At 55.5% G+C, this 71,692-nt stretch overlaps 5 protein-coding genes and 1 long non-coding RNA gene across 9 annotated transcripts in view; 2 read left to right on the top strand and 4 right to left on the bottom strand.

Moving 5' to 3' along the window:
- Positions 1–6,894: 6,894 nt before the first annotated feature.
- RAB39B (RAB39B, member RAS oncogene family) lies at positions 6,895–28,809 on the top strand. Of its 2 annotated transcripts, XM_078623518.1 has the most exons (6): positions 6,895–7,021; positions 7,964–8,106; positions 12,582–12,959; positions 16,845–16,981; positions 19,102–19,246; positions 24,007–28,809. In XM_078623518.1, the coding sequence occupies exons 3-6, from the start codon at positions 12,882–12,884 to the stop codon at positions 24,286–24,288; spliced, it is 642 nt and encodes a 213-aa protein (XP_078479644.1). In that variant the 5' UTR covers positions 6,895–7,021; positions 7,964–8,106; positions 12,582–12,881; the 3' UTR covers positions 24,289–28,809. The 2 variants fall into 2 exon arrangements, with proteins under 2 accessions (XP_078479644.1, XP_078479645.1); XM_078623519.1 differs by lacking the exons at positions 6,895–7,021; positions 7,964–8,106 and having other exon boundaries at positions 11,406–12,959.
- Positions 12,455–14,998, bottom strand: LOC144740776 (uncharacterized). Its single transcript, XR_013589768.1, has 2 exons — positions 12,903–14,998; positions 12,455–12,627 (listed from the first exon to the last, which is right to left on the bottom strand). It is a non-coding gene; the product is annotated as an uncharacterized LOC144740776 (long non-coding RNA).
- Positions 28,810–31,439: 2,630 nt separating the features above from the next.
- On the bottom strand, positions 31,440–44,540 carry VBP1 (VHL binding protein 1). Of its 2 annotated transcripts, XM_078623511.1 has the most exons (6): positions 44,413–44,540; positions 43,203–43,330; positions 41,661–41,727; positions 39,961–40,059; positions 36,396–36,534; positions 31,440–32,369 (listed from the first exon to the last, which is right to left on the bottom strand). In XM_078623511.1, the coding sequence occupies exons 1-6, from the start codon at positions 44,461–44,463 to the stop codon at positions 32,293–32,295; spliced, it is 561 nt and encodes a 186-aa protein (XP_078479637.1). In that variant the 5' UTR covers positions 44,464–44,540; the 3' UTR covers positions 31,440–32,292. The 2 variants fall into 2 exon arrangements, with proteins under 2 accessions (XP_078479637.1, XP_078479639.1); XM_078623513.1 differs by lacking the exons at positions 31,440–32,369; positions 36,396–36,534 and adding an exon at positions 36,550–37,483.
- Positions 38,620–39,898, bottom strand: LOC144740772 (uncharacterized; the record flags this gene model as incomplete). The annotated part of the gene is made up of 1 exon (XM_078623514.1): positions 38,620–39,898. A coding segment is annotated over one exon (1,152 nt), but the record flags the coding sequence as incomplete, so codon positions are not given.
- Positions 44,541–48,558: 4,018 nt separating the features above from the next.
- Positions 48,559–58,142, bottom strand: NUS1 (NUS1 dehydrodolichyl diphosphate synthase subunit). Of its 2 annotated transcripts, XM_078623516.1 has the most exons (5): positions 57,491–58,064; positions 53,919–54,059; positions 52,500–52,643; positions 51,969–52,068; positions 48,559–51,360 (listed from the first exon to the last, which is right to left on the bottom strand). In XM_078623516.1, exons 1-5 carry the CDS (start codon positions 57,888–57,890, stop codon positions 51,270–51,272), a joined length of 876 nt encoding a protein of 291 aa, XP_078479642.1. In that variant the 5' UTR covers positions 57,891–58,064; the 3' UTR covers positions 48,559–51,269. The 2 variants fall into 2 exon arrangements, with proteins under 2 accessions (XP_078479642.1, XP_078479643.1); XM_078623517.1 differs by lacking the exons at positions 48,559–51,360; positions 51,969–52,068; positions 52,500–52,643 and adding an exon at positions 53,275–53,641 and having other exon boundaries at positions 57,491–58,142.
- Positions 58,143–63,822: 5,680 nt separating this feature from the next.
- LOC144740773 (lanC-like protein 3) overlaps positions 63,823–71,692 on the top strand; it is a 14,564-nt gene continuing 6,694 nt past the window's right edge. The window contains 4 exon segments of the mRNA XM_078623515.1: positions 63,823–64,193; positions 66,340–66,440; positions 68,185–68,292; positions 70,748–70,871. Of these exon segments, the coding sequence (XP_078479641.1) occupies positions 63,827–64,193; positions 66,340–66,440; positions 68,185–68,292; positions 70,748–70,871 (700 nt within the window). The 5' untranslated portion in view covers positions 63,823–63,826.

Genomic DNA, 71,692 nt, shown 5'->3' with positions numbered 1-71,692 from the left:
TTCGTTTGTCTGCGTTGAGGGCGAGTGCCGTGAACCCCGCGAGAGGGGGGGGGGGGCAGGGGGGGGGGGCGCCGCCTCGAGGCTTCTAAACCCCGGCCGGGGGTTCTAGGCAAGGTCGGAGGCTTCACTTCGCGGCTACTAGGCCGCAACGCGGAACTCAAAACCACTAAAACCACCACCACCAACCACAACCACCAATACAACCACCACCAATACCACCACCACCACCCACGACCACCACCAAAACCACCACCAACCACCACCACAAATACCACCACCACGACGACCACTACCACGATCACCACCACCCACTCTTCGCATTTCTGGTTTGAGGGGAAAATAATCGCACAATGCACCGAGACTCACTCTCACTCACTCATACACTCTCTCAATCACACACACACTCTCTCACAGTCTCTCACACTCACACCCTCTCACACACTCTCTCACATTCTCTCAGTCTCTCTCACACCCTCTCACACACTCTCTCACAGTCTCTCACACTCACACCCTCTCACACACTCTCTCACAGTCTCTCTCACTCACTCACACACTCACAGTCTCTCACACTCACTGTCTCTCAAACACACACTCACAGTCTCTCACACACACACTCTCACACTCTCTCACACTCACTCACAGTCTCTCAAACACACACACACACTCTCACAGTCTCTCACACTCACTCACAGTCTCTCAAACACACACACACAGTCTCAGTCTCTCACACTCAGTCTCTCACACTCACTCACACTCTCTCAAACACACACACACTCACACTCTCTCACGCTTACCTCTCTCGGGAGCGGTGAGAGGAGAGCGTTGGGTGCGATAGATGAGAGAGACGAGGTGAGAGCTGAGGAGAAATAGACGTGGTGAGAGAGGCGTGGTGAGAGAGATGAGGTGAGAGAGATGAGGCGAGAGACTAGGGGTGAGAGAGATGAGGTGAGAGATGAGGTGAGAGAGAAACGAGGGGTGAGAGAGATGAGGTGAGGGAGAGAGACGTGGTGAGAGAGACGTGGTGAGAGAGACGTGGTGAGAGAGACGAGGCGAGAGAGATGAGAGCTACGAGGGGTGAGAGAGACGTGGTGAGGGAGACGTGGCGAGAGAGATCGACGAGGAGTGAGGGAGAGACGAGAGAGATACGAGGGGTGAGAAAGATGAGCTGAGAGAGACGTGGTGAGAGAGAGATGAGGTGAGAGAGAGAGAAACGAGAGAGATGAGAGAGGGGTGAGCGAGATGGCGCCAGTCGGAGTCGCCACGAGTCTCGCCTCCCACCTCGCCACGCACAGACCAAGGCGGTGGTCTACCTCTGCCGGAAGACCTCTACCGCTGCCGGAAGAACTCTCCCTCTACCGGAAGACATCTACCGCCACCGGTAGCCGAACACTACACATCTACCTCTGCCGGAAGAACTCTACCTCTACCGGAAGAACTCTACCTCTACCGGAAGAGATCTACCGCTGCCGGAAGACCTCTACCGCTGCCGGAAGACGTCTACCGCTACCGGTAGCTGACCACTACGCGTCTACCACTGCCCGAAGACCTCTACCGCTGCCGGAAGACGTCTACCTCTACCGGAAGACGTCTACCTCTGCCGGAAGACGTCTACCGCTACCGGTAGCTGACCACTACGCGTCTACCGCTGCCGGAAGACATCTACCTCTGCCGGAAGACCTCTACCTCTGCGGAAGATGTCTACCGCCACCGGTTGCCGAACACTACACATCTACCGTTTGCGGAAGACGTCTACCGCTACCGGAAGACATCTTCCGATACCGGTAGCCGAACAAGACACCATCTACCGCTACCAGAAGATGTCTACCGCTACCGGAAGATGTATAACCGCTACGGTAGCTAACCACTACACGTCTACCGTTTTCGGAAGACGTCTACCGATACCGGAAGACGTCTACCGCCACTGGTAGCCGAACAAGACACATCTACCGTTTTCGGAAGACGTCTACCTCTACCGGAAGATGTCACCTCTACGGGAAGATGTCTAAAACGGCCAGTAGATTTTCTCGGTCTTTCGGTGAAGTGACGTAGCTAGAGTGATGACTGTTTGTGATTGTATTTATAATTTAATTCTTTTTATTTCGTATTTTCTATCGACGTCACTTTACCGAAAGACCCAAAGAATATGTTGGTGCAACGTCATCAACCCCGTGCGAATGGTAATGACGTCACGCCGCGTTGATGAGCGTCGTTATGACGTCACCCTGCGTTGTTATGACGTCACGCCCGCGTGTTGTGCGCGCGTGTCGTTATGACGTCACGCCCAAAAACCGTTTAAAGTTTCAAAGTTTCATCTTCTTGGTTCATTCGGTAAAGTCGTCTCGTAGAATGGAAATAATAAAATAATGAAAATAAAACATTATACAATAAAAAATATTATTTTATTCTAGATTTGTAGCTTTCGTGACTGCAAGGAATTATATTCTTAGGTTTTTTCGGTAAAGTCACCGTGTAGGTAAAAACATCAAAATTAATGAAAATGAAGTAAAATAAAACAAAAATCACGACGTTTCGGAGGCAACACAAGTCTCCGTCATCAGGTGGGACCGTACACAAGTCTCCGTCATCAGGTGGGACCGTCACAGCCGAATTAGCTGCATCAACCTTAATTCGGCTGTGACGGTCCCACCTGATGACGGAGACTTGTGTTGCCTCCGAAACGTCGTGATTTTTGTTTCATTTTATTTTATTTTCATTAATTTTGATGTTTTACCTACGTGACTTTACCGAAAAAACCTCAGAATATTATTTTATTACTTCCCTTCTACGTGACTTTACCGAAAGAATCAAGAAGATGAATCCCTGCAGTCACGAAAGCTTTACATCGAAAATTTATTATTTTTGTTTTAATTACTTTATAATGTTTTATTTTTATTATTTTATTATGTTTTATTATTTAATGTTCAGAAATGTTTCATTATTTATTATTATATTTTGTTTTATTTTTATTATTTTATTACTTCCCTTCTACGTGACTTTACCGAAAGAACCAAGGAGATGAATCCCTGCTGCAGTCACGAAAGAAGCTTTACATCGAAATGTATTCTCTGTATCGTTCCAATGTTAGTACCTGGACTGCCGGAGCAAGTGCCTGCCCCTCTCCACAAGGTGGGGCCCTTCAGTGACGCAATGGAGCCTCAAATGTAACCATCTGCTGCTACTGCTGGTGGTCGTGGCCTTGCGTGGGTAACCGTGGGTGGGTAACCGTGGGTAACCGTGGGTGGGTAACCGTGGGTGGGTAGCCGTGGGTAACCGTGGGTGGGTAACCGTGGGTAACCGTGGGTGGGTAGCCGTGGGTGGGTAACCGTGGGTGGGTAGTTGTGGGTAACCGTGGGTGGGTAACCGTGGGTGGGTAGTCGTGGGTAACCGTGGGTGGGTAACCGTGGGTGGGTAGCCGTGGGTAACCGTGGGTGGGTAACCGTGGGTAACCGTGGGTAACCGTGGGTGGGTAACCGTGGGTGGGTAGTTGTGGGTAACCGTGGGTCGGTAACCGTGGGTGGGTAGCCGTGGGTAACCGTGGGTGGGTAACCGTGGGTGGGTAGTTGTGGGTAACCGTGGGTCGGTAACCGTGGGTAACCGTGGGTGGGTAGCCGTAGGTAACAGTGGGTGGGTAACCGTGGGTCGGTAACCGTGGGTAACCGTGGGTGGGTAACCGTGGGTGGGTAACCGTGGGGAGCAGGTTACATTGCCCCAAAGGTCCATGAGTTCTGTACGCAATTAATTAATTAATGCCCCCTACAACAGCACCGCCAGCAGCACCACAACCAACACCACCAGTACCATTAACACTACCAACAACAACAATCGTGCCAGGCCAAGTGCACCTTGAGGCCACGTGAAGTGTCGAACGCCCGCTGGCAGGAGGTCACGGGGCAGACCCAGTAGGTGCCACGGGTCGACTGACCGAGATGACCGAGATGACTGGCTGATGCACCACCTGTGCCCCCTACTGTGCCAACTTGCTGTGCTTTATCCACCCGGCGCTCCGCTCGTTGTTGTGAGCGTCGCTCCTCCGCCCTCCGTTGTTGTTGGAGGGCGACTGCCTCCAACTGCCCAGTAGCGTCCTTCACGAGCCTCTTCCACAGAGGCCGATCTTGACACCGCTGGTACCAGTCATCGGCAAGTCCACTCAGCTCCACGTCCTCCTGTACCACATCACTCCATCTCTTCTCTAGCCCGTGCCGCGCCCGTTTAGCCCTCTCGATCCTGCCTAACAAAAGCTGTTTAGGCATGTGGTGGCTGGGCATGCGGGCTACATGACCCAGCCAACGCAGCCTTGCCTGCCGGAGGAGCTCACCGATGGGACTTTGCCCAGATCTTTCAAGGATTTGTGAGCTCCTCACACAATCCAGCCTGGTTAAACCCAGGATGGATCGTCGGCAGGCCAGCCTAAATGTTTCTAACCGGCAAAGATGTTCCATTAGGGGGGTCCACATTTCGCAAGCGTAGAGAAGGGAGGGAATGACCATGGCCGAGAAGACCTGAAGCTTCGTGCGGAGCGACAGACCAGGTAGCTTCCACACAGCGTTACGCAACCGATGAAAAGATATTGCCGCTCGACTGATTCGGAGTGAGACCTCTGCTGTTAAACCAGAGCCGGTCAAGAGCACACTGCCCAGGTATGGGAAACTCTCCACTCTCTCCACAACTGCCCCATCACCGATTGGGAGTTGTGGGGGTGGAGTGCCCGATGGTACAAAATACCCAGGCAGGTGCTTAGTTTTGGTGGGGCTGATGGTAAGGCCCCACCTCTTAGTGGCACGCTCCAGTCTCAGCAGCAGCGTCTCCAACTCCTCTTCTGAATGAGCAGCTATTACCAAATCATCGGCATACATAACGTGTTTGGCCAATAGGGAGCCATCCCTTGACCGCACCCGGGCATCGATCAGCCTCCCATTATATCTGTACCAAATGAAAATTCCCCCGGTACAACTATTGAAGGCTTCACGAACTACGTGGTCAAAATAGATGTTAAATAATGTGGGAGCCAGAGGACATCCCTGTCGCACCCCAAGGTGTACAGGGAATGGCTCTGACTCCCAGCCACGTACTGTAGTTTTACCCGGGCCCGCTCACCATCATGAAGGTCCTTAATGATCGTGAGCAGAGGGTCAGGGATTCTGAAAGCACGAAGAACAACCCAGAGCCCAGGCCTACTGATGGTATCATAGGCCTTGACCAGGTCAATAAAGCCGAGATGTTGGTCTTGTTGGAATTCCCTACACCTCTGCTGTAGCAGACGGACAGAAAATATGGCATCTGTGCAGGACCGCCCTTTCCTGAAACCGCATTGGGGCTCTCCAAGCCTCTCCTCAGCGTGCCTAGCAAGGCGATGTAGAATAATCCTTGCCAGGACCTTTACCGGCACACTGAGGAGTGAGATGCCCCTGTAGTTGTTACAGTCTGTGCGGTCCCCCTTCTTAAACAGGGGGACCACCAGGGCATCCTTCCAATCCTGCGGAACCCGTTCAGTGGTCCAGACTGTTGTTATGATGTCATATAGGGCAGTCTGTGCACAAACGCCACCCTCCCTCAGCATTTCGCTTGGGAGATCATCTCTGCCCGGTAACTTTCCTGGTCTCAGACTCCGGATCGCCTTCAGTACTTCCTCAACAGATGGCACCTCAGCCAGCCACTCACAGGGGGTGACTTCTTCCAATATTTGAGGCACCGCAGCCTCAGCAGGGTTATCCCCACTTTGTGCCATGATGTTTTCCTGGCTGAGGGATTTCCCCTCCCGCAGGACCTCACAGAAATGCTCAGCAAATCTGCAAACCTGTTCCTGTTTTTTCCTCTAATAACACACAGACACACAGACACACACAGACACGCAGATACACACACAGACACACACATAGACAGACACACACACACAGACACAGACAGACACACACACAGACACACACACAGATACACACACAGATACAGACAGAGATACAGACAGACACACAGACACACAGACACACACAGACACACACAGACACAGACAAACACACAGACACACAGACACACACACACAGACAAACACACAGACACACACACAGATACAGACACACACACACACCCACAGACACACACACAGACACACACAGACACAGACAAACACACAGACACACACACACAGACAAACACACAGACACACACACAGATACAGACACACACACACACACAGACACACACACAGACACACAGACAAACACACAGACACACAGACACACACACAGACAAACACACAGACACACACACAGATACAGACACACACACAAACACAGACACACACACAGACACACACAGACACAGACAAACACACAGACACGCAGACACACACACACAGACAAACACACAGACACACACAGACACACACACACACAGACACACACACAGACACACACACACAGACACACACAGACACACACACACAGATACACACACAGACACACACAGACACACACACAGACACACACACAGACACACACAGACACACACACACACACAGACACACACACACACAGACACACACACAGACACACACACAGACACACACACACACACAGACACACACACAGACACACACACAGACACACACACACAGATACACACACAGACACACACAGACACACACAGGCACACACACAGACACACACACAGACACACACAGACACACACACACACACAGACACACACACACACAGACACACACACAGACACACACACAGACACACACACACACAGACACACACACAGACACACACACAGACACACACACACGGAGCGAGGGAGAATCGGCGCCCCCCCTCCCCCGCCCCTCCCCCTCCGCCTCGTCACAGGCGACGCAGCGCCCGAGCGGCACCCAGCAGACGCCTCTCCAGCTTGTGGTGGTGGTTGTGGTGGTTGTGGTTGTGGTGGTTGGTTTTGGTGGTGGTGGTGGTGGTGGTGGTTGTTGTTGTTGGTGGTGGTGGTGGGGTACGCGATGTGGTGGGGATTGTGAGCTGCGCATTTCGCGGTGAGTCCCTTCTCTTCACGCCCTTCACACACAGACACTCACACACACACAGACACACACACAGACACTCACACACACACAGACACACAGACACACACAGACACACACACACACACAGACACACACAGACACACACACACACAGACACACACACAGACACACACACACAGACACACACAGACACACAGACACACAGACACACACACACACACAGACACACACACACAGACACACACACACAGACACACACACACAGACACACACACACAGACACACTCTCACACACACAGACACACACTCACACACAGAGACACACACACACAGAAACACACAGACACACACACACACACAGACACACACACACACAGACACACACACACAGACACACACAGACACACACACAGACACACACACAGACACACACAGACACACACAGACACACACTCACAGACACACACTCACACACACACACAGACACACACTCACACACACAGACACACACACAGACACACACTCACACACACAGAGACACACACACACAGACACACACACACACAGACACACACACTCTCACACACACTCACACACACAGAGACACACACACACACAGACACACACACACACAGACACACACACTCACACACAGACACACACTCACACTCACACACACTCACACAGACACACACAGACACACAGACACACACACAGACACAGACACACACACAGACACACACACAGACACACACACACAGACACACACACAGACACACAGACACACACACACAGACACAGCCCTGCCAGCTGATGCTGGTTTGTGGTGGTGGTGATGGGGGAGCGGTGGCGCAGCGGTTAGCGCGCTCCGCTGCGCTCACAAACACCGGGGGAGGTGCTCGGGTCGCGACCATCGTCACTGAACGTGCTGCTGGACGCGTCCTCCCCTAGGTAGACTCGGCCTCAAATGCGGTGTCGTTGAACATCGCCACTGGGGGAGACAAAGGCGGTCGGGCGTGGTGGCTGCTGCTGCTGCTGGTCACCCAGTAACATAGGCGCTGTCACTCGCTAAGGGCACTTGCCCCTACAGTCTGGTAAGGCTATACAGTACGAGGGATCTTTGTCTTTGAGTGGTGGTGGTGGTGATGATGATGATGGTGGTGTTATTGGTGATGATGGTGATGTTGGTGGTATTGGTGATGGTGGTGGTGATGTTGATGATGTTGATGGTGGTGATGATGGTAATGATGGTGGTGATGATGGTGGTGGTAATGATGGTGGTGGTGATGTTGATGGTGGTGATGATGGTAATGGTGGTGTTTGTTGTTGTGATGGTGGTGGTGTTATTGGTGATGATGGTGATGTTGGTGGTATTGGTGATGGTGATGTTGATGATGTTGATGGTGGTGATGATGGTAATGGTGGTGTTTGTTGTTGTGATGGTGGTGGTGTTATTGGTGATGATGGTGATGTTGGTGGTATTGGTGATGGTGGTGGTGATGTTGATGATGTTGATGGTGGTGATGATGGTAATGATGGTGGTGATGATGGTGGTGGTAATGATGGTGGTGGTGATGTTGATGGTGGTGATGATGGTAATGTTGGTGTTTGTTGTTGTGATGGTGGTGTTATTGGTGATGATTGTGATGTTGGTGGTATTGGTGATGGTGGTGGTGATGTTGATGGTGGTGATGATGGTAATGATGGTGGTGATGATGGTGACGGTGGTGATAATGGTGGTGATGATGATCGTGATGATGATGGCAGCAGTGATGACGATGTTGCTGCTGATGATGACGGATGGGGGGGTGGTGATGATGATGATGGTGGTAGTGATGGTGGCAACTGTGTTAGTGATGATGATGATGGTGGTAGTGATGGTGGCAACTGTGTTAGTGATGATGATGACAGTGGGAGTGATGGTGATTCTGGTGGTGATGGTGGTGATGGTGATGATGGTGGTAACTGTGTTAGTGATGATGATGACAGTGGGAGTGATGGTGATTCTGGTGGTGATGGTGGTGATGGTGATGATGGTGGTAACTGTGTTAGTGATGATGATGACAGTGGGAGTGATAGTAATGATGGTGATGATGGTAGTGATGGTAGTGATGGTGATAGTTGTGAGTGTGTTAGTGACGGTGGTGATGGTGGTGATGATGGTGATGATGGTGGTGGTGATGACAGTGATGATGGTGGTGATGGTGATGATGGTGGTGATGGTGGTGATGATGGTGGTGATGGTGACGATGATGATGGTGATGATGGTGGTGATGATGGTGATGATGGTGGTGATGGTGGTGATGATGGTGGTGATGGTGTTGATGGTGTTGATGATGGTGGTGATGGCGGTGATAGGTGATGATGGTGATGATGATGGTAGTGATGATGATGGTGATGATGGTGGTGGTGATGATGGTAGTGGTGATGATGGTGGTGGTGATGATGGTGACGATGGTGGTGGTGATGATGGTGATGATGGTGGTGATGATGGTGGTGGTGATGATGGTGGTGATGATGATGGTGGTGGTGATGATGGTGATGATGGTGGTGATGATGGTGATGGTGGTGGTGATGGTGGTGATGGTGGTGGTGATGATGGTGGTGATGATGGTGGTGGTGATGATTATGGTGATGATTATGGTGATGATGATGGTGGTGATAACGGTGGTTAAATGGTGTTGATGATGGTGGTGATGATGGTGTTGATGATGGTGGTGATGGTGATGATGGTGATGATGGTAGTGATGGTAGTGATGGTGATGGTGGTGATGATGGTGGTGATGATGGTGGTGATGATGGTGGTGATGATGGTGACGATGGTGGTAGTGTTGATGGTGGTGATGATAGTGATGGTGATGATGGTGTTGACGGTGATGATGATGGTGGTGATGGTTGTGATGGTGATGATGGTGACGATGATGGTGATGATGATGGTGATGATGATGGTGGTGATGATGGTGATGATGATGGTGGTGATGGTGATGATGGTAACGATGGGAGTGATGATGGTGGTGATGGTGATGATGGTAGTGATGGTGGTGATGGTGATGATGGTGGTGATGATGATGGTGACGATGGTGGTAGTGATGGTGGTGATGGTGATGATGGTGATAACTGTGAGTGTGAGTGTGTTAGTGATAATGATGGTAGTAATGATGATGGTGATGGTGGTGATGATGGTGACGATGATGGGAGTGATGTTGTACCTCATCCTCAGTCATTCATTCCTCGCGTACAACCTCGCGCCATCGCTGTGAGCGTCGCGCTTACTCAGGGAATGAAGCACGGATGGTGAATGAGTCATGGAGAGGGGGGGGGGGGGGTGATACAGGAGGGAATGAATCGGCTAGTGAATGAGTTAGTGGGTGATGCAGGAAGTGAAGTGGTAAACGGGCGAATGATTCGGTGAATGAATCCGCGAATGAGTCAATTCGCTGAATGAGTTATTGATTCAATTCGTGAGTTCAATGGTGAGTGAGTGAATGATTCAGTGAGTGAACGAGTTAGTGGGCGATTCGGTGAATTCATCCATGAATGAGTTAATTGTCTGAACGAGTGATTCACTGATTACGTTATTTAGTGAGTGAATGATTCAATGAATGAGTTAATTGTTGAACGACTCGTTTAGTCATTCAATTCGTGAGTTCATCGGTGAGTGAATGATCCAGTGAATGAATGAGTGATTCGGTGAAGTAACCCATGAATGAGTTAATTGTCTGAAGGAGTGATTCACTGATTACGTTATTTAGTGAGTGAAGGATTCAATGAATGAGTTAATTGTTGAACGACTCGTTTAGTCATTCAATTCGTGAGTTCAACGGTGAGTGAATGATCCAGTGAACGAATGAGTGAGTCGGTGAAGTAATCCATGAATGAGTTAATTGTCTGAAGGAGTGATTCACTGAGTACGTTATTTAGTGAGCGAAGGATTCAATGAATGAGTTAATTGTTGAACGACTCGTTTAGTCATTCAATTCGTGAGTTCAACGGTGAGTGAATGATCCAGTGAATTAATGAGTGAGTGAGTCGGTGAATTAATCTATGAATGAGTCAATTGTCTGAACGAGTGATTCACTGATTACGTTATTTAGTGAGCGAAGGATTCAATGAATGAGTTAATTGTCTGAACGAGTGATTTACTGAGTACGTTATTTAGTGAGTGAATGATTCAATTAACGAGTGATTCAGTGAGTAAATTATTTATTCAGTGACTGATTCAATGAATGAGTTAATTGTTGAACGACTCATTTAGTCATTCAATTCGTGAGTGCAACGGTGAGTGAATGATCCAGTGAATGAATGAGTCGGTGAAGTAACCCATGAATGAGTTAATTGTCTGAAGGAGTGATTCACTGATTACGTTATTTAGTGAGTGAAGGATTCAATGAATGAGTTAATTGTTGAACGACTCGTTTAGTCATTCAACTCGTGAGTTCAACGGTGAGTGAATGATCCAGTGAGTGAATGAGTTCACAGTGTAAGGAGCGATGGAGCTCACGGTTGGGTGAATGACTCGGCGAGTGAGTGAAGTTCGCAATGAGTCGTTCAGGACGTGACCGATTCGGTGAGTGAATCATTCAGTGAGTGAATGAGTGAGTCGTTGTTTCATCGAGTGAACGACTCAATTTGGGCAAATGATGGAATGGAGAGTGCCAACAACACTTCTAGATTTCAACCGTGATGATGGTTACAACCGTGATGATGGTTACACACCATGCAAAAAAGACTTAACTACACTTATTTGGTCCATCTTATTTGACAGACAACTATTACATGTTATTGATAGACAGCCAGGCTTGTTTTACCATGTTTAGTTGTTTTCTTTTTTCACACTATTGTTATGTAGGCCAGGCTTAGTCACAAACCGTACCTCTCCATAACAAAGGCTCAGCCTTTTGTTATGCAAGTCTATTCTTAGTCTTAAGCCTCACCTTACCATATTAATAAAAAGTGTGCCGTACTTGGCCCTTCCCCTCTCCAACCATTATATGAACGGAGTGGTAGCTCTTGTAATCTCTCATTTACTTGATGCAGCTGTCGTGGCTGTGACGGTTCCACCTGAAGACGGAAGCTTGTGTTGCCTCCGAAACGTCGTGATTTTAATTTTAATTTTATTTTACATTTATTAATTTAAATGTTTTACCTACGTGACTTTACCGAAAAAACCTATGAATATGCCAACAACAAAACGGATCAACGTGAAGTAAGAATGAACGAGTGAGAGATTCAGTGAGTTTCATCGTTTTGATATGAACGACTTCGTAGTAGTTATCAGTGGGCAATATTCACGTTCAAACTTAATTTGGAGCTTTCGTGACTGCAGGAATTACTCTGTGAATCTTTCGGTAAAGTCACGTATGAAGATAAAATAATAAATTAAACACTAGCATACGACGTTTCCATTGCAACACAAGCAATCGTCATCAGGTACAAATGAAATAGAAACACAAATCCGGTTTTATTGCCAGAGAGGGTACAAACTAATTCTCGTTTCGTCCATCGGGGTTGTGTTACAAGTTTCAAGATTGACGCTCCATCTCTCTCCTCCGTCTCTTCTTGTCCGCAGGAGTGGAGTTGTGGAGAGGGAGGGGACTCGCTCCACCCCACCGCATCTAACGAGGAGGACAGAGACACACACAGACACACACACAGACACACACAGACACAGCCACGCACACAGATCACTGCTTTTTGTGTTTAGTTTGATGTCCTTCCCTCACACCTCCGATTAGTACGATTGGCTACGTACGGTGCGAAAGAAGTCCAGCGTACACACACAGACAAGACACACAGACACACACGGACACCCACGGACGGACGGACGGACACACAGAGAGGGAGCGAGGCTCCGAGTGAGCGGTGCGTGATGGAGGCGATTTGGGTCTACCAGTTCCGTCTCATCCTCGTAGGGGACTCCACGGTGGGGAAGTCCTCGCTGCTCAAGGTGAGGCTGTTACGGCTCCACGGGGGATCTTTGTGTGATGCCCTCATCGCGTGTCCATTTGGCTGCTGCGTAATAACGACATTATCAGTGGCGTAGTAACGACATCAGTGGCGTAGTAACGATAGTATCAGTGACGTAGTAACTACATTCCTTCTTGATGGTTTCCACCATGTAGATCTCAGACATTCCTTCTTGATGGTTTCCACCGTGTAGATCTCAGACATTCCTTCTTGATGGTTTCCACCGTGTAGATCTCAGACATTCCTTCTTGATGGTTTCCACCTTGTAGATCTCCAAAAGGCGGCGATGTCGTCCACCTACAGTAGCTCCCCCTTATGTCCCCGCTCTTCCACGCCCCGGAAACTTCCAGCACTTTCTCCCGGTAGATGCTTCCAGCAGACTCCACCGTCTTGTACTTCCCTTCTCGAACCTTCCCTCGTACAGGACCCTGCACCTGTTTGCACCCCATCTCCACTGACCCCACGAGAACCATTTGCCTTGTACAGTACCCTACATTGAATTTCGATTTAAAGCTTTCGTGACTGCAGGGATTCATCTTCGTGGTTCTTTCGGTAAAGTCATCACGTAGAATGGAAATAATAAAATAATAAAATAAAACATTATAAAATAATTCTCACGACGTTTCGGCCACAACGCAAGCAGCCGTCCGCAGGTGAAGACCAGGTCTGTCGGGGAGACAGCGTCTGAATTCAGACGCTGTCTACCCTACATTAGTAGTAGGAGTGGTAGATATCGCAGCCTCCACCAATTGCCATAATCCCCATCATCATCATCATCATCTTCAACAACTCACGGTCTCAAACATTTCACGCTGTAGGTGGGGGGGGGGGGGGCAAACTCTCCTGGTCTTTGCAAAAATGCAGCCGCCCACTAATAGCTCCGTATTTGTCAGGAGTGGTTAGAATGAGCTCTTTGCAATCTTTACGTTACGAAATGGGACGTTTTTCTAAAATCCTTTATATTAAGTTCACTCGCTTGCTTGCTTGCGCGCTTACGACCGTGCAAATCTTTCGGTCGTTTTTTAACCCACTTCCCGTGATCCAATCGAGCTGACGTTTTGCACACAGACTCGTTGTGCGTGACAATTTATTTTCGTGAACATTTTTTTTTCCATAACTTTACACTTTTTAGGAATTTTTTTTATATTAAATTACCAATTGCTTAATGGTGACAGGCAATCATCTGACCCATAGGTGGCAGCCATCTCAAGCCAGAGGACGAGAGGACTCTAGCCGCCACGCATATAAAGGATTTATAGTGAAAAACTTTGCTTTTACGGGTTAATTTTTTGACATTATGAAAAAATAAGAGTAGGTTTCATACTACTCTTTGCTTTTTAGGGTAAAGTCACGTGGGTAAAAAATAAAATAAATGAAAACAACTAAATTAAATCACGACGTTTCGGGCGCAACACAAGCGTCCTTCTTCATGTGGGGAGAACTTAGCGAAAGCACAACCACTTAAGTGTGTCGTTAAGTGTGTCTCACACACTTAAGCACTATGAGACATCTCCTTTACCAGTGGCAAAATATAGTAATAGGTTTTTACCCTTTCAACTGGTACAAACACTGACACCTTTATGCAAGGCATCATGTTTGCAATAACCACAAAACAAGCAGTCAAAATGCAAACAAAAAGAAACAACTCTGATAATGATATGCACTGTCCTTGAAGTTTATTGGTCCACACCCAAGACAGCTTTTCTTAGAGCCTAGTCTCCAAAAGGCGTCATCTGGTCCAAGACCAATGTTGCATTGTGGCCGAAACGTCGTGAGAATTAGATTTTATTATGTTTTATTTTTATTATTTTATTATTTCCCTTCTACGTGACTTTACCGAAAGAACCCAGAAGATGAATCCCTGCTGCAGTCACGAAAGCTTTAAATCGAAATTTTCTATGTTTGTTTTCTCATTCATTCGTACCTGACGATGGTTGCTTGTGTTGCAATCGAAACGTCGTACACACACACGTCCACACACACGTCCACACACACACACGTCCACACACACACACACGTCCACACACATGTCCACACACACACACGTCCACACACACGTCCACACACACACACGTCCACACACACACACACGTCCACACACATGTCCACACACACACACGTCCACACACACACACGTCCACACACACACGTCCACACACACGTCCACACACACGTCCACACACACGTCCACACACACGTCCACACACACGTCCACACACACACACGTCCACACACACCCACACACACACGTACACACACACACGTCCACACACACACGTCCACACACACACGTACACACACACACACGTCCACACACACACACGTCCACACACACGTCCACACACACACACACGTCCACACACGTCCACACACACACACGTCCACACACACACACGTACACACACGTCCACACACACACACGTCCACACACACACACGTCCACACACACACGTCCACACACACACACACACACACACACGTACACACACGTCCACACACACACACGTCCACACACACACACACACGTCCACACACACACACGTCCACACACACACGTACACACACACGTCCACACACACGTCCACACACACACACGTCCACACACACACACACGTCCACACACACACACACGTCCACACACACACACACGTCCACACACACGTCCACACACACGTCCACACACACACACGTCCACACACACACACACGTCCACACACACACACACGTCCACACACACGTCCACACACACACACGTCCACACACACACACACGTCCACACACACACACACGTCCACACACACGTCCACACACACGTCCACACACACACACACGTCCACACACACACACACGTCCACACACACACACGTACACACACGTCCACACACACACACGTCCACACACACCCACACACACACGTCCACATACACACACGTCCACACACACACACACGTACACACACGTCCACACATACACACGTCCACACACACACACGTCCACACACACACACACGTACACACACGTCCACACACACACACGTCCACACACACACACGTCCACACACACACACGTCCACACACACGTCCACACACACACACACACGTCCACACACACACACGTCCACACACACGTCCACACACACACACGTCCACACACACACACACGTCCACACACACGTCCACACACACGTCCACACACACGTCCACACACACGCACACACACGTACACACACGTCCACACACACACACGTCCACACACACACACACGTCCACACACACGTCCACACACACACACACGTCCACACACACACACACGTCCACACACACACACGTCCACACACACACACGTCCACACACACACACGTCCACACACACACACACGTCCACACACACGTCCACACACACACACACGTCCACACACACACGTCCACACACACACACGTCCACACACACACACACGTCCACACACACACGTCCACACACACACACACGTCCACACACACACACACGTCCACACACACACACGTCCACACACACGCACACGTCCACACACACACACGTCCACACACACACACACGTCCACACACACACACGTCCACACACACACACACACGTCCACACACACACACGTCCACACACACACACACGTCCACACACACGTCCACACACACGCACACACACGTACACACACGTCCACACACACACACACACGTCCACACACACACGTCCACACACACACACGTCCACACACACACACACACGTCCACACACACGTCCACACACACGCACACACACGCACACACACGTCCACACACACGCACACGTCCACACACACACGTCCACACACACACACGTCCACACACGCGCAGAGGTTCACGGAGGGCAAGTTCGTGGACATCTCGGACCCCACGGTGGGTGTGGACTTCTTTGCGCGCCTCGTCGAGATCGAGCCGGGCAAGCGGATCAAGCTGCAGCTGTGGGACACGGCGGGACAGGAGCGCTTCCGGTGAGAGGCTCACCACCGCACACACCGCACACACCACATAGACCACACACACCGCACACACCACATAGACCACACACACACCGCACACACCGCATAGACCACACACACACCGCACACACCGCACACACCACATAGACCACACACACCGCACACACCACATAGACCACACACACCGCACACACCACATAGACCACACACACCGCACACACCACATAGACCACACACCACACACACACAGCACACACCGCACACACCACATAGACCACACACCGCACACACCACATAGACCACACACACCGCACACACCACATAGACCACACACCACACACACACCGCACACACCGCACACACCACATAGACCACACACACCGCACACACCACATAGACCACACACCACACACACACCGCACACACCGCACACACCACATAGACCACACACCACACACACACCGCACACACCGCACACACCACATAGACCACACACACCGCACACACCACATAGACCACACACCACACACACACCGCACACACCGCACACACCACATAGACCACACACCACACACACACCGCACACACCGCACACACCACATAGACCACACACACCGCACACACCACATAGACCACACACCACACACACCGCACACACCACATAGACCACACACACCACATAGACCACACACCACATAGACCACACACACCGCACACACCACACGCCGCACACACCACACACACCACACACACCACATAGACCACACACACCGCACACACCACACGCCGCACACACCACACACACCACACACACCACATAGACCACACACACCGCACACACCACACGCCGCACACACCACACACACCACACACACCACATAGACCACACACACCACACACACCACATAGACCACACACACCACACACTACACACACCGCACACACCACACACACCACATATACCACACACCGCACGCTACACACACCGCACACACCGCACACACATATACCACACACCGCACGTGGAACACACACCGCACACACCGCGGCACACACCGCACGTGTCGCAAGTGTCGCACACACCACACACACACACCGCACGCACCGCACACACAACACCCGGTGCTGGTGGTTGCCATGGTGGTCGCCATGGTGGTCGCCATGGTGGTTGCCATGGTGGTCGCCACGGTGGTTGCCATGGTGGTTGCCATGGTGGTCGCCATGGTGGTTGCCATGGTGGTCGCCATGATGGTTGCCATGGTGGTCGCCATGGTGGTTGCCATGGTGGTCGCCATGATGGTTGCCACGGTGGTCGCCATGGTGGTTGCCATGGTGGTCGCCATGATGGTCGCCACGGTGGTTGCCATGATGATTGCCACGGTGGTTGCCATGGTGGTCGCCATGATGGTTGCCATGGTGGTCGCCATGATGGTCGCCATGGTGGTCGCCACGATGGTTGCCATGATGGTTGCCATGGTAGTCGCCATGGTGGTTGCCAGGGTGGTTGCCATGGTGGTCGCCATGATGGTTGCCATGGTGGTCGCCATGGTGGTTGCCATGGTGGTCGCCATGATGGTTGCCACGGTGGTCGCCATGGTGGTTGCCATGGTGGTCGCCATGATGGTCGCCACGGTGGTTGCCATGATGGTTGCCACGGTGGTTGCCATGGTGGTCGCCATGATGGTTGCCATGGTGGTCGCCATGATGGTCGCCATGGTGGTCGCCACGATGGTTGCCATGGTGGTTGCCATGGTAGTCGCCATGGTGGTTGCCAGGGTGGTCGCCATGATGGTTGCCATGGTGGTCGCCATGATGGTTGCCATGGTGGTCGCCATGATGGTCGCCATGGTGGTCGCCATGGTGGTTGCCACGGTGGTCGCCACGGTGGTTGCTACGATGGTTGCCATGGTGGTCGCCATGATGGTTGCCATGATGGTTGCCATGGTGGTCGCCACGATGGTTGCCATGGTAGTCACCACGATGGTTGCCACGGTATATTGTTAGGGGGGGTGACGGCGAATAAATGACGACGTCCGTTGTTGTTATTGTGACGTCGGCGGCGACGGTTGGACGTCACGTGCCCCTCCCCCAACCCCCCCGCCCCTCTCCCCGCCCCCCCACGCACGCGGCAGCTCCATCACGCGCTCCTACTACCGCAACTCTGTGGGCGGCATGCTGGTGTTCGACATCACGAACCGGCGGTCGTTTGAGCACGCCAGGGACTGGCTGGAGGAGGCGAGGATGCACACGCAGCCGTCGCACATCGTCTTCATGCTGGTGCGGGGCGCAAACAACACTCGCCACCACCGCTCGCCACCACCACTCGCCACCACCACTCGCCACCACCACTCGCCACCACCACTCGCCACCACCACTCGCCACCACCACTCGCCACCACCACCACCACCACCGCCATCATGATAGCCGCCAACAACACTCGCCACCACCACCATCGTGATGATAGCTGCCACCACCACTCACCACCACCACCATGATAGCTGCTCCCACCACTCACCACCACCACCGTGATAGCTGCTACCACCACTCACCACCACCATCATGATAGCTGCCACCACCACTCACCACCACCATCATGATAGCTGCTCCCACCACTCGCCACCACCACCACTGTGATAGCTGCCACCACCACTCGCCACCACCACCATGACAGCTGCTACCACCACTGACCACCACCACCATGATAGCTGCTGCCACCACTCACCACCACCACCATGATAGCTGCTACCAACACTCACCACCACCACCGTGACAGCTGCTTCCACCACTCACCACCACCACTCACCACCACCACCATGATAGCTGCTGCCACCACTCACCACCACCACCATGATAGCTGCCACCACCACTCACCACCACCACCGTGATAGCTGCTACCAACACTCACCACCACCACCATGATAGCTGCCACCACCACTCACCACCACCACCACCATGATAGCTGCTGCCACCACTCACCACCACCACCATGATAGCTGCTACCAACACTCACCACCACCACCACCGTGACAGCTGCTACCACCACTCGCCACCACCACCGTGATAGCTGCAACCACCACTCACCACCACCACCATGATAGCTGCCACCACCACTCACCACCACCACCACCGTGATAGCTGCTGCCACCACTCACCACCACCACCATGATAGCTGCCACCACCACTCACCACCACCACCGTGATAGCTGCTGCCACCACTCACCACCACCACCATGATAGCTGCCACCACCACTCACCACCACCGTGATAGCTGCTGCCACCACTCACCACCACCACCATGATAGCTGCCACCACCACTCACCACCACCACCGTGATAGCTGCTGCCACCACTCACCACCACCACCATGATAGCTGCCACCACCACTCACCACCACCGTGATAGCTGCTACCACCACTCACCACCACCACCACCGTGATAGCTGCTGCCACCACTCACCACCACCACCACCGTGATAGCTGCTACCACCACTCACCACCACCACCACCACCACCACCGTGATAGCTGCTGCCACCACTCACCACCACCACCATGATAGCTGCTTCCACCACTCACCACCACCACCATGACAGCTGCTACCACCACTCACCACCACCACCATGATAGCTGCTACCACCACTCACCACCACTCACCACCACCACCGTGATAGCTGCCACCACCACTCACCACCACCACCATGATAGCTGCTACCACCACTCACCACCACCACCATGATAGCTGCTACCACCACTCACCACCACCACCACCATGATAGCTGCTACCACCACTCACCACCACTCACCACCACCACCATGATAGCTGCCACCACCACTCACCACCACCACCATGATAGCTGCTACCACCACTCACCACCACCACCATGATAGCTGCTACCACCACCACCACCACCATGATAGCTGCTACCACCACTCACCACCACTCACCACCACCACCGTGATAGCTGCCACCACCACTCACCACCACCACCATGATAGCTGCCAACAACACTCACCACCACCACCACGATAGCTGCCACCACCACTCACCACCACCACTCACCACCACCACCATGATAGCTGCCACCACCACTCACCACCACCACTCACCACCACCACCATGATAGCTGCCAACAACACTCACCACCACCACTCACCACCACCACCATGATAGCTGCCAACAACACTCACCACCACCACTCACCACCACCACCATGATAGCTGCCAACAACACTCACCACCACCACCACTACCACCACCATGATAGCTGCCACCACCACTCACCACCACCACTCACCACCACCACCATGATAGCTGCCACCACCACTCACCACCACCACTCACCACCACCACCATGATAGCTGCCAACAACACTCACCACCACCACCACCACCATGATAGCTGCCAACAACACTCACCACCACCACTCACCACCACCACCATGATAGCTGCCACCACCACTCACCACCACCACTCACCACCACCACCATGATAGCTGCTCCCACCACTCGCCACCACCACCATGATAGCTGCCACCACCACTCGTCACCACCACCATGATAGCTGCCACCACCACTCACCACCACCACCATGATAGCTGCTGCCACCACTCACCACCACCACCATGATAGCTGCTGCCACCACCACTCGCCACCACCATCATGATAGCTGCCACCACCACTCACCACCACCACCATGATAGCTGCTCCCACCACTCACCACCACCACCACCATGATAGCTGCCACCACCACTCACCACCACCACCATGATAGCTGCTACCAACACTCGCCACCACCACCATGATAGCTGCCACCACCACTCGTCACCACCACCATGATAGCTGCTACCACCACTCACCACCACCATGACAGCTGCTCCCACCACTCACCACCATCATGATAGCTGCTACCACCACTCACCACCACCATCATGATAGCTGCTCCCACCACTCACCACCACCACCGTGATAGCTGCTCCCACCACTCACCACCACCATGACAGCTGCTACCACCACTCACCACCACCATCATGATAGCTGCTCCCACCACTCACCACCACCATGACAGCTGCTCCCACCACTCACCACCATCATGATAGCTGCTCCCACCACTCACCACCACCATGACAGCTGCTACCACCACTCACCACCACCATCATGATAGCTGCTCCCACCACTCACCACCACCACCGTGATAGCTGCTCCCACCACTCACCACCACCATGACAGCTGCTCCCACCACTCACCACCATCATGATAGCTGCTACCACCACTCACCACCACCACCATGACAGCTGCTACCACCACTCACCACCACCATCATGATAGCTGCTCCCACCACTCACCACCACCATGACAGCTGCTCCCACCACTCACCACCATCATGATAGCTGCTACCACCACTCACCACCACCACCATGACAGCTGCTCCCACCACTCACCACCATCATGATAGCTGCTCCCACCACTCACCACCACCATGACAGCTGCTCCCACCACTCACCACCATCATGATAGCTGCTACCACCACTCACCACCACCACCATGACAGCTGCTCCCACCACTCACCACCATCATGATAGCTGCTCCCACCACTCACCACCACCATGACAGCTGCTCCCACCACTCACCACCATCATGATAGCTGCTACCACCACTCACCACCACCACCATGACAGCTGCTCCCACCACTCACCACCATCATGATAGCTGCTCCCACCACTCACCACCACCATGACAGCTGCTCCCACCACTCACCACCATCATGATAGCTGCTCCCACCACTCACCACCACCATCATGATAGCTGCTCCCACCACTCACCACCACCATGACAGCTGCTCCCACCACTCACCACCATCATGATAGCTGCTCCCACCACTCACCACCGTGATAGCTGCTCCCACCACTCACCACCACCACCATGATAGCTGCCACCACCACTCACCACCACCACCATGATAGCTGCTACCAACACTCGCCACCATGACCACCACCAACCACCGCCACAACCTTTTTCTCTTATTGGTTCTTTCGGCAAAGTCACGTAGAAGGGAGATAATGAAATAATACAAATGAAACATCATAAAATAATACAATTCTCACGACGTTTCGGCCACAACGCAAGCAGCCGTCCTCAGGTGCAGAACAGGTCTGTCGGAAAGACGGCGTCTGAATGGGCACCACCAAGCTTGGCAGCGTATATTTAAGCTGCTGGGTTGGAGGGGGAAGAGCGCCTTGACAAAGGAATTTGCATATCAACAGAGGAATTTTGCATATTTATGGAAAATGCAGATACGTCATTAGTCACTACTTGTGGAATGCGTAAGAGGTGGGGGGGGTCTCAAAGTCATGTTATGCCCGTGCATTCTGTAGGATTAGCAGCAACAAAGGGAGGAGGTAGGGTTAGCAGTAATAGAGGGAAGGAATGTTAATAGTAAGGAGCTGTAGAAGATGAATCCCTGCAGTCACGAAAGCTTTAAATCGAAATTACACCACCACAACCTTCACCTTTCGCGTTCCATTGCTTTTATGGCTTTATTTTGGTGATTTTCGAAAAGTTTTTTGGTTTGGCCATGTTCGTTTGTTGTAGTACGGAGTTAGACTAATGGCCTTAATCTAAGTTGTCTTGTGGTTGTTGTTGTTGTTTGACTTGCATCCCACTGGGATTTTTGCACACAGCGTTGGTGTACGGTGATTTTTTCTGCAATATTTTGGATTTTCTGTTCGCACTTAGTCACATAGTCACTTTAAGATGTTTTTTGTTCATGTTTTTTTTTTCTGTTTGTTGCACCCGATTCAAGAGCCGAATGGCTCACAGGGCTACACCTAATCAATGAACTTTTAACTTTATTTTATTATGTTTAATTTTTATTATTTTATTATTTCCATTCTACGTGACTTTACCGAAAGAACCAAGAAGAAGAACTTTGAACTTTGTGTCCACAGCTGCCGCCGCCGCTGCCACTCACCGCACTTGCCCCAGCAGCAGCCAGCCAGGGGTGGTGAACCTTTACCTCTACCTCTACCCCTCTCTCCCGGGGTAGGTGGGCCACAAGAGTGACCTGTCGGAGCAGCGTCGCCAGGTGGAGCGCAGCGAGGCGGAGCGCTTCGCGGCTCAGCACGGCCTGCGCTACGTGGAGACCAGCGCGCGCGACGGGGACAACGTGGAGCGCGCCTTCACGCAGCTCACGGCCGACATCTACGCGCTGGTGCGCGCCGGACACATCCCCCTGCAGGACGGATGGGAGGGCGTCAAGAGCGGCTTCGTGCCCAACACGGTGCACTCGTCGGACGAGGCGCCGCGGGCACGCGTCTGCTGGTGCTAGCGTCTGCTGGTGCTAGCACGGGCCTCACCCTCACCCCCCTTCCGTTACACAGATAACCACGGATATCCACGCACATCGCCACACAGATACCTACGCTCATCGCCACACACTCACACACACACCAACCCACGCACACCGCCACCCACTCACACTGCCACACACTCACACCCCCACACCTACCCACGCACATCGCCACACACTCACACCCCCACACACCCATCTACCTACCAACCCACACACACCACCACCCACTCACACCCCCACTCACCCACCCACTCACACCCACCAACCTATGCACACCACCACCCACTCACACCCCCACCCACCAACCCACACACACCCCCACACACCCACCCACCAACCCACGCACACCATCACCCACTCACACACCCCACACCTACTCATGCACACTACTACCCACTCACACCCCCATCCACCCACCCATGCACACCACCACACACTCACACCCCCACACCCCCACCTACCTACCACCACACACCAACCCACTTGCACCCGACCCAACCCACCCTCGTTAGACCCCCAACTCGAGAACCCCCGTAATAGCCGCGGAATCACATCATCATCATCATCACCATCGTCGTCATCATCGTCGTCGTCGTCATCATCGTCGTCATCACCATCATCGTCGTCATCGTCGTCGTCATCGCACTGCTCTCAAACCCAACCCAATGGTTTCAAATATTGTGGAGGCCCTCACACTCGCACACTGATCACGACGACGACGGTGACGATGACGACGTCTCGTCGTCGAAAGCGCCAACCCCCCCCCCACCCAACCCTGCCCCTCGCCTCTGAAAGTGAGCGAAGAGCCGCTGGGGGTTAGAGAGACGGTGGTTCTTCTTCACCGGATCACGCGAGGCATGGCCAGGTTTTCTTTTAGAAGGTAAATCATCGCAAACACACAAGCTAGGCACAGGGCAACGTCAGTACCGACCTGTTAGTTTCACCTTAAGCCTCTGCGTGTTTGTTCCAGAGGTCGCAAATGGGTTTTGATCCCTTACCCGTACCCGGCCGCACCAGGGTCGCAAATGGGAACCCGTACCCGGCCGGGTACGGGTAGCCGTTCCCTACCCGTACCCGTACCCTACCCGAAATGAGTGACAAAAAGTTACTCACCAGTGACTCACGGCCTACCCGTACCCGTACCCGGCCACACCAGGGTCAGAAATGGGTACCCGTACCCTACCCGTACCCGTACCCTACCCGAAATGAGTGACAAACGGCTACTCACCAGAGACTCACGGCCTACCCGTACCCGGCCGCACCAGGGTCGCAAACGGGTAGCCGGGTATGGGGTAGGGTACGGGTATCGGGTACCCGGTTGCGACCTCTGTGTGTTTGTTCACACTGCAGCGACGATTGACAGCCCAAGGGGTGCAAGGCCGCAGTCGGGGTGAACAGACGTCGGGGTCAGGGGGTCACTGCCCATGCTCTCTACGTCGTCCCGTTCCGTCCAACCGCACCCACCACTAAACCCACCACTAAACCCACCACCGCACCCACCACTAAACCCACCCACCACCGCACCCATCCACCAGCCCACCCATCCACCAACCGCACCCACCACTAAACTCACCAGCCCACCCATCCACCAACCGCACCCACCACTAAACTCACCAGCCCACCCATCCACCAACCACACCCACCACCGCGTCGCTAGGCAGTCTTTAGCAGCTTTCTCTGTCTCACCCCAAGACAGACCCATGGTCTCTAGTTAGTCTAGAACGGTGTGTTGCTAGGCAGTCTTTAGCAGATTTCTCTGTCTCACCCCAAGACAGACCCATGGTCTCTAGTTGGTCTAGAACGGTGTGTTGCTAGGCAGTCTTTAGCAGCTTTCTCTGACTCACCCCAAGACAGGCCCATGGTCTTTAGTTGGTCTAAAACGGTGCCTCGCTAGGCAGTCTTTAGCAGCTCTCTCTGCCTCACCCCAAGACAGGCCCATGGTCTTTAGTTGGTCTAGAACGGTGCGTTGTCAGGCAGTCTTTAGCAGCTTTCTCTGCCTCACCCCAAGACAGGCCCATGGTCTCTAGTTGGTCTAGAACGGTGCCTCGCTAGGCAGTCTTTAGCAGCTTTCTCTGCCTCACCCAAGACAGGCCCATGGTCTTTAGTTGGTCCAGAACGGAGCGACGCTAGGCAGTCTTTAGCAGCTTTCTCTGCCTCACCCCAAGACAGGCCCATGGTCTCTAGTTGGTCTAGAACGGTGCGTTGCTAGGCAGTCTACGGCCTGCCCCATGGTCTCTTCTCTCGTGGTGTCCACCGTGGGGGAGTTTTCGCCACGGACTCAGCGGGTTCCATCCTCAGCACGTGTCCCAGAGTCTTTCTCCCTGTTCTGTCCTACGTCTTCAATTGGTCTCGATGTTACAGGTTCCGGTTCGAAATCTTGTTTGCCAGGAGATATTTCTCCTTAGGCAGTTGTTGTGAAAGGTTCATAGGGGGGAGGTCATGTCTGCCTATCAAGGGTGGGGGGGGGGGGTTAATTACTGTCGTTTTAAATTAATGATCAAATCGTTTAAGATATTTATTTATTGTCGTTTTAAATTAATGAATTATCAAATCGTTTTGAATATTTATGTTATTTATTATTATTTTTTGTACTTTTTAAAACGCGATGTCGGTGGTGGAGTTTAACTTTTAAGTTAGGAGTCAACTGTCCCAAACAACATCCCTTACTTCGTAGTCCAGTAAGTCCCGGGTTGCCGAAGACCCCCGGGGACTTACGGAGATTCTTCCTTAGGGAAATGCCCCCCGCCCCCCCATGAGTCGCGTTAAACAAAAACAAAAAACGAAACACGCCTAAAACGTCCGCGTTAGTTAGGCGAGCGCAAAGTAGTGCGGCGCGGATGAACACCGCGGAGCGAGGAGGCGTAAGTCGGCCGACCGCCTCACGCCTCGTCGCTCCGCCAAAACGCCACCCTCACCGAGCTTCGGCAGGATGAAGGGAATTCGGATTTTTACAGGTGGGAACAACAGGTTCCACACTGCCCACCAGGGATTATTTGTCTGTCTGTCTGTCGTGCATAGCCGCGTGACACGGATCGCACGAATGCGCTGTCCAACCAAGCTCCTACCTGTCCACTCCGAATGAACATGTTTGTTTGTAGCGTTGCGGAGATTGTTTTCCTTTTGTAGCATTGCATCATCGTTCGTTCCCTGGATGCACGAGTTTAATAATGGTGGGGGGGGGGGGGGGGTGTAGTGTTTGGGTAGATATTCGGTGGAATTAAAGAATCGTGGGAGGTGCGGGGAGCAATATGATGTGGGCAGCGATAGAAAATGGGCGACGGCGCGACACGGCGCCGGGAGAAAACGAACCCGGCTATCGGGTAGTAGGGGAGGCCACAACTATTGCCGGCTCTGGGATGTTTATCGATAATTTTCAGGGGGTGGAGGGGAGATTTGTTTAGTTTCCGACACGCGGAAAATCCTGGGTTACGGATCGTTCTGGAGAACCTAACCCTTGCGTGAGCCGGGGACTGCCCCAATTAAGCCGACAGTGGAAAAGCCCCATTGGAACCTCGAGCTCTCATACTCTGATGGTGCGTTGTCTTTGAGTTGTGCGCCTTTTGGCGTCATCTGGTCCAACACCATGTGAGACTAGGCTCTAAGGAAAGCTGTCTCGGGTGTGGACCAATCAACTTCAAGGACAGTGCATACATTATCAGAGTTGTGTTTTTTGTTTGCATTATGACTGCAGGTATTGTGGTCTATGCAAACATGACTCCTTGTAAAAAGGTGTCAGTTTTGTTGCCAGATAGAAGGGTAAAAAAACAATTATCGGTGGAAAAGCCGTTGACGATGAACGAAATTTCATTGTTTTTTTTTTCTTTTCCATCCACCACGCGCGGTTATTTTGTTTCGAAGGCCACATCGTCCCCTGTCCTGGAGCCGCGGGATATGCCCCGTCCACCACGAGTTGGCCCAGCGGCAGGCCAGGCCACGTGCGGGTGGGGTAGCGCCATCCTCCTACCAACGTCGAACGGTCATCTCGAATCTGGAGCGTCGCCGCCGCCGGTCGAAACGAACGTTCGTGTCTCGTTCGTCGTTGAAGCCCCCCGGCGAGTAGCTCAGTGGTGGAGCTTCCCGATGAGACCCCGGGTTGGCGAAACGTCGGGCGCCGGAGTTCGCTCGCTTTGCACGTGGCTCGAGCGAGAGGCCGAGGGGCTGGAAGGCCACTTCGTTGAGACGCGGAAACAAGGGGCACTGTTTGTTGATGTTTTTGGAGCCGTTTCTTTGAACGCATCGACGCGATTTCTCGTCGGTGGGTCACGGAGTTCGTCCCGGTCGCTCCCAACACGACTGACCGAGCGACTGACCGAGCGAGTCCACTCCACCCTGCTCCTCCTTGACAAACGACCCAATCGTAAGCGCCCCTTCCCCACGTTGCGGTGAGACCACATTGTTACCTGTAATTGTTGATTCTGTAAAACAAAAAAATAACGATAATACTAATTTAGAGTAACGTTTTTGCGTGTAAATTAAAGCGATTCAAGCCCCCCATTACGTTGGCTCTGTGTGTGCATTCTTTTTCTGTTTCAATTGCCACGAATTCCACTCGACGACAACTTCGTCGTACATCGAGAGAGGACCGCAGAACTTGGGCAACCTCATCGCCACCACCGCTGTGGAGGGGGGGACGTGGCGGATTGACGCGGGCAGGAAGATGCAAGAGTCGTGTGTGCATGCGCCCCTGGCGGGGGGTCTGCAATGTGACCCGAAAAAGAATCTGCTCCCCAGCGAACGTTTGCCCTCCTCGGAGGGCATTTCATGAGCGACCGTGAAGATCTACGTCGGTTTTGTTTCCCCCCCCTTTAGCCACACGGCACGCACGGACGCTGGCCACGCGTCTTGATTTAAAGCTTTCGTGACTGCAGGAAACCATCTTCTGTGGTTCTTTCGGTAAAGTCCACGTGGGTAGAAAAACTACATTGTGTTTTTTTCGGTAAAGTCACGTAGGTCCGCGTGGAGGGGATTCATTCTAGATTTGAAGCTTTCGTGACTGCAAGGATTACATCGTGCTACCAGGTGCGAAGGCGGCCTCAACGTGAGCTGCAGTGGAGCTCTTCGCTTGTCACAAGCGAACTCCCCGTCACAAATGAAAGCAGCTCTACCGAGCCGGAGGTCCAATATCGCCATCGCTCGCTCGTGGCCAATTGTCGGCGGAGCTTCTGTTCAGCCGCCCGCTCTATTCCCCGCCGATGAGTTGCGTTGCCTATTGAAGCGAGGCAAAAATTCCAAGATACAAGTTCTAAAATACAACTTCTTGGTTCTTTCGGTAAAGTCACGTAGAATGGAAATAATAAAATAATAAAAATAAGGCAGCCCCGAGCCAGAGCCGTCGCTCCCGGCGGCTCTGGCTCGCCTGAGCCACGGTCAGCGCAGCCCCGAGCCCGAGCCGAGCCGTGGCCGAGAACCCGGGGCCCCGAATAGTCTGAGAGGCGCGTCACAGGCAGAGGCGCTACTCTGGACACAAACGCAGCAGCAGTAGTAGCAGTAGTAGCAGCAGTAGTAGCAGTAGCAGCAGGGGTGCTACTCTGGACACAAACACAGCAGTAGTAGCAGTAGTAGTCGCAGTAGTAGTAGCAGCAGCAGCAGTAGCAGCAGCAGTAGCAGCAGCAGCAGCAGTAGTAGCAGTAGTAGCAGCAGTAGCAGTAGTAGCAGCAGCAGTAGCAGCAGTAGTAGCAGCAGTAGTAGTAGTAGCAGCAGTAGCAGCAGCAGTAGTAGCAGCAGTAGTAGCAGCAGTAGTAGTAGCAGCAGCAGTAGTAGCAGCAGTAGTAGTAGTAGCAGCAGTAGCAGCAGCAGTAGTAGCAGCAGTAGCAGCAGCAGCAGCAGCAGCAGTAGTAGTAGCAGCAGCAGCAGTAGTAGCAGCAGTAGCAGCAGTAGTAGTAGCAGCAGTAGCAGCAGCAGTAGTAGTAGCAGCAGCAGTAGTAGTAGTAGCAGTAGTAGTAGCAGGGGCAGCAGTAGCAGCAATAGTAGCAGCAGTAGTAGTAGCAGCAGCAGCAGTAGTAGTAGTAGTAGCAGGGGCAGCAGTAGCAGCAATAGTAGCAGCAGGGGCAGCAGGGGCGACAACACACGGAGACGCTTCGAGCGGCCAAACTCAACTTTATTGTTCTCGCTCCGGCGCCGGCCTGCCCCACATGTGACGAGCAGACCGGGCACAACAATCACGGCCACAACCGTCACGGCACAACCAGCACGGCACAACCGTGCCAGTGAAATAAGGGGGAGTGCTGCGCGTGAAAGGGGGGGTGAGAGGAGGGGCGAGAGGAGGGGCGAGAGGGGGGGCGAGAGGGGGGGGGGGGCGAGCATAAGGGGGGTGGCGGGCATGAGGGGGGGGGGCGTGAGGTGGGGGGCGTGAGGGGGGGGGCGTGAGGGGGGGGTGAGCGGGAAGGGGGTAAGGGGGGGTAAGGGGGGGGCAAGAGGGGGATGTTGAGACAGGGAGTGGGAGGGTTGAGAGGGGGCGAGAAGGGGAGGGGGGGCAAGAGGGGGGGGTAAGGGGGGGGGGGTGAGCGGCAAGACCACGTGGAGAGGCAAGCCACGTGGGCCACACCCTGACCACGGTGGCCACACCCTGACCACGCGGGCCACACCCTGACCACGGTGGCCACACCCTGACCACGCGGGCCGCGTGACCGGTGGCGGTGGCGGTGACGCTGACGCAGGCCGAGCCCTGCCTTGTGGCGGCAGGAGAACAAGTCGTCATAATTTAAAGCGCTGGAGGAAGCAGACCCGGACACACGGCTGCCATCCTCCCGTGGGTGGTGGGGGGGGGTCGTTGTCTAGGCGGGGGGGGGGGGGTCGTTGTCTAGGCGACGGGGGCGTTGTCTAGGTGATGTCTAGGTGATGGCGTTGTCTAGGCGGTGGCGTTGTCTAGACGGTGGCGTTGTCTAGGCGGGTGGCGTTGTCTAGGCGACGGGGGCGTTCTTTAGGCGACGGGGGCGTTGTCTAGGTGATGGCGTTGTCTAGGCGACGGTGGCGTTGTCTAGGCGACGGTGGCGTTGTCTAGGTGATGGCGTTGTCTAGGTGGTAGTGTTGTCTAGGCGATGGCGTTGTCTACGCGACGGTGGCGTTGTCTAGGCGGTGGCTTTGTCTAGGCGACGGTGGCGTTGTCTAGGCGGGTAGCGTTGTCTAGGCGACGGTGGCGTTGTCTAGGCGACGGTGGCGTTGTCTAGGCGACGGTGGCGTTGTCTAGGCGACGGTGGCGTTGTCTAGGCGACGGTGGCGTTGTCTAGGTGGTGACGTTGTCTAGGCGACGGTGGCGTTGTCTAGGCGGTAGCGTTGTCTAGGCGACGGTGGCGTTGTCTAGGCGACGGTGGCGTTGTCTAGGCGACGGTGGCGTTGTCTAGGCGACGGTGGCGTTGTCTAGGCGACGGTGGCGTTGTCTAGGCGACGGTGGCGTTGTCTAGGCGACGGTGGCGTTGTCTAGGCGGTGGCGTTGTCTAGGCGACGGTGGCGTTGTCTAGGCGGTGGCTTTGTCTAGGCGACGGTGGCGTTGTCTAGGCGACGGTGGCGTTGTCTAGGCGACGGTGGCGTTGTCTAGGCGACGGTGGCGTTGTCTAGGCGACGGTGGCGTTGTCTAGGTGGTGACGTTGTCTAGGCGGTGGCGTTGTCTAGGCGACGGGGGCGTTGTCTAGGCGACGGTGGCGTTGTCTAGGCGACGGGGGCGTTGTCTAGGCGATGGTGGCGTTGTCTAGGCGACAGTGGCGTTGTCTTGGTGGTGACGTTGTCTAGGCGGTGGTGTTGTCTAGGCGACGGTGGCGTTGTCTAGGCGACAGTGGCGTTGTCTTGGTGGTGACGTTGTCTAGGCGGTGGCGTTGTCTAGGCGACGGTGGCGTTGTCTAGGCGACAGTGGCGTTGTCTTGGTGGTGACGTTGTCTAGGCGGTGGCGTTGTCTAGGCGACGGTGGCGTTGTCTAGGCGACAGTGGCGTTGTCTTGGTGGTGACGTTGTCTAGGCGGAGGCGTTGTCTAGGCGACGGTGGTATTGTCTAGGCGACGGTGCCTCCGCCCTGCTTGCTCTCCGCCTGCCTCCGCTTCACGTCCCAGTTGTAGACACGCGCCATGTCTGCCGCGTCGACCCCGCTCAGGAAGAACCACGACGTCGGGGGGAGGGGGGGGAGCATCCAGCGTAAGGTTGGGCTGGAGGCGGGGCTAGAGGGTTTAGAGGCGGGGCTAGAGGGATTAGAGGCGGGGCTAGAGGCGGGGCTAGAGGGTTTAGAGGCGGGGCTAGAGGGTTTAGAGGCGGGGCTAGAGGCGGGGCTAGAGGGTTTAGAGGCGGGGCTAGAGGGTTTAGAGGCGGGGTTAGAGGGTTTAGAGGCGGGGCTAGAGGGTTTAGAGGCGGGGCTAGAGGCGGGGCTAGAGGGTTTAGAGGCGGGGTACTAGAGGGTTTAGAGGCGGGGCTAGAGGGTTAGAGGCGGGGCTAGAGGGATTAGAGGCGGGGACTAGAGGGTTTAGAGGCGGGGTTAGAGGTTTAGAGGCGGGGCTAGAGGGTTAGAGGCGGGGCTAGAGGGTTTAGAGGCGGGGCTAGAGGGTTAGAGGCGGGGTTAGAGGGTTTAGAGGCGGAGCTAAAGGGTTTAGAGGCGGGGCTAGAGGGTTTAGAGGCGGGTTTAGAGGCGGAGCTAGAGGGTTTACAGGCAGGGCTAGAGGGTGAGAGACGGGGCTAGAGGATTAGAGGCGGGTCTAGAGGGTTTAGAGGCGGGGCTAGAGGGTGAGAGACGGAGGGGGGGGGGCTAGAGGCGGGGCTAGAGGGTTTAGAGGCGGGGCTAGAGGGTGAGAGACGGGGCTAGAGGATTAGAGGCGGGTCTAGAGGGTTTAGAGGCGGGGCTAGAGGGTGAGAGACGGAGGGGGGGGGGCTAGAGGCGGGGCTAGAGGGTTTAGAGGCGGGGCTAGAGGCGGGGCTAGAGGGTTTAGAGGCGGGGCTAGAGGGTGAGAGACGGGGCTAGAGGGTTTAGAGGTGGAGCTAGAGGGTTTACAGGCAGGGCTAGAGGGTGAGAGACGGGGCTAGAGGATTAGAGGCGGGTCTAGAGGGTTTAGAGGCGGGGCTAGAGGGTGAGAGACGGAGGGGGGGGGGGCTAGAGGCGGGGCTAGAGGGTTTAGAGGCGGGGCTAGAGGCGGGGCTAGAGGGTTTAGAGGCGGGGCTAGAGGGTGAGAGACGGAGGGGGGGGGGGGCTAGAGGCGGGGCTAGAGGGTTTAGAGGCGGGGCTAGAGGCGGGTCTAGAGGGTTTAGAGGCGGGGCTAGAGGGTTTAGAGGCGGGGCTAAAGGGTTTAGAGGCGGGGCTAGAGGCGGGGCTAGAGGGTTTAGAGGCGGGACTAGAGGGTTTAGAGGCGGGGCTAGAGGTTTAGAGGCGGGGCTAGAGGTTTAGAGGCGGGGCTAGAGGGATTAGAGGCGGGGCTGGAGGCGGGGCTAGAGGGTTAGAGGCGGGTGGATGAGTGGGTGGGTGAGTGGGTGGATCGATTAGTAGGTGTGTGAGTGGGTGAGTGGATGAGTGAGTCGGTAAGTGTGCAAATCAATGAGTAGGTGGGTAAGTAGATGAATGGGTCGATGGGTGAGTGAGAGGGTGAGTAGTAGGTGAGTGAGTGAGTAGTAGGTGATTGTGTGGGTGAGTGGATGAGTGAGTGAGTAGTAGGTGAGTGGGTGGGTGAGTAGTAGGTGATTGTGTGGGTGAGTGAGTGAGTGGGTGAGTGGGTGAGTAGTAGGTGGGTGAGTGGGTGAGTAGTAGGTGATTGTGTGGGTGAGTGAGTGAGTGGGTGAGTGGGTGAGTAGTAGGTGGGTGAGTGGGTGAGTAGTAGGTGATTGTGTGGGTGAGTGGGTGAGTGAGTAGTAGGTGGGTGAGTAATATGTGATTGTGTGGGTGAGTGGGTGAGTGTGTGAGTGAGTGGGTGAGTAGTAGGTGAGTGAGTAGTAGGTGGGTGAGTGGTAGGTGATTGTGTGGGTGAGTAGTAGGTGATTGTGTGGGTGAGTGGGTGAGTGTGTGAGTGAGTGGGTGAGTAGTAGGTGAGTGAGTAGTAGGTGGGTGAGTAATATGTGATTGTGTGGGTGAGTGGGTGAGTGGGTGATTGTGTGGGTGAGTAGTAGGTGGGTGAGTAGTAGGTGAGTGAGTAGTAGGTGATTGTGTGGGTGAGTAGTAGGTGATTGTGTGGGTGGGTGAGTGGGTGGGTGAGTAGTAGGTGGGTGAGTAGTAGGTGATTGTGTGGGTGAGTAGTAGGTGAGTGGGTGAGTGTGTGGGTGAGTGGGTGAGTGTGTGGGTGAGTGGGTGAGTAGTAGGTGAGTGGGTGAGTAGTAGGTGGGTGAGTGGGTGAGTGTGTGGGTGAGTGGGTGAGTAGTGGGTGAGTGAGTAGTAGGTGGGTGAGTGTGTGGGTGAGTGTGTGGGTGAGTGGGTGAGTAGTGGGTGAGTGAGTTGTAGGTGGGTGAGTGAGTAGTAGGTGGGTGAGTGTGTGGGTGAGTGGGTGAGTAGTAGGTGATTGTGTGGGTGAGTAGTAGGTGATTGTGTGGGTGAGTGGGTGGGTGAGTGGGTGATTGTGTGGGTGAGTGGGTGAGTAGTAGGTGGGGCAGTGGGTGTGTGGGTGAGTGAGTGGGTGAGTAGTAGGTGATTGTGTGGGTGAGTGGGTGAGTAGTAGGTGGGTGAGTAGTAGGTGGGTGAGTGGGTGAGTAATAGGTGATTGGGTGAGTGGGTGGGTGAGTGAGAGGGTGAGTGAGAGGGTGAGTGAGAGGGTGAGTGAGAGGGTGAGTGTGTGGGTGAGTGTGTGGGTGAGTGAGTGAGTGTGTGAGTGTGTGAGTAGTAGGTGAGTGAGTAGTAGGTGAGTGAGTAGTAGGTGGGTGAGTGGGTGAGTAGTAGGTGATTGTGTGGGTGAGTGGGTGGGTGGGTGAGTGGGTGATTGTGTGGGTGAGTGAGTAGTAGGTGGGTGAGTGAGTGAGTAGTAGGTGAGTGAGAGGGTGAGTGAGTTTGTGGGTGAGTGTGTGGGTGGGTGAGTGTGTGAGTAGTAGGTGAGTGAGTAGTAGGTGAGTGAGTAGTAGGTGGGTGAGTGAGTGAGTAGTAGGTGAGTGAGTAGTAGGTGGGTGAGTGGGTGAGTAGTAGGTGATTGTGTGAGTGAGTAGTAGGTGAGTGAGAGGGTGAGTGAGTGGGTGGGTGGGTGAGTGAGTGTGTGAGTGTGTGAGTAGTAGGTGAGTGAGTAGTAGGTGAGTGAGTAGTAGGTGGGTGAGTAGTAGGTGATTGTGTGGGTGAGTGGGTGGGTGAGTGGGTGATTGTGTGGGTGAGTGAGTGAGTAGTAGGTGGGTGAGTGGGTGAGTAGTAGGTGATTGTGTAGGTGAGTGGGTGGGTGGGTGAGTGGGTGATTGTGTGGGTGAGTGAGTGAGTAGTAGGTGGGTGAGTGAGTGAGTAGTAGGTGAGTGAGTAGTAGGTGGGTGAGTGAGTAGTAGGTGGGTGAGTGAGTGAGTAGTAGGTGGGTGAGTGAGTGAGTAGTAGGTGGGTGAGTGAGTGAGTAGTAGGTGGGTGAGTGAGTGAGTAGTAGGTGGGTGAGTGAGTGAGTAGTAGGTGAGTGAGAGGGTGAGTGAGTGGGTGGGTGGGTGAGTGAGTGAGTGAGTAGTAGGTGGGTGAGTGAGTGAGTAGTAGGTGGGTGAGTGAGTGAGTAGTAGGTGAGTGAGAGGGTGAGTGAGTGGGTGGGTGGGTGAGTGAGTAGTAGGTGATTGTGTGGGTGAGTGAGTGGGTGGGTGGGTGAGTGAGTGAGTAGTAGGTGAGTGAGTGGGTGGGTGGGTGAGTGAGAGGGTGAGTGAGTGGTGGGTGGGTGGGTGAGTGGGTGAGTGAGTGGGTGGGTGGGTGAGTGGGTGAGTGGGTGGGTGAGTGGGTGGGTGAGTGGGTGAGTGATTGTGTGGGTGGGTGAGTGAGTGAGTAGTAGGTGATTGTGTGGGTGAGTGAGTGGGTGGGTGGGTGAGTGAGTGGGTGATGATCGCTACGTCGCCGAGCCATCATTTGTGACGTCCAGCTCCATGGTAGCTCAGTGGTAACAAAACAAAAGTAGTGCAACGCGCTAACCGCTCCACTCCCGCTCACGCGCGCCGGCTGGCGACTCTCCCGTCTCCTCGGCGGAAGGATACTGACTTCTGTGGTGGTGAACTGGTCCCGCAAGAAATCCAGGTCGGTGCCCAGCTGCTCCATGTTGCGCGTCGCCGTGTCCAGATTACGCTCGAGCAGCGAGCGAGCCTCACTCACCTCGTACTCCAGCATCACGTTCGCCTGACGCACACACACACACGCACACACGCACACCGAGTTAGCCTGACACACACACACACGCACACACACACACCACGTTAGCCTCACTCACCTCGTACTCCAGCATCACGTTCGCCTGACGCACACACACACACACGCACACACACACGCATCACGCGCACACACACACACACACCACGTTAGCCTCACTCACCTCGTACTCCAGCATCACGTTCGCCTGACGCACACACACGCATCACACGCACGCACACACACAAACACACACACCGAGTTAGCCTGACACACACACGCACACACACGCACCACGTTAGCCTCACTCACCTCGTACTCCAGCATCACGTTCGCCTGACGCACACACACGCATCACACGCACGCACGCACACACGCACAAACACACACACCGAGTTAGCCTGACACACACACACGCGCACACACACACACCACGTTAGCCTCACTCACCTTGTACTCCAGCATCACGTTCGCCTGACGCACACACACGCATCACACGCATGCACACACACACGCACAAACACACACACCGAGTTAGCCTGACACACACACACGCGCACACACACACACCACGTTAGCCTCACTCACCTCGTACTCCAGCATCACGTTCGCCTGACGCACACACACACGCACACACGCACGCACACACACACACACGCATCACGCGCACACACACACCACGTTAGCCTCACTCACCTCGTACTCCAGCATCACGTTCGCCTGACGCACACACACGCATCACACGCACGCACACACGCACAAACACACACACCGAGTTAGCCTGACACACACACACACCACGTTAGCCTCACTCACCTCGTACTCCAGCATCACGTTCGTCTGACGCACACGCACACACATCACACACACACACACGCACACACGCACACACACACACCACGTTAGCCTCACTCACCTCGTACTCCAGCATCACGTTCGCCTGACGTACACGCACACACCAAGTTAGCCTGACGCACGCACACACACACACATCACACACACGCACGCACACACACATCACGTTCGCCTGACACACACACACACATCACGTTAGCCTGACGCGCACACACACACACCAAGTTCGCCTGGCGCACACGCACACACACCACGTTGGTGAGTGAGTTGGTGAGTGGGTGGGTGAGTTGGTGAGTGGGTGAGTTATTGAGTGAGTGAGTTGGTGGGTGAGTTGGTGAGTTGGTGGGTGAGTTGGTGATTAAGTGGGTGGGTGAGTTGGTGGCTGAGTGAGTGAGTGGGTGAGTTGGTGAGTGGGTGATTAAGTGGGTGAGTGAGTTGGTGGGTGAGTTGGTGGGTGAGTTGGTGAGTGGGTGATTAAGTGGGTGAGTGAGTTGGTGGGTGAGTTGGTGAGTTGGTGGGTGAGTTGGTGATTAAGTGGGTGGGTGAGTTGGTGGCTGAGTGAGTGAGTGGGTGAGTTGGTGAGTGGGTGATTAAGTGGGTGAGTGAGTTGGTGGGTGAGTTGGTGGGTGAGTTGGTGAGTGGGTGATTAAGTGGGTGAGTGAGTTGGTGGGTGAGTTGGTGAGTGAGTTGGTGAGTGGGTGGGTGAGTTGGTGAGTAGGTGAGTTGGTGAGTGGGTGAGTTGGTGGGTGAGTTGGTGATTAAGTGGGTGAGTGAGTTGGTGGGTGAGTTGGTGAGTGAGTTGGTGGGTGAGTTGGTGAGTGGGTGAGTTGGTGAGTGAGTGAGTTGGTGAGTGGGGTGAGTTGGTGGGTGAGTTGGTGATTAAGTGGGTGGGTGAGTTGGTGGCTGAGTGAGTGAGTGGGTGAGTTGGTGAGTGGGTGAGTTGGTGAGTGAGTGAGTTGGTGAGTGGGTGAGTTGGTGGGTGAGTTGGTGATTAAGTGGGTGGGTGAGTTGGTGGCTGAGTGAGTGAGTGAGTTGGTGAGTGGGTGATTAAGTGGGTGAGTGAGTTGGTGGGTGAGTTGGTGAGTGAGTTGGTGAGTGGGTGGGTGAGTTGGTGAGTGGGTGAGTTGGTGAGTGAGTTGGTGAGTGGGTGATTAAGTGGGTGAGTGAGTTGGTGGGTGAGTTGGTGAGTAAGTTGGTGAGTGGCTGGGTGAGTTGGTGAGTGGGTGAGTGAGTTGGTGAGTGGGTGGGTGAGTTGGTGAGTGAGTTGGTGAGTTGGTGAGTGGGTGATTAAGTGGGTGCCGGCCTTCATAGGTGCTGCTCGCTAACAGCACTTGCCCCAACGGTCCGTTCAGGCTACGCGGGGGATCTTTGTCTTCGACGCTGGCGGTGATGATAGTGGAGGTGGCGATGGTGGCGATGGTGGCGATGGTGGCGATGGTGGCGACGGTGGTGGTGGTGGCGGCGATGGTGGCGATGGTGGTGGTGGCGACGGTGGTGGTGGTGGCGATGGTGGCGATGGTGGTGGTGGCGATGGTGGCGATGGTGGCGATGGTGGTGGTGGCGACGGTGGCGATGGTGGTGGTGGCGATGGTGGCGATGGTGGCGATGGTGGCGATGGTGGTGGTGGCGATGGTGGCGATGGTGGCGATGGTGGCGATGGTGGCGATGGTGGCGATGGTGGTGGTGGCGACGGTGGCGATGGTGGCGATGGTGACGATGGTGGCGATGGTGGCGATGGTGGTGGTGGCGATGGTGGCGACGGTGGCGATGGTGGTGGTGGCGATGGTGGCGATGGTGGTGACGGTGGTGGTGGCGATGATGACGATGGTGGCGATGGTGGCGATGGTGGTGGTGGCGATGGTGACGATGGTGGCGACGGTGGTGGTGGCGGCGATGGTGGCGATGGTGGTGGTGGCGACGGTGGTGGTGGTGGCGATGGTGGCGATGGTGGTGGTGGCGATGGTGGCGATGGTGGCGATGGTGGCGATGGTGGTGGTGGCGACGGTGGTGGTGGTGGCGATGGTGACGATGGTGGCGATGGTGGCGATGGTGGTGGTGGCGATGGTGGCGACGGTGGTGGTGGCGATGGTGGCGATGGTGGTGACGGTGGTGGTGGCGATGGTGACGATGGTGGCGATGGTGGCGATGGTGGTGGTGGCGATGGTGACGATGGTGGCGATGGTGGCGATGGTGGTGGTGGCGATGGTGGCGATGGTGGCGATGGTGGCGGTGGTGGTGGTGGCGATGGTGGCGATGGTGGCGACGGTGGTGGCGATGGTGGCGATGGTGGCGATGGTGGTGGTGGCGGCGATGGTGGCGATGGTGGTGGTGGCGACGGTGGTGGCGGCGATGGTGGCGATGGTGGCGATGGTGGCGGTGGTGGTGGTGGCGATGGTGGCGATGGTGGCGACGGTGGTGGCGATGGTGGTGGTGGCGGCGATGGTGGCGATGGTGGTGGTGGCGGCGATGGTGGCGATGGTGGTGGTGGCGACGGTGGTGGCGGCCTTCGTAGGCCCTGCTACTCGCCACTAACAGCGCACGGACCCCGACGTGTAGACTCACCCCGAGCCACAGGCACACACGGTCGGTGGGGGCGATGGTGGCGCGTGCGTACAGGTTGTCCAGCAGCAGGAAGTGGGTCTCCAGCGGTTCTGTGGAGTCCTGGACGCAGGGCACAAGACTCAGCACCCACACACACAGGCTCCTCCCACTCACCCACAGGCTCCTCCCACTCACCCACAGGCTCCTCCCACTCACACACAGGCTCCTCCCACTCACACACAGGCTCCTCCCGCTCACACACAGACTCCTCCCACTCACCCACAGGCTCCTCCCACACACCCACAGGCTCCTCCCACACACACAGGCTCCTCCCACTCACCCACAGTCTCCTCCCACTCACCCACAGTCTCCTCCCACACACACAGGCTCCTCCCACTCACCCACAGGCTCCTCCCACACACCCACAGTCTCCTCCCACACACCCACAGTCTCCTCCCACACACCCACAGGCTCCTCCCACACACACACAGGCTCCTCCCACTCACCCAGTCTCCTCCCACACACACAGGCTCCTCCCACTCACCCACAGGCTCCTCCCACACACCCACAGTCCTCCTCCCACACACACAGGCTCCTCCCACTCACCCACAGGCTCCTCCCACACACCCACAGTCTCCTCCCACACACCCACAGTCTCCTCCCACACACCCACAGGCTCCTCCCACACACACAGGCTCCTCCCACTCACACACAGGCTCCTCCCACACACCCACAGGCTCCTCCCATTCACCCACAGTCTCCTCCCACTCACCCACAGGCTCCTCCCACACACCCACAGTCTCCTCCCACACACCCACAGTCTCCTCCCACACACCCACAGGCTCCTCCCACACACACACAGGCTCCTCCCACTCACCCACAGTCTCCTCCCACACACACAGGCTCCTCCCACTCACCCACAGGCTCCTCCCACACACCCACAGTCTCCTCCACACACCCACAGTCTCCTCCCACACACCCACAGGCTCCTCCCACACACACACAGGCTCCTCCCACTCACACACAGGCTCCTCCCACACACCCACAGGCTCCTCCCATTCACCCACAGTCTCCTCCCACACACCCACAGTCTCCTCCCACACACCCACAGGCTCCTCCCACACACACACAGGCTCCTCCCACTCACACACAGGCTCCTCCCACACACCCACAGGCTCCTCCCATTCACCCACAGTCTCCTCCCACTCACCCACAGTCTCCTCCCACTCACCTACAGTGGGTGGGTGGGGGGAGACCCCCCCCCCCACTCAACCCATGTGGTGGTGGGTGGTGCCACCCCCCCTGCCGCTGCTGCTTGTTTGCGCCATCTCCCCTCCCTCCCTCCTCCCTCCCCTCCCTCCGTCCCCTCCTCCTCCCTCCCCTCCTCCCTCCCCTCCCTCCCTCCCTCCCTCCCTCCCTCCCCTCCTCCCTCCCTCCCTCCCTGCCTCTCTCCCTGCCTCTCTCCCCTGCCTCCCTCTCCTCCCCTCCCTCCCCCCCTCCTTCCCTCCCTCCTCTCTCCTCTCCTCCTTCTCTCCCTCCCCTCTCTCCCTCCCTCCCTCTCTCCCTCCCTCCCTCCCTCCCTCCCCCCTCCTTCCCTCCCTCCCTCTCTCCCTCTCCTCCCTCTCTCCCTCCCCTCTCTCCCTCCCTCCCTCTCTCCCCTCCCCTCCCTCCTCCCTGCCTCCCGATGGCGCTCCACTCCGTCACGCCCACCAACTCCTCACCTTCTTCTTCTGCATGTGCCGGATGATGTCCAGAGACTGCTTGATGTCGGGCACCTGGTTCTTTAACCTGGAACGCAAGCGCATGGACACAGATACACACACACACAGAATCACACAGACACACAGACACACACACACAAAGACACAGACAGACAGACACACACAAAGACACACACAGGTGCGAACACACGCATACACACACACACGTGCACACAGACACACACAGACACGCGTGCACACAGACACGCGTGCACACAGACACACACAGACACGCGTGCACACAGACACACACAGACACGCGTGCACACAGACACACACAGACACGCGTGCACACAGACACACACAGGCATACAGACAGACACACACACAGGCATGCACAGACAGACACACATACAGAGGGACACACACAGACACACACAGGTGCAGACACACACAGACACACACACGTGCACACAGACACACACAGACACACGTGCACACAGACACACACAGGCATGAACAGACAGACACACACAGGCATGCACAGACAGACATACACACAGAGGGACACACACAGACACACAGAGACAGACACACACAGAGACACACACAGACAGACACACACAAAGACACACACAGGTGCGGACACACACAGACACACGTGCACACAGACACACACAGACACACACAGACACACAAAGACTCACTCAGACACACACACAAACACACACAGACACACAAACACACACAGGCATGCACAGACACACAAAGACTCACTCAGACACACACACAAACATACACAGACACACACAGACAGCCCACGCGAGACAGCACGCACGAAATAAGACGGCACGCACGCGCTTAGTAGAGTGATGCACGTGGTGGCGGCAGTGGTCGTGGTGATGACAGTGACGGTGATGGCAGTGGCACCGGTGGTGGTGGTGTTGGTGGTGGCGTTGGCGGTGGTGATGACAGCGGTGGTGGTGTTGGCGGTGGTGTTGGTGGTGTTGGCGGCGGTGTTTGGTAGTGTTGGCGGTGGTGGTGATGACAGTGGTGGCGGTGTTGGTGGTGGTGTTGGTGGTGTTGGCGGTGGTGTTGGTGGTGTTGGTGGTGGCGTTGGTGGTGTTGGTGGTGGTGTTGGTGGTGTTGGTGGTGTTGGCGGTGGTGTTGGTGGTGGCGTTGGCGATGGTGGTGGCGTTGGCGATGGTGGTGGCGTTGGCGGCGGTGTTGGTGGTGTTGGTGGTGTTGGTGGTGTTGGTGGTGGTGTTGGTGGTGTTGGTGGTGTTGGTGGTGGTGTTGGCGGTGTTGGTGGTGTTGGTGGTGGTGTTGGCGGTGTTGGCGTTGGCGGTGTTGGTGGTGTTGGTAGCGGTGTTGGTGGTGTTGGTGGTGGTGTTGGCGGCGGTGTCGGTGGTGGCGGTGGTGTTGATGTTGGCGGTGTTGGTGGCGGTGTTGGTGACGTTGGTGTTGGTGGTGTTGGTGGTGGCGTTGGCGTTTGTGGCGGTGTTGGTGACGTTGATGTTGGTGTTGATGTCTGTGCCCGCCGCCCTCTCCGTCTGCGCTCACCGCAGCTTCTTCTGCAGCAGGTTCATCTCGAGGTATTTGTACTTCTGGTGCTGCTCGTCCAGGTGCTTGAGAACCGACTCCGTCGTCTCCGCGCTGCCCTTGCTCTTCATGTACGCGTCAACGTCCTCCTGCGCAAGCACCAGCAGCAGCAACAGCAGCAGCACCAGCAGTAGCAGCAACAGCAGTAGCAGCAGTAGCAGCAGTAATAGCAACAGCGGCAGTAGTAACAACAGCAGCACCAGCAGTAGCAGCAGCAGCAGTAGCAGCAACAGCAGTAGCAGCAGTAGCAGCAGTAATAGCAACAGCGGCAGTAGTAACAACAGCAGCACCAGCAGTAGCAGCAGTAGCAACAGCAGCAGCACCAGCAACAACAGCACCAACAGTAGCAGCAGCAACAGCAGTAGCAGCAGCACCAACAGCAGCAGCAACAGCAGCAGTAGCAGAAGAAACAGCAGCAGCAGCAGCAGCAACAGTAGTCTCAGGGTTAGCGAGTCCGAGTTTGTGTGCGAGTCTCTGTGAGTCTCTGTATGTGAGTCTCTCTCTGTATGACTCTCTCTCTATGAGTCTCTCTGAGTGTGAGTCTTTCGGTGAGTCTCTGTATATATGAGTCTGTGTGTGAGTCTTAGTGAGTCTGTGTGACTGTGTCTGTCTGTGAGTGTGTAAGTGTGTTAGTGTGTGAGTCTGTTAGTGTGCGTGTCTGTGAGTCTTAGTGTCTGTGAGTCTTAGTGAGTCTGTGTGACTGTGTGTGTCTGTGAATGTGTTAGGGTGTGAGTGTGTAACTGTGTGAGTCTGTGTTAGTGTGTGTGACTGTGTGTGGTTGTGTTAGTGTGTGTGAGTCTGTGTGTCTTAGTGTGACTGTGCGTCTGTGTGTGACTGTGTTAGTGTGTGTGTCTGTGTGTGTGTGACTGTGTGTGTGGGGAGTGGTGGTGCAGTGGTTAGCGCGCTGCGCTATGAACCCGGCCACCCGAGTCCGATTCCCGCTCACGGCCACCACCACCACCAGTGACGACTATCTGCACCGGTCCTGGGCCTCCCCTAGGTCGACTCAGCCTCAAATGGATCCCTTGCGCGGTGTGTAAAACATCGCTAGCACTGGGGAGACAAAGGCGGTCGGGCGTGGTGCTGGCCACCCACCCCCCGCACTTGCCCCTACAGCGTGTGAAGGCTACACGAGGGGGGGGGGATCTTTGTCTTTGTGTGCCACTCTGACCATGAACACGGCCGCCGGGATTCCGAGATGTGACTTCGTTTCGGACGCCATCTTGCAAAAGAGCCGCGCCCACGTGACACCCCCCTCTCGTGACGTCACGCGCGACCACCAACTGCCGCGGGTGATGACGTCACTCGGATCCCCCCGCCCCCTCGTGACGTCACTCACGGCCACCAACGGCCGCGGATGATGTCGTCACTCGGTTCCCCCCGCCCCCTCGTGACGTCACTCACGGCCACCAACGGCCGCGGGTGATGACGTCACTCGGTTCCCCCCCGCCCCCCCTCGTGACGTCACTCGCGGCCACCAACGGCCGCGGTGATGACGTCACTCAGGTCCCCCCGCCCCCCCCGTGACGTCTCCGACCGCGTTGGTCGATGACGTCATGTCAGCGGCGGGCTTGATCGATTCGCTTCTGGATGAAGGCCTCAGCAATCCATTGACATCCTGCATTTGTATCGTAAATCCTTCTCCTTTCCCACGTTAGTTGAACAAACAACATGTTGACAATGTGTTTTCATGGGTTGCATTCTGGCCACAAGCATTGCGGTCAATGCAGTAACCAGAGGTGTGGACTCGAGTCATGTGACTTGGACTCGAGTCAGACTCGAGTCATGAATTTGATGACTTGCGACTCGACTTGGACTTGCATAACAATGACTTTGTCCCACCTCTGGCAGTAACATGATTCCTTGTAAAAAAGGTGTTTTATTGGCAGAAAAAAGGGGAAAAACCTCTTATCAAACAATGTCGTTATTGTTCTTTTTCAGAAAACTACCCTGGCTATCACAAATTATAGCGGCGAAACAGCGTGGCTTATCATGTGCACATTTATACCAGTAGCCCAATGATAACCCACTCACCAACTCACCCACTCACCAACTCACCCACTCACCAATTCACCCACTCACTAATTCACGAACTCACCCACCCACTCACCAACTCACCCACCAACTCACCCACTCACCAACTCACCCACCCACAATCACCCACTCACCAACTTAATCACCCACTCACCAACTCACTCACCAACTCACTCACTTAATCACCCACCAACTCACTCACCAACTCACTTAATCACCCACCCACCAACTTAATCACTCACTCACCCACCAACTCACCAACTCACCCACCAACTCACCCATTCACTCATCATCACGTGGACATCTATAGCAGCAGCCAAATCACTCTAAAATGCGTGATGTTGCTTATAAATGTGGAGGGGAAAAACCGGAGGACCCGGAGAAAATGTCACGCGACCACGGAGAGAGACACACAAACTCCAAATCTACAGCAGCAGGCGTCGTCAGGGTCCGGATCGAACCCACGACCTCCTGTGTACCAGGCGAGGTAGTCAACATCTCCAAGCCACCGTGATGATGAGAGAGAGACGCAGACTCCAAATCTACAGCAGTAGCAGGCATCATCGGGGTCGGGATGGAACCCACGACCTCCTGCACACCAGGCGAGGTAGTCAACATCTCCTAGTCACCGTGATGATGATGAGAGACAGACTTCAAATCTACAGCAGCAGCAGGCATCGTCAGGGTCGGGATGGAACCCACGACCTCCTGCATAGCAGGCGAGGTAGTCAACATCTCCTAGCCACCGTGATGATGATGATGATAGAGACACGCAAACTCCAAATCTACAGCAGCAGCAGGCATCGTCAGGGTCAGGATGGATCCCACGACCTCCTGCACACCAGGCGAGGTAGTCAACATCTCCTAGCCCACTGGGGCTTCACGAACGCCGTTACATTGGCAGCACCGCAGCATCACGCAGCTACCAAAAACATCGAATAAAAACCCATTCTCTTTGGTTCTTTTGGTTAAAGTCACGTGTCGCGTCCTACTCATTGACATGCTAATTTTTCTCTAACCCCTCCCTCTCTCCGCCCCCCACCCCCTCTCTCTATTTAAGGCCTCGTCACAGAGACGTTCTCTCTCTCTCTGTGTATCTTTGTGATGTCTGCCTGCTTATATGTCTGTCTATAGTTTTCTGGTTAAGATTTTTGTTGCTATTTCTTTTATACCCGATGACGATTGCTTGTGTTGCAATCGAAACGTCGTAGTATGCTAGTATTTAATTTATTATTTTATCTTCATACGTCACTTTACCCAAAGAAGCAAAGAGTAATTCCTGCAGTCACGAAAGCTCCAAATTAAGAAAAAAATCTTAATTTTAGAACTTTCGTGACTGCAGGAATTATTATTTGTTTCTTTCGGTTAAGTCACGTCTAAAGATAAAATAATAAATTAAATTAAATAATAGAATACGACGTTTCGATTGCAACAAGCAATCATCATCAGATTTTATGTCGCTATTTCATTATACCTGATGATGATTGCTTGTGTTGCAATCGAAACGTCGTATTCTATTATTTAATTTAATTGATTATTTTATCTTTAGACGTGACTTAACCGAAAGAAACAAATAATTAAGAAAAAACTCATTCATTGCAGCTTCTGCGGTCTTCAAGTTTGGCTTTTATTTATTTCCGTGTTCCACGCGTTTTAAACTTTGTACATTCCACTTGCAAGGTTCGTCTCGTGCGCGCTGTCGTTGTGTGCGTTGTGTGTTTACAGCCACCAAATCCCTCGCTCCGAGGGTCAAGTGCCATCGCGTTCGGTTGCTCCTGGGGCCACGTGCCCACATTCTCAGCGCAAATCATCTGGTCGCGGTTCGAGAGATTTAGCCAGCGCAGCTGAAATATCCTGGGTTCAAGCCCTGGGTCTGAGTGTGTCTCTATTAGTGGGTTCATAATGGCCGTGTCAGAGACACTGAATCAATACCAATGAGATCCTCATCCTGGGTTCAAGCCCTGGGTCTGAATGTGTCTCTTAGTAGGTTAATAATGGCCGTGTCAGAGACACAGAATCAACACAGCTGAGATAACCTGGGTTCAAGCCCTGGGTCTGAGTGTGTCTCTTAGTGGGTTCATAATGTCCGTGTCAGAGACACTGAATCAACACAGCTGAGATAACCTGGGTTCAAGCCCTGGGTCTGAGTGTGTCTCTTAGTGGGTTCATAATGTCCGTGTCAGAGACACTGAATCAACACAGCTGAGATAACCTGGGTTCAAGCCCTGGGTCTGAGTGTGTCTCTTAGTGGGTTCATAATGTCCGTGTCAGAGACACTGGGTCAAGACAGCTGAGATAACCTGGGTTCAAGCCCTGGTTTTGAGTCTTTCTTAGTGGATTCATAATGGCCGTGTCAGATACTCTGGGTCAAGACAGCTGAGATACTCATTCTGGGTTCAAGCCCAGGGTCTGACCGTCTCTATGAGTGGGTTCATAATGGCCGTGTCAGAGACACTGAATCAACACAGCTGAGATAACCTGGGTTCAAGCCCTGGGTCTGAGTGTGTCTCTTAGTGGGTTCATAATGTCCGTGTCAGAGACTCTGGATCAACACAGCTGAGATACTGATCCTGGGTTCAAGCCCTGGGTCTGAGTGTGTCTCTATTAGTGGGTTCATAATGGCCGTGTCAGAGACACTGGGTCAAGACAGCTGAGATAACCTGGGTTCAAGCCCTGGTTTTGAGTCTTTCTTAGTGGATTCATAATGGCCGTGTCAGATACTCTGGGTCAAGACAGCTGAGATACTCATTCTGGGTTCAAGCCTTGGGTCTGAGTGTGTCTCTATTAGTGGGTTCATAATGGCCGTGTCAGAGACTCTGGGTAAACACAGCTGAGATACTGATCCTGGGTTCAAGCCCTGGGTCTGAGTGTGTCTCTATTAGTGGGTTCATAATGGCCGTGTCAGAGACTCTGGGTCAACACAGCTGAGATACTGATCCTGGGTTCAAGCCCTGGGTCTGAGTCTTTCTTAGTGGGTTCATAATGGCCGTGTCAGAGACTCTGGGTCAAACACAGCTGAGATAACCTGGGTTCAAGCCCTGGGTTTGAGTCTTAGTGGATTCATAATGGCCGGGTCAGAGACACAGAATCAACACAGCTAGGATTATTTACATGGGTTCAAGCCCTGAGTCTGACTGTGTCTCTATTCGTGGGCTCATAACGGCCGTATCAGAGCCACACACACAAGAGCCAGCGCTGTGGAGGTGCTGGATTTGAACCCCGGTCGGAATCTTCCCCCGCGCATCACAACCCAGACCACCCTTCACGACGCCTTTCATTCCACTTCGAATTCGTCGGTCATTTTAATAGAAAATCATTCGGAGGAAAAGAAACGGGTCCGGATTAAATAAAAATAACAAAACAAAAATAATCATCTCGCGCGTGATGCCCACATCGATTACAGCCACGAGCTGAGATCAACAGGTAAACGTCGTTCACGTTCAACCCAATTGAGCGCTTTCCGTGATGCGGTGACCGAGTTGAAATAAACTACATGGGCTGGAGGAGCCCATCCGACCCCGTCCCATCCTACCCGACCCCGTCCGATACTACCCAATCCTGTCCAATCCTACCCAATCCTGGTCCAATCCTACCCGACCCCGTCCGATACTACCCAATCCTACCCGACCCCGTCCGATACTACCAGACCTCGTCCGATACTACCAGACCCCGTCCAATCCTACCCGACCCCGTCCAATCCTACCCAATCCTGTCCAATCCTACCCGACCAATCCTACCTGACCCCGTCCAATCCTACCCAATCCTACCCGACCAATCCTACCCGACCCCGTCCGATACTACCAGACCCCGCCCAATCCTACCCGACCCCGTCTGATACTACCCAATCCTGTCCAATCCTACCCGACCCCGTCCGATACTACCCGACCCCGTCCAATCCTACCCGACCCCGTCCGATACTACCCGACCCCGTCCGATACTACCAGACCCCGCCCAATCCTACCCGACCCCGTCCAATCCTACCCGACCCCGTCCGATACTACCCGACCCCGTCCGATACTACCAGACCCCGCCCAATCCTACCCGACCCCGTCCAATCCTACCCGACCCCGTCCGATACTACCCGACCCCGTCCGATACTACCAGACCCCGCCCAATCCTACCCGACCCCGTCCGATCCAATCCCACTGCTGGGTGCCGCTGGACTCATCATCAGCTCACCTCACGGGCGCCGGGGTGAGGGGTCAAGCCGGGGTGAGGGGTCAGGCCGGGCGAGGGGTCAGGCCGGGGCGAGGGGTCAGACTGGGCAAGGGGTCAGGCGGGGCGAGGGGTCAGGCTGGGGTGAGGGGTCAGGGTGGGTAAGGGGTCAGGCCGGGGTGAGGGGTCAAGCCGGGCGAGGGGTCAAGCCGGGCGAGGGGTCAAGCCGGGTGAGGGGTCAGGCCGGGCGAGGGGTCAGGCCGGGGTGAGGGGTCAGGCGGGGTGAGGGGTCAGGCCGGGGTGAGGGGTCAGGCCGGGGTGAGGGGTCAGGCCGGGGTGAGGGGTCAGGCCGGGCAAGGGGTCAGGCCGGACACCACAACAACAACCACCGCCCACAACCACCACCGCTGCCGACACCACAACAACCACCACCACAACCACCACCGCTGCCGACACCACAACAACAACCACCGCCACCAAAGCCGATACCCGCGTCATTCGCCACTAAGCCACGGCGCCTGTGCCAGGCTAGGTGCACTTTGAGGCCACGTGAAGTGTCGAAGGCTCGCCGACACCACAACAACAACCACCGCCGCCGCCTCCGCCGACACAACAACAACCACCGCCACAACCACCACCACAACCACCACCACCGCCGCCGTCACCGCATCGGACAAATGGTCAATTTGCGGGAGGGAATCGGTCGACTTGGTGCCGGTCTCGCGGGGGGCACCAGGCGGGGGGGGCTCAGGGGGCACGGAGAGGGGGGGAGCGGCAGAGGGTGGAGGTGGAGCTGGATTCTGGGTGGAGGTGGGGTTTGGGTGGAGCAGGAATCTGGGTGGAGGTGGAGCTGGAGGTGGAGCTGTAATCTGTGTGGAGCTGGATGTGGGTGGAGGTGGAGTTTGGGTGGAGCTGGATGTGGGTGGAGGTGGAACAGGAATCTGGGTGGAGTTTGGGTGGAGGTGGAGCTGTAATCTGGGTGGAGGTGGAGCTGTGTGCGTGACCGCTCGCCCCCCGGGTCGATCCGCCGCGTCGGCGCCGCCGGGAATCCTGCGTTCAACCCGCCGTGAAACGCCGTGGGCAGCTCCACCCAGCGGTGCGGTGAAACACCCAGCGGTGCGGTGAAACACCCAGCGGTGCGGTGAAACACCCAGCGGTGCGGTGAAACACCCAGCGGTGCGGTGAAACACCCAGCGGTGCGGTGAAACACCCAGCGGTGCGGTGAAACACCCAGCGGTGCGGTGAAACGCCGTGGGCAGCTCCACCCAGCGGTGCGGTGAAACACCCAGCGGTGCGGTGAAACACCCAGCGGTGCGGTGAAACACCCAGCGGTGCGGTGAAACACCCAGCGGTGCGGTGAAACACCCAGCGGTGCGGTGAAACACCCAGCGGTGCGGTGAAACGCCGTGGGCAGCTCCACCCAGCGGTGCGGTGAAACACCCAGCGGTGCGGTGAAACACCCAGCGGTGCGGTGAAACACCCAGCGGTGCGGTGAAACGCCGTGGGCAGCTCCACCCAGCGGTGCGGTGAAACACCCAGCGGTGCGGTGAAACACCCAGCGGTGCGGTGAAACACCCAGTGGTGCGGTGAAACACCGTGAGCGGCTTGGACGCTGAATGTCGAAAATCTCCTGCGAACATCTTGGCAAGTTCAAAGCCACTTGCTGATCAGATGCCCGATCCCCTTCATCCCAGACCCCCTCATCCCAGACCCCTCATCCCAGACCCCCTCATCCCAGACCCCTCATCCCAGACCCCCTCATCCCAGACCCCCTCATCCCAGACCCCTCAGCCCAGGCCAGAGCCACCATCCCCACGCGCCGAGGCATCGGCGAGGCGCTCACTTGCCGAAGCGCTGCTCACACTCGGCAAAGCCGCGCATGGCCGAGTGGAGGTCCTCGTAGCACAGGCCTTGCAGGGGGCCCACGGGGCTGGGGGGGGGGGGGGGGCAGGGGGGGGGGGAGGACGGGGGGGGGGACGGGGGGGGGGGGACGGGGGGGGACGGGGGGGGGGGGACGGGGGGGGGGGGGACAGGGGGGGGGGGGGCCAGGGGGAGACAAGAATTACGTCACGGGGCAGAGACAGAAGTGTGGGCACAGTGGTGATGAGGGTGACAGAGCGCTGTGTCTCCCCCCCCCCCCCGTGTCCCCCCCCCCCACGTCACCCCCCCCACGTCACCCCCCCCCCACGACCCCCCCCCCTCCCACGACCCACCCACGTCCTCCCCCCCCCCCACGTCACCCCCCCCACGTCCCCCCCCCCCCCACGTCACCCCCCCCACGTCCCCCCCTCCCACGACCCCCCCCACGTCACCCCCCCCCACGTCCTCCCCCCCCCCCACGTCACCCCCCCCACGTCCCCCCCTCCCACGACCCCCCCACGTCACCCCCCCCACGTCCTCCCCCCCCCCCGTCACCCCCCCCACGTCCTCCCCCCCCCCCCGTCACCCCCCCCCACGTCCTCCCCCCCCCCCCGTCACCCCCCACACGTCACCCCCCCTCCCACGACCCCCTCATCACCCCCCCGCCCCCCCCCTCACATGATCTCTGCGAGGTGCAGGTGCCAGGGTGGGTACCCCAGGGTGCTCTCCACGCGGCCAAAGCGCAGCACCAGGTCCGGCTCGGGGAAGCCCTTCATGGCTAAGGGCACAGAGACAAAGACCCCCCCCAACCCCGTGTAGCCTTAGCAGACTGTTGGGGCAAGTGCTGTTAGCGAGCAGCAGCAGCTATGATGGTTAGCGCACACACACTAACAACTACACTAACACACACACACACACATCTACTAACACACACTAACACACACACGCGCCTACACTAACACACTATCACACACACACTAACACACACACCTACACTAACACACACACACACTAACACACACACACACGTGTCTACACTAACACACACACACACACTAACACACACACACACACGTGTCTACACTAACACACACACGTGACACAGTGACAGTGACACAGTGACACAGCTGACTCTACCACGTGACACAGTGACTCTGTCACGTGACACAGTGACTCGAGCACGTGACGGCTCAGTGATGAGTGGCTCACCGGTGAGGCTGGCCCCGAGCTCGCCGGGAGTGAGCCCCGGTGCCGTGCGTCGCCGTGCCGCCACCAGGGAGCAGAAGGCGGCGGCGGCGCGAGCCACAGCGGCACGGCCGTCACGCGGGGACAGCAGCGCCACGCGCACCGTCGCTACGCACACAACAACAACAACAACATCATCAACATCAACATCGTCAACATCGTCAACATCGTCACCATCACGCGGGGACAGCAGCGCCACGCGCACCGTCGCTACGCACACAACAACAACAACAACATCAACGTCAACATCAACATCGTCACCGTCACGCGGGGACAGCAGCGCCACGCGCACCGTCGCTACGCACACAACAACAACATCATCAACATCAACAACATCAACATCGTCAACATCGTCACCATCACGCGGGGACAGCAGCGCCACGCGCACCGTCGCTACGCACACAACAACAACAACAACATCATCAACATCAACAACATCAACATCAACATCGTCAACATCGTCACCATCACGCGGGGACAGCAGCGCCACGCGCACCGTCGCTACGCACACAACAACAACAACATCAACGTCAACATCAACATCGTCACCGTCACGCGGGGACAGCAGCGCCACGCGCACCGTCGCTACGCACACAACAACAACAACAACATCAACAACAACATCAACAACGACAACAACATCAACAACAACATCGTCACCGTCACGCGGGGACAGCAGCGCCACGCGCACCGTCGCTACGCACACAACAACATCAACATCAACAACAACGTCAACAACATCAACAACAACAACATCAACAACATCAACAACATCAACAACATTAACATCGTCACCGTCACGCGGGGACAGCAGCGCCACGCGCACCGTCGCTACGCACACAACAACAACAACATCAACAACATCATTACCACCATCATCACCATCAACATCGTCACCGTCGCTACGCACACAACAACAACAACATCAACAACACCATCATCACCATCATCACCACCATCATCACCACGCGGAGACAGCAGCGCCACACGCACCGTCGCTACGCACACAACAACAACAACATCAACAACATCACCAGCACCATCAACATCGTCACCACCATCATCACCACCGTCACGCGGGGACAGCAGCGCCACGCGCACCGTCGCTATGCACACAACATCAACATCATCAACATCGTCACCTCCATTACCACAATCACCATCGTCGCCTCCATCACCACAATCACCACCGTCACCTACGTCACCACCATCACCATCGTCACCACCGTCACCGTCACCACCATCACCACCACCATCGTCTTCACCATCACCACCACCACCACCGTCACCACCTTCACCATCGTCACCATCGTCACCTACGTCACCACAATCATCGTCACCACCACTTCTCCTCATGTCACATGACCCCCCCCCCCACCTCACCTGGTGTACCCTGCAGTAACGCCTCTGCCGATTGGTCGTCCACAAACTCGACCTTCCGCTTGGACCAATCGGATCCCAGCTGCTCCCTCTGCTGCCTCAACACCTCCTCCATGAGGCGGCCGTTGGTTTCCTTCAACATCCCTGGAAACCACCACACACACCAACATCATCAACATCACCATCAACACCATCAACACCATCAACACCATCAACATCATCAACAACATCAACACCATCAACACCATCGACACCAACACCATCAACACCATCATCATCAACACCACCATCAACATCAACACCATTTCAACAACACCACCATCACCACCATCAACACCATCAACATCAACACCATCAACATCAACACCATCAACATCAACACCATCAACACCATCAACATCAACACCGTCAACATCCCTGGGCAGGAGGCAACCACCACACACACCATCACCATCAACACCATCACCACCATCAACATCACCACCACCATGCACACAAACAACATCAACACCATCACCATCAACACCACCATCACCACCATCACCAACACTACCACCAACATCAACACCATCAACACCACCATCACCAACACTATCACCATCATCACTGCCATCACCACCACCACACACACCATCAACATCAACAACATCATCACCACCACCATCACCACCACCACCACACACACCAACACCATCACCACCATCACCACGCACACCAACACCACCATCACCACCACCATGCACACCATCAACACCATCACCATCACCACCATCACCACCACCATCACTACCACCATCACCACCACCAACACTACCACCATCACCACCACCATCACTACCACCATCACCATCATCACTTCCAATACCCGCCATTCGCCACTAAGTGACGGTGATGTCACCACGGCGCCTGTGTCAGGCGCACTTTGAGGTCACGTGAAGTGTCAAAAGTCTCGTCTCTATGCGGCCAAACAAAAGCTGTGTAGGCATGCGGTGGCTGGGCATGCGGTGGCTGGGCATGAGGTGGCTGGGCATGCGGTGGCTGGGCATGAGGTGGCTGGGGCATGCGGTGGCTGGGCATGCGGTGGCTGGGCATGCGGTGGCTGGGCATGAGGTGGCTGGGCATGCGGTGGCTGGGGCATGCGGTGGCTGGGCATGCGGTGGCTGGGCATGCGGTGGCTGGGCATGCGGGCTACGTGACCCACAGCCAACGCAGCCTTGCCTGCTGGAGGAGCTCACCGATGGGAATGTGTCCAGATCTTACGACCACCATCAACCACACACACGTCCCGGCAACCAGCATCACTACCATCGCCACCACCACCACTACTACCATCATCACCACCAATACTATCACCACCACCAATACCATCACCACCAACATCATCGCCGCCGCCACCACCACCATTCATCGGCACAACCACCACCACAATTATCACCAGCATCACCACCGTCGTCACCACGTGTGGCAATGTTAATAACGGGAGCGGCCCAGTCCAATCTGGTCCGGGGCAAATGAAACCCGCAGCAGCAGCAGCAGCACAATCACCACAGCAGCTTCCATTGAGTGTAAACAAACAGGCACACAGACAAAGATCCCCCGTGTAGCATTGAATAGGCTGTTGGGGCAAGTGCTGTCAGAGAACACACTCACACAGACAAAGATCCCCCGTGTAGCCTTCAACAGACTGTAGGGGCAAGTGCTGTCAGACAGCACACACAGACAAAGATCCCCCGTGTAGCCTTGAACAGGTTGCTGGGGCAAGTGCTGTCAGACAGCACACTCACACAGACAAAGATCCCCCGTGTAGCCTTAACAGGCTGTTGGGGCAAGTGCTGTTAGCGAGCACACTCACACAGACAAAGATCCCCCGTGTAGCCTTGAACAGGCTGCTGGGGCAAGTGCTGTTAGCGAGCACACTCACACAGACAAAGATCCCCCGTGTAGCCTTGAACAGGCTGTCGGGGCAAGTGCTGTCAGAGAGCACACTCACACAGACAAAGATCCCCCGTGTAGCCTTAACAGACTGTAGGGGCAAGTGCTGTTAGCGAGCACCACCTATGAAGGCCGGCACGGTTCACGAGGGGGTGGGTGGCCAGCACCACGCCCGACCGCCTTTGTCTCACCAATGGCGATTTTACACACTGCACCGGGTACTCATTTGAGGCTGAGTCGACCTAGGGGTGGCCCAGTACCGGTTCAAGACAATCGTCACCGGTGTTGGCCGTGAGCGGGAATCGAACTCGGGTCGCCGGGTTCGCAGCACGGCAGCGCGCTAACCACTACACGGCACCCACACCAAGACCAGCCACTAAGTGACGGTGGTGAAGTCACCAGGCCGCCTGTGCCAGGCTAGGTGCACTTTGGGCTGGCTGACTTAGATGACTGTAATACTCACACACACACGCACACACGCCTGCACCCAGACACACAGATACACGTTCACACGCCACTCACACACCCATCCACCCAATCACTCACCTCTCACCCACATTTCAGTACCTACCTCCCCACCCAATCCCTCACCTCCAACCCAAATCCCATTACCTCAAACCAACTTCCTCACCCTATCCCTCACATACTCACCCTATCCCTCACCCCGACCCTCTCACCTCCTGATCTCCCCATCCTCACCTTGTCCCTCACCTCCTCACCTTGCCCCCCTCTCCCCCACCTCCTCACCCTGTTTCCCACCCCTCCTCACCATGTCCCCCACCCCCTCCCACACCTCCTCACCCTGTCCCCCCCTCCCTCCCACCCCTCTTCACCGTCCCCCCCCACCCCTCCTCACCCTGTCCCTCACCTCCTCACCATGTCCCCTCCTCACCATGCCCCCCCCTCCCTCCCACCCCTCCTCACCCTGTCCCCCACCCCCCCTCCCACCCCTCCTCACCCTGTCCCTCACCTCCTCACCCTGTCCCCCACCCCCTCCCACCTCTCCTCACCCTGTCCCACACCTCCTCACCCCCCCCCCCCCCCACCTCCTCACCCTATCCCCCCCCCCTCCCTCACCTCCTCACCCTGTCCCTCACCTCCTCACCCTGTCCCCCACCCCCTCCCCCACCTCTTCACCTGTCCCCCACCCCCTCCCACATCTCATCACCCCCTCCCACACCTACTCACCCTGTCCCCCACCCCCTCCCTCACCTCCTCACCTTTGCCCCCACCCCCTCCCACACCTCCTCACCCTGTCCCTCACCTCCTCACCCTGTCCCCCACCCCCTCCCACCCCTCCTCACCCTGTCCCACACCTCCTCACCCCGTCCCCCACCTCCTCACCCTGTCCCCCCCCCCTCCCTCACCTCCTCACCCTGTCCCTCACCTCCTCACCCTGTCCCCCACCCCCTCCCCCACCTCTTCACCTGTCCCCCACCCCCTCCCACATCTCATCACCCCCTCCCTCACCTCCTCACCTTTGCCCCCACCCCCTCCCACACCTCCTCACCCTGTCCCCCACCCCCTCCCACCCCTCCCTCACCCTGCCCCCCCCCCCTCCCTCACCCTGTCCCACCCCTCCTCACCCTCGACTCACCCCCTCCCCACCCCTCCTCACCCTCAGCTCGCCGCCCTCGACTCACCGCGCGCGTCGAACACGCTCACGTAGGAGACGCCGAGCGCCACGCACCACAGCACGGCGTTCGCCACGTCGCGAAATCCACGCTCGGCTCCAGCCGCCTCGCTTAGCACGAGCCCCACGTGCACGGGCAGCTTGCGCAGGGCGCGCCCGTCGTGCCGCGCCATCTCCAGCCCCCTCCTGCCCTCCTCCTCCTCCTCATCATCATCATCGCAAGCATCGCCATCATCAACTCCCCCGACCCCTTTCCCCCTGCCCCGGCCGCCGGCGAAGGCGCGCCTCGGCCGGCGGCGCTTCCAGGCGAGCCCGAGGCTGTCCCATCGCGCTAGGCCGCGCTGGAGTTTCGCCTTGAGCGCGAGCAGCGCGTGCAGCAGGCGGAGCACGAGCGCGTACAGCAGGGCCATGGCGAGCCTCTCATGTCGCGGCGCGGGCCTCCTTCAGCCCTCCCGCAACAACCCGGGCGACGAGAGGGCGACAAGAGGGCGTCTGAATGAGGTAGTGAGCGAGAAGAAGCCGTCAGGCGGGCGCCATGCTTGCGAGGGGGTGCGCGTCACACACATCACGCCCCGCCCCCCGTGAGCACATGGAAGCTTCCCATTGGTCCGCTGTGGCAATGACGTCGTGCGTTTTGGTGTGGGGGGGGAGGGGCGAACGACGTGGCAATGTGCGCATGCGCGGCAACATCCGCCAACGTCGCGCAAGCGGAATGACGTCATCACGCACTACGGCGGGGCTTGCGCGGTGACGTCACCACGCGCAACTTCGAGCCCACGTGACATGGGGTGACGTCATGGCGGCACTTTATCCTTTCCCACAGTGAAATTCTCATATGATTGGTTCTTTCGGTAAAGTCACGTAGAAGGGAAATAATAAATTAATAACAATTCAACAATTAAATTAAAACAATAAAAACCACAGCAAGCTGTGTTTTTTTTAGTTTTTTTAAACCACAGCAAGCTGTGGTTTTTATTGTGGTTTTCACACCTGATGACGATTGCTTGTGTTGCAATCGAATGTTAATATTTTATTATTATTATTGTATTATTTCCCTTCTACGCGACTTTACCGAAAGAACCAATCTTATCAATCCCTGCAGTCACGAAAGCTTTTAAATCGAAAAGTGAAATTTTCATTTACCCACAGTGCCCCTGCGCCGTTTCCCATAACGCACTGCGCCCTTACACACAATGCACTGCGCCCCTTACCCACAGCGCACTGCGCCCTTACCCACAGTGCACTGCGCCCTTACCCACAGTGCACTGCGCCCTTACACACAGTGCACTGCGCCCTTACCCACAGTGCACTGCGCCCTTACACACAGTGCACTGCGCCCTTACCCACAGTGCACTGCGCCCTTACACACAGTGCACTGCGCCCTTACCCACAGTGCACTGCGCCCTTACACACAGCGCACTGCGCCCTTACCCACAGCGCACTGCGCCCTTACCCACAGCGCACTGCGCCCTTACCCACAGTGCACTGCGCCCTTACACACAGTGCACTGCGCCCTTACCCACAGTGCACTGCGCCCTTACCCACAGTGCACTGCGCCCTTACACACAGCGCACTGCGCCCTTACCCACAGCGCACAGCGCCCTTACCCACAGTGCACTGCGCCCTTACCCACAGTGCACTGCGCCCTTACACACAGCGCACTGCGCCCTTACCCACAGCGCACTGCGCCCTAACGTTCTGACCCCGTGCCCCCTACTGGAGCTTTACAGTTACTCTGTGGTTCTTGGGTAAAGTGACGTATAAAGATAAAATAGTGAATTAAATACTAGCATACTACGACGTTTCGATTGCAACACAAGCAATCGTCGTCGGGTTATAAAAGAAATAGCAACAAAAATCTAACCAGAAAACTATAGACAGACATATGTGTTGCTCTCTCTCTCTCTCTGTGTATCTTGGTGATATCTGTCTGCTTATATGTCTGTCTATAGTATTTCCGTTAGATTTTTGTTGCTATTTCATTTATACCCGATGACGATTGCTTGTGTCGCAATCGAAACGTCGTAGTATGCTAGTATTTAATTCACTATTTTATCTTTATACGTCACTTTACCCAAAGAACCAAAGAGTAATTCCTGCAGTCACGAAAGCTCCAAAACAGGTCCCTGCGGGGTGGGCTGGTAGGAACGAACAAAGGAATGGCTCTAATAAAATGAAATTGCGGGGGTACGATACGAAGGGAGAGTTTGAGGCCTAGTTCTAGGCTTTAGGCCTAGCTGTAGGCTTTAGGCCACTGTGAGTTAGTTTTTAATTTAAATGTTTTAATTAAAAGCTACCTCAGGGAATTATAAGGGATGTTACACTTGTTTAGCCAGGAAGCCTCACCGAGTCTAAAGGTTTTTGTAGGGTCCTGCCAAGTGTTTGCAGTAGGGGGCGATGCTCGCTACACCTATTCGGACATCGGACGGACGGACGATATAATCTATTGTAGACTGGTTCACTTCGTTCCTACCAGTATTAAGCTTTACAGTTGATCGGATTCCTCCTGCAGTCTAAATAACGAAGCTATTTGTGGGGTTTACTCTCAGACACATAACCGGTCAAGGCTGATCCTGGGAGCGTCCTCGGGCACGTTTTTGTTTACGCGACAAACCTCACCAATTTCGATTTGAAGCTTCTTTCGTGACTGCAGGGATTCATCTTCTTGGTTCTTTCGGTAAAGTCACGTAGAAGGGAAAAAATACAAAAATAAAAATAAAAACATAATTTAATAATTCTCACGACGTTTCGGCCACAACGCAAGCAGCCGTCCTCAGGTGCAGAACAGGTCCATCAGACTCTGTCTACTTGACGGACCTGTTCTTCACCTGAGGACGGCTGCTTGTGTTGTGGCCGAAACGTCGTGAAATATATTTTTATTATGTTTTATTTTTATTATTTTATTACTTCCCTTCTACGTGACTTTACCGAAAGAACCAAGAAGATGAAACCTCACCAAAATATAACAAACAAACAACCTTTAGAATCAATAACATTGGTAGCGAAAGCCCTACTACGACACTACTGCTCGTTACAATGAATATCGGCACCCTAGCACTCACCTCCTCACCTTGATCCTCACCCTCACCTCTCCCGTGATCCTCACCTCCTCACTCTGCCCATCATCTCCTCCTCACCCCGCCCCTCACCTCCCTCACCTTAATACTCACCCTGTCCCTCACCTCCTCACCTTCACCTTACCCACGACCTCCTCCTCCTCCTCACCTTAATCCTCACCTCCTCACCTAATCCTCACCTCCTCACCTTAATCCTCACCCTGTCCCTCACCTCACCTTCACCTTACCCACCCCTCCTCCTCACCTTAATCCTCACCTCCTCACCTTAATCCTCACCTCCTCACCTTAATCCTCACCCTGTCCCTCACCTCCTCACCTTCACCTTACCCACCCCTCCCTCCTCACCTTAATCCTCACCTCCTCACCTTAATCCTCACCCTGTCCCTCACCTCCTCACCTTCACCTTACCCACCCTCCTCCTCACCTCCTCACCTTAATCCTCACCTCCTCACCTTAATCCTCACCTCCTCACCTTAATCCTCACCCTGTCCCTCACCTCACCTTCACCTTACCCACCCCTCCTCCTCACCTTAATCCTCACCTCCTCACCATCACCTTACCCCCTCCCCTCCTCCTCACCCTCATCTTAATCCTCGCCTTACCCCACCCCTCCTCCTCACCTTAATCCTCACCATCACCTTACCCTCCCCTCCTCACCTTAATCCTCACCTCCCTCACCTTAATCCTCACCTTAATCCTCACCATCACCTTACCCACCCCTCCTCCTCACCTTAATCCTCACCTCCTCACTTAATCCTCACCATCACCTTACCCCACCCCTCCTCCTCACCCTGTCCCTCACATCCTCACCTCCCCCATCCCCTCTACACCCTTGTCCCTGTGGGGGGGGGGGGGTGTGGGTGGGGGGGGGTGTGTGTGGGTGGGGGGGTGTGTGCGGGTGGGTGTGTGTGTGTGTAGGTGGGGGGGTGTGTGGGTGGTGGGGTATGTGTGTGTGCCGGGTGGGGGGTATGTGTGTGGGTGGGGGGTGTGTGTGTGGGTGGGGGGTATGTGTGTGGGTGGGGGGGGTGTGTGGGTGGGGGGTGTGTGCGGGTGTGTGTGTGTGTGTAGGTGGGGGGTATGTGTGTGGGTGGGGGTGTGTGTGTGGGTGGGGGGTTTGTGTGTGGGTGGGGGGTGTGTGTGTGGGTGGGGGGTATGTGTGTGGGTGGGGGGGGTGTGTGGGTGGGGGGGGTGTGTGCGGGTGGGTGTGTGTAGGTGGGGGGGTATGTGTGTGGGTGGGGGGTGTGTGTGTGGGTGGGGGGTGTGTGTGTGGGTGGTGTGTTGTGTGTGTGGGGTATGTGTGGGTGTGTGTAGGTGGGGGGTATGTGTGTGGGTGTGTGTGTGTGTAGGTGGGGGGGTGTGTGTGTGTGGGGTATGTGTGTGGGTGTGTGTGTGTGTGTAGGTGGGGGGTATGTGTGTGGGTGTGGTGTAGGTGGGGGGTGTGTGGGTGGGTGGGGTATGTGTGTGTGTGTGTGGGGTATGTGTGTGTGTGTAGGTGGGGGGTATGTGTGTGGGTGTGTGTAGGTGGGGGGTGTGTGTGTGGGTGGGGTATGTGTGTGTGTAGGTGGGGGGTGTGGGTGTGGGTGTGTGTGTAGGTGGGGGGTGTGTGGGTGGGTGGGGTATGTGTGTGTGTAGGTGGGGGGTATGTGTGTGGGTGTGTGTGTGTAGGTGGGGGGGAATTCCAGGGAATTCCAAAAAGACCTACATCTCTGCTTTATTGACCTGGTCAAGGCCTATGATACCATCAGTAGGACTGGGCTCTGGTTGTTTCTTCGTGCTTTCGGAGTCCCTGACCCTCTGCTCACGATCATAAGGACCTTCATGATGGTGAGCGGGCCCGGGTAAAACTACGTGGCCCGGGAGGTCGGAGCCTTTCCCTGTACACCTTGGGGTGCGACAGGGATGTCCTCTGGCTCCCACATTATTTAACATCTATTTCGACTGCGTAGTTCGTGAAGCCTTCAATAGCTGTACCGGGGGAATTACCATTTGGTACAGATATAATGGGAGGCTGATCGACGCCCGGGTGCGATCAAGGGATGGCTCCCTATTGGTCAACCACGTTATGTATGCCGATGATTTGGTAATAGCTGCTCATTCAGAAGAGGAGTTGGAGACGCTGCTGCTGAGGCTGGAGTGTGCCACTAAGAGGTGGGGCCTTACCATCAGCCCCACCAAAACTAAGCACCTGCCTGGGTATTTTGTACCATCGGGCACTCCGCCCCCACAACTCCCAATCGGTGATGGGGCAGTTGTGGAGAGAGTAGAGAGTTTCCCATACCTGGGCAGTGTGCTCATGACCAGCTCCAGTTTATCAGCAGAGGTCTCACTCCGAATCAGTCGAGCGGCAATATCTTTTCATCGGTTGCGTAACGCTGTGTGGAAGCTACCTGGTCTGTCGCTCCGCACGAAGCTTCAGGTCTTCTCGGCCACGGTCATTCCCTCCCTTCTCTACGCTTGCGAAACGTGGACCCCCCTAGTGGAGCATCTTCGCCGGTTGGAAACATTTAGGCTGGCCTGCCTACGATCCATCCTGGGTTTGACCAGGCTGGATTGTGTGAGGAGCTCACAAGTCCTTGAAAGATCTGGGCAAAGTCCCATCAGTGAGCTCCTCCGGCAGGCAAGGCTGCGTTGGCTGGGTCATGTAGCCCGCATGCCCAGCCACCGCATGCCTAAACAGCTTTTGTTCGGCCGGATCGAGGGGGCTAAACGGGCGCGGCACGGGCTAGAGAAGAGATGGAGTGATGTGGTACAGGAGGACGTGGAGCTGAGTGGACTTGCCGATGACTGGTACCAGCGGTGTCAAGATCGGCCTCAGTGGAGGAGGCTCGTGAAGGACGCTACTGGGCAGTTGGAGGCAGTCGCCCTCCAACAACAACGGAGGGCGGAGGAGCGACGCTCACAACAACGAGCGGAGCGCCGGGTGGCTAAAGCACAGCAAGTTGGCACAGTAGGGGGCACAGGTGGTGCATCAGCCAGTCATCTCGGTCATCTCGGTCAGTCGACCCGTGGCACCTGGGTCTGCCCCGTGACCTCCTGCCAGCGGGCGTTCGACACTTCACGTGGCCTCAAGGTGCACATGGCCTGGCACAAGCGTCGTGGTGACGTCACCGCCACTTAGTGGCGAATGGCGGTTGTTGTTGTAGGTGGGGGGTGTGTGGGTGGGTGGGGTATGTGTGTGTGTAGGTGGGGGGTATGTGTGTGGGTGTGTGTGTGTAGGTGGGGGGTGTGTGGGTGGGTGGGGTATGTGTGTGTGTGGTGGGTGGGGGGTTATGGGTGGAGGGGGTGTGTGTGAACCCATCCCCTCTACCAAGATGGCGTCGACGCGTCGCTTCCAGAATCCGTACCCCGACTACAGCGGGTCCCTGGTGCCGAGCTGCACGAGGGAGGCGCTGCTCCCCGTCGTGGCCGAGCTGGTGGACAGGGTCGTGTCCCACACGAGCGGCGCCGGAGGCCGCGGCAGCGGCGGCGGTGTCTACGTGGGGCCAGCGGGTGCGGCCTACATGCTGGTTCGGGCCCTAGACGCTGGCCTGGAGGCTCCGCGGGACGTGAGCTACCTGGAGACGGCGTGGCGGCTAGGCGAGGCCGGGCTGCGCGGAGTCGAGCGGGACCCCGAGAGCCGGGCCTCCTTCCTGCTGGGTCTCGACTAACACTCTATCGTCTCACGTCTCTCTGTGTCTCTCTGTGTGTCTCTTTGTGTCTCTCTGTGTCTCTCTGTGTGTCTCTGTGTCTCTGTGTGTCTCTGTGTGTCTCTGTCTGTGTGTCTCTGTCTGTGTCTCTGTGTGTCTCTGTCTCTCTGTGTGTGTCTCTGTGTATCTGTGTCTCTCTGTGTCTCTGTGTGTGTCTCTGTCTTTGTGTCTCTCTGTGTCTCTGTCTTTGTGTCTCTCTGTCTCTCTGTGTCTGTCTTTGTGTCTCTCTGTGTCTCTGTGTGTCTCTCTGTGTCTCTGTGTCACTGTGTGTCTCTCTGTGTGTGTCTCTGTGTCTCTGTGTGTCTGTGTCTCACTGTGTCTCTGTCTGTCTCTGTGTCACGGTGTCTCTATCTCTGTGTCTCTGTCTGTCTCTGTGTTTCTGTCTCTGTGTGTCTGTGTGTCTGTGTCTCTGTGTCTCTGTGTGTCTCTGTGTGTCTCTCTGTGTCTCTGTGTCTCACTGTGTCTCTGTGTGTCTCTCTGTCTCTCTGTGTGTCTGTGTGTCTCTCTGTCTGTGTCTCTGTGTGTCTCTGTGTCTCACTGTGTCTCTGTCTGTGTCTCTCTGTGTCTCTGTCTGTGTGTGTCTCTGTGTGTCTCTCTGTCTCTCTGTGTGTCTGTGGGTCTACTTGAGTCTGTGGGTCTCTGTGTGAGTCTGTGTGTCTCTACGTGAGTCTGTGGGTCTCTGTGTGAGTCTGTGGGTCTCTGTGTGAGTCTGTAGGTCTCTGTGTGAGTCTGTGGGTCTCTGTTTGAGTCTGTGGGTCTACTTGAGTATGTGGGTGTCTGTGTGAGTCTGTGTGTCTCTACGTGAGTCTGTGGGTCTCTGTGTGAGTCTGTGGGTCTCTGTGTGAGTCTGTGGGTCTCTGTGTGAGTCTGTGGGTCTCTGTGTGAGTCTGTGTGTCTCTACGTGAGTCTGTGGGTCTCTGTGTGAGTCTGTGGGTCTCTGTGTGAGTCTGTGGGTCTCTGTGTGAGTCTGTGGGTCTCTGTGTGAGTCTGTGGGTCTCTGTGTGAGTCTGTGGGTCTCTGTGTGAGTCTGTGGGTCTCTACGTGAGTCTGTGGGTCTCTACGTGAGTCTGTGGGTCTCTACGTGAGTCTGTGGGTCTCTGTGTGAGTCTGTGGGTCTCTACGTGAGTATGTGGGTCTCTACATGAGTCTGTGGGTCTCTGTGTGAGTCTGTGGGTCTCTGTGTGAGTCTGTAGGTCTCTGTGTGAGTCTGTGGGTCTCTGTTTGAGTCTGTGGGTCTACTTGAGTCTGTGGGTCTCTGTGTGAGTCTGTGTGTCTCTACGTGAGTCTGTGGGTCTCTGTGTGAGTCTGTGGGTCTCTGTGTGAGTCTGTAGGTCTCTGTGTGAGTCTGTGGGTCTCTGTTTGAGTCTGTGGGTCTACTTGAGTCTGTGGGTCTCTGTGTGAGTCTGTGTGTCTCTACGTGAGTCTGTGGGTCTCTGTGTGAGTCTGTGGGTCTCTGTTTGAGTCTGTGGGTCTACTTGAGTCTGTGGGTCTCTATGTGGGTCTGTGGGTCTCTGTGTGAGTCTGTGGGTCTCTGTGTTCAATGTACACACACAGAGACCCACAGACATCCAGACCCATAGAGATACTCACAAAGACTCCTGGTGAAGGGCAACACCAGTGACGATTATTTGAACCGGTCCTGGGCCTCCCCTAAGTAGACTCGGCCTCAAATGAGTGCCCGGTGCGGTGTGTAGTGAACATCGCCACTGGGGGAGACAAAGGCGGCCGGGCGTGGTGCTGGCCACCCACCCCCTCTGTGTGTGCCACAGTGCCGGTAGCCTTCATAGGCGCTGCTGCTACTCGCTAACAGCCCTTGCCCCTCCAGTCTGCTACAGGCTACACGGGGGATCTTTGTCTTTGTGTGTTCATAGGCGCTGCTACTCGCTACTGACAGCACTTGCCCCTACAGGCTGTTAGAGGCTACACGGGGGGTCTTTGTCTTTGTGTGCTACTCGCTAACAGCACTTGCCCCTTCAGTCTGCCACAGGCTGCACGGGGGATCTTTTTCTTTGTGTGCTACTCGCTAACAGCACTTGCCCCTCCAGTCTGCTACAGGCTACACGGGGGACCTTTGTCTCTGTGCGCGTGTGTTGCAGGTGGAGCTGGCGTGTACGTGGTGCTGGCCATGGTGAGCCTGCGCATGGGGCAGAGGGAGCGTGCGCTGGAGTTTGCGTCGCAATACGCCGCTCTTTACGAGGTGAGTAAGTGAGTGAGTGGGTGGGTGGGTGAGTGGGTGAGTGGGTGAGTGGGTGGGTGAGTGGGTGAGTGGGTGAGTGGGTGAGTGGGTGAGTGAGTGGGTGGGTGAGTGGGTGGGTGAGTGGGTGGGTGGGTGGGTGAGTGGGTGGGTGGGTGAGTGGGTGGGTGGGTGAGTGGGTGGGTGTGTGAGTGGGTGAGTGGGTGGGTGGGTGGGTGAGTGGGTGGGTGGGTGGGTGAGTGGGTGGGTGGGTGAGTGGGTGGGTGGGTGAGTGGGTGGGTGGGTGAGTGGGTGGGTGTGTGAGTGGGTGAGTGGGTGGGTGGGTGGGTGGGTGGGTGGGTTGGTGAGTGGGTGGGTGGGTGGGTGAATGGGTGGGTGGGTGGTTGAGTGGGTGGGTGGGTGGGTGAGTGGGTGGGTGAGTGGGGTGGGTGAGTGGGTGAGTGAGTGGGTGAGTGAGTGAGTGGGTGGGTGTGTGGGTGAGTGAGTGGGTGGGTGAGTGAGTGAGTGGGTGGGTGGGTGGGTGGGTGAGTGGGTGGGTGGGTGGGTGGGTGAGTGGGTGGGTGGGTGAGTGGGTGGGTGGGTGGGTGGGTGGGTGAGTGGGTGGGTGGGTGGGTGAGTCGGTGGGTGGGTGGGTGAGTCGGTGGGTGGGTGGGTGAGTGGGGTGGGTGAGTGGGTGGGTGAGTGGGTGGGTGGGTGGGTGAGTGGGTGGGTGGGTGAGTGGGTGGGTGAGTGGGTGGGTGGGTGGGTGGGTGAGTGGGTGGGTGGGTGAGTGGGTGGGTGGGTGAGTGGGTGGGTGGGTGGGTGGGTGGGTGGGTGGGTGAGTGAGTGAGTGAGTGGGTGGGTGAGTGGGTGAGTGGGTGGGTGAGTGAGTGGGTGAGTGAGTGGGTGAGTGGGTGGGTGGGTGAGTGAGTGGGTGAGTGGGTGGGTGAGTGAGTGAGTGAGTGGGTGGGTGAGTGGATGGGTGGGTGGGTGGGTGAGTGAGTGGGTGAGTGGGTGAGTGAGTGGGTGAGTGAGTGGGTGGGTGAGTGGGTGGGTGAGTGGGTGGGTGAGTGGGTGGGTGAGTGGGTGGGTGGGTGGGTGGGTGGGTGGGTGAGTGGGTGGGTGGGTGAGTGGGTGGGTGGGTGGGTGGGTGGGTGAGTGAGTGGGTGGGTGGGTGGGTGAGTGGGTGGGTGGGTGGGTGAGTGGGTGGGTGGGTGGGTGAGTGGGTGGGTGGGTGGGTGGGTGAGTGGGTGGGTGGGTGGGTGGGTGGGTGGGTGGGTGGGTGAGTGGGTGAGTGAGTGGGTGAGTGAGTGGGTGAGTGGGTGGGTGGGTGGGGTGGGTGAGTGAGTGGGTGGGTGGGTGAGTGAGTGTGTGAGTGAGTGTGTGAGTGAGTGTGTGAGTGAGTGTGTGAGTGAGTGTGTGAGTGAGTGTGTGAGTGAGTGTGTGAGTGAGTGTGTGAGTGTGTGAGTGAGTGTGTGAGTGAGTGTGTGAGTGAGTGTGTGTATGTGTGAGTGTGTGAGTGAGTGAGTGTATGTGTGAGTGTGTGAGCGAGTGAGTGTGTGAGTGAGCGAGTGAGCGTGCGAGTGAGTGTGTGTGTGAGTTGAGTGAGTGGTGCTGACAAAGGCGGCCGGGCGTGGTGCTGGCCACCCACCCACTCGTGTGCCACAGTGTCGGTAGCCTTCATCGCTGCTGCTACTCGCTACTGACAGCACCTGCCCCTACAGGCTGCTACAGGCTACACGGGGGACCTTTGTCTTTGTGTGTGCAGGTGTGTGTGCAGCCGCGCTTCCTGCCGTGTGGCTCCGACGAGCTGTTTGTGGGGCGCGCCGGGTTCCTGCACGGAGCCGATTACCTCTCCAGAGAGCTGGGGGTCCCAGTACGCACACACACACACACTGACACACACACACACTGACACACACACACACACGCAGAGACTTACACACACACACAGACACACACACACCTACACACACACACGCAGAGACTTACACACACACTGACACACACACACACACTGACACACACACACACTGACACACACACACACACGCAGAGACTTACACACACACACACAGACACACACACACCTACACACACACACGCAGAGACTTACACACACACTGACACACACACACTGACACACACACACACTGACACACACACGCAGAGACTTACACACACACACAGGCACACACACACCTACACACACACACGCAGAGACTTACACACACACTGACACACACACACACACTGACACACACACAGATACTTACACACACATGCGCAGAGACTTACACACACACACATACAGACTTACACACACACACACACAGATACTTACACACACACACACACAGATACTTACACACACACAGATACTTACACACACACAGATACTTACACACACACACACAGATACTTACACACACACACACAGATACTTACACACACACAAATACTTACACACACACACACACAGATACTTACACACACACAGATACTTACACACACACACACAGATACTTACACACACACACACAGATACTTACACACACACAGATACTTACACACACACACACAGATACTTACACACACACACACAGATACTTACACACACACAAATACTTACACACACACACACAGATACTTACACACACACACACAGATACTTACACACACACACACAGATACTTACACACACACAGATACTTACACACACACACACAGATACTTACACACACACACACAGATACTTACACACACACAGATACTTACACACACACACACAGATACTTACACACACACACACAGATACTTACACACACACAAATACTTACACACACACACGCGCAGAGACTTACACACACAGAGAGCTGGGGGTCCCAGTACGCACACACACACACACCTACACACACACACACGCAGATACTGACACACACACACGCGCAGAGACTTACACACACACATAGACTTACACACACACACAGATACCTACACACACACATACAGGCTTACACACACAGACTGACACACACACAGACTGACACACACACACACATACTTACACACACAGAGAGCTGGGGGTCCCAGTACGAACACACACACACACCTACACACACACACAGAGACTTACACACACACACAGATACTTACACACACACAGATACTTACACACACACACACCTACACACACACACGCGCGCAGAGACTTACACACACACAGGCTCACACAGACACACACACACAGATACTTACACACACACACGCGCAGAGACTTACACACACACACACACACAGACTGACACACACACACAGATTGACACACACAGACTTACACACACACACAGACTGACACACACACACAGATTGACACACACAGACTTACACACACACACACAGACTTACACAAACACACATACCTATACACACACACAGACTTGCACACACACACACACACATACTTATACACACACACATATCTCTCCGTGTGTCTCTCCCCGTGTCTCTCCGTGTTTCTCTCCATGCGTCACCCCGTGTCTCTCCGAGTCTCACCCCGTGTCTCCCCGTGTGTCTCCCCGTGTCTCCTCGTGTGTCTCCCCGTGTCTCTCCGTGTGTCTCCCCGTGTGTCTCTCCGTGTCTCTCCCCGTGTGTCTCTCTCCGTGCGTCACCCCGTGTGTCTCCCCGTGTCTCTCCCCGCGTGTCTCTGTGTCTCTCTCCGTGTGTCTCCCCGTGTCTCTCCGTGCGTCACCCCGTGTCTCCCCGTGTCTCCCCGTGTCTCACTCCGTGTGTCTCTACGTGTCTCTCTCGGTGTCTCACCCCATGTGTCTCCGTGTCTCTCCGTGTCTCTCCGTGTCTCACCCCGTGTCTCTCCCCGCGTGTCTCCCCGCGTGTCTCTACGTGTCTCTCTCGGTGTCTCACCCCATGTGTCTCCGTGTCTCTCCGTGTCTCTCCGTGTCTCACCCCGTGTCTCTCCCCGCGTGTCTCCCCGCGTGTCTCTACGTGTCTCTCTCGGTGTCTCACCCCATGTCTCTCTCCGCGTGTCTCCGTGTGTCTCCCCGTGTGTCTCCCCGTGTCTCTCCGTGTGTCTCCCCGCGTGTCTCACCCCGTGTCTCTTCCCGTGTCTCTCCGTGTCTCCCCGTGTGTCTCCCCGTGTCTCTCCGTGTGTCTCCCCGTGTCTCTCTCCGTGCGTCTCCCCGTGTCTCTCCGTGTGTCTCCCCGTGTCTCTCCCCGCGTGTCTTCGTGTCTCTCTCCATGCGTCACCCCATGTCTCTCTCCGTGCGTCACCCCCGTGTCTCACCCCGTGTCTCCCCGTGTCTCCGGCTGCGCAGGTGCTGACCCGCGATCAGATAGCGTGCCTGTGCAGCGTGATGGTGACGTCGGGGGAGGAGTACGCTCGCTCCACGCACAGCGCCAGCCCCCTCATGTACGCCTACTACGGCACAGAGTACCTGGGTAGGCAACTCACTCACTCAGTCAGTCACTCGCTCGCTCACTCACTCACTCAGTCACTCACTCACTCAGTTACTCACTCAGTCACTCACTCAGTCACTCGCTCACTCACTCACTCAGTCACTCACTCACTCACTCAGTCACTCACTCACTCACTCACTCAGTCACTCGCTCGCTCACTCACTCAGTCAGTCACTCAGTCACTCACTCAGTCACTCACTCAGTCACTCGCTCGCTCGCTCCACGCACAGCGCCAGCCCCCTCATGTACGCCTACTACGGCACAGAGTACCTGGGTAGGCAACTCACTCACTCAGTCAGTCACTCGCTCGCTCACTCACTCACTCAGTCACTCACTCACTCAGTTACTCACTCAGTCACTCACTCAGTCACTCGCTCACTCACTCACTCAGTCACTCACTCACTCACTCAGTCACTCACTCACTCACTCACTCAGTCACTCGCTCGCTCACTCACTCAGTCAGTCACTCAGTCACTCACTCAGTCACTCACTCAGTCACTCGCTCGCTCGCTCCACGCACAGCGCCAGCCCCCTCATGTACGCCTACTACGGCACAGAGTACCTGGGTAGGCAACTCACTCACTCACTCAGTCACTCGCTCGCTCACTCACTCACTCAGTCACTCACTCACTCAGTTACTCACTCAGTCACTCACTCAGTCACTCGCTCACTCACTCACTCAGTCACTCACTCACTCACTCAGTCACTCGCTCGCTCACTCACTCAGTCAGTCACTCAGTCACTCACTCAGTCACTCACTCAGTCACTCGCTCGCTCACTCCACGCACAGCGCCAGCCCCCTC

The sequence above is a fragment of the Lampetra planeri genome, unplaced genomic scaffold (genome assembly GCF_965212315.1).
Source record: "Lampetra planeri unplaced genomic scaffold, kcLamPlan1.2.h2 scaffold_293, whole genome shotgun sequence".
NCBI lineage: Eukaryota > Metazoa > Chordata > Hyperoartia > Petromyzontiformes > Petromyzontidae > Lampetra > Lampetra planeri.
The sequence above is the reverse complement of the archived record's forward strand: the minus strand, read 5'-3'. Positions and strand labels throughout refer to the sequence as shown.

What these genes read in the sequence shown, in the direction of transcription:
- RAB39B (XM_078623518.1), top strand. Translation starts at nt 12,882, where the DNA reads ATGGAGGCGATTTGGGTCTACCAGTTCCGTCTCATCCTCGTAGGGGAC. An exon ending in GCGGGACAGGAGCGCTTCCG is followed by an intron (nt 16,982 to 19,101) that starts GTGAGAGGCTCA and finishes CGCACGCGGCAG; the next exon opens with CTCCATCACGCGCTCCTACT. An exon ending in CGCACATCGTCTTCATGCTG is followed by an intron (nt 19,247 to 24,006) that starts GTGCGGGGCGCA and finishes CTCCCGGGGTAG; the next exon opens with GTGGGCCACAAGAGTGACCT.
- VBP1 (XM_078623511.1), bottom strand. Translation starts at nt 44,463, where the DNA reads ATGGCGTCCGAAACGAAGTCACATCTCGGAATCCCGGCGGCCGTGTTC. An exon ending in TCCCGGCGGCCGTGTTCATG is followed by an intron (nt 43,331 to 44,412) that starts GTCAGAGTGGCA and finishes GTGCTTGCGCAG; the next exon opens with GAGGACGTTGACGCGTACAT. An exon ending in GTGTGTGCCTGTGGCTCGGG is followed by an intron (nt 36,535 to 39,960) that starts GTGAGTCTACAC and finishes TGTGTGCGTCAG; the next exon opens with GCGAACGTGATGCTGGAGTA.
- NUS1 (XM_078623516.1), bottom strand. Translation starts at nt 57,890, where the DNA reads ATGGCCCTGCTGTACGCGCTCGTGCTCCGCCTGCTGCACGCGCTGCTC. An exon ending in GCTCGGGGCCAGCCTCACCG is followed by an intron (nt 52,069 to 52,499) that starts GTGAGCCACTCA and finishes CTGTGCCCTTAG; the next exon opens with CCATGAAGGGCTTCCCCGAG. An exon ending in CTGCACCTCGCAGAGATCAT is followed by an intron (nt 51,361 to 51,968) that starts GTGAGGGGGGGG and finishes CCCCCCCCCCAG; the next exon opens with CCCCGTGGGCCCCCTGCAAG.